The 71,676-nt window shown below is 37.9% G+C and overlaps 6 protein-coding genes across 7 annotated transcripts; 4 read left to right on the top strand and 2 right to left on the bottom strand.

Moving 5' to 3' along the window:
* The first annotated feature begins 46,372 nt into the window (after positions 1 to 46,372).
* LOC113295975 (GEM-like protein 4) lies at positions 46,373 to 46,816 on the top strand. The gene has a single exon (XM_026544299.1). It carries the CDS (start codon positions 46,373 to 46,375, stop codon positions 46,814 to 46,816), a length of 444 nt encoding a protein of 147 aa, XP_026400084.1.
* Positions 46,817 to 47,382: 566 nt separating this feature from the next.
* On the bottom strand, positions 47,383 to 52,102 carry LOC113299605 (30S ribosomal protein S9, mitochondrial-like). Of its 2 annotated transcripts, XR_003335131.1 has the most exons (5): positions 51,320 to 52,102; positions 49,118 to 49,561; positions 48,300 to 48,380; positions 47,886 to 48,056; positions 47,383 to 47,720 (listed from the first exon to the last, which is right to left on the bottom strand). XR_003335131.1 is itself a non-coding variant. In XM_026548659.1 (4 exons), exons 1-4 carry the CDS (start codon positions 52,029 to 52,031, stop codon positions 47,965 to 47,967), a joined length of 1,329 nt encoding a protein of 442 aa, XP_026404444.1. In that variant the 5' UTR covers positions 52,032 to 52,102; the 3' UTR covers positions 47,596 to 47,964. The 2 variants fall into 2 exon arrangements, 1 of the variants encoding a protein (XP_026404444.1); XM_026548659.1 differs by having other exon boundaries at positions 47,596 to 48,056.
* A 571-nt stretch (positions 52,103 to 52,673) lies between these two features.
* LOC113295974 (mavicyanin-like) lies at positions 52,674 to 53,398 on the bottom strand. The gene is made up of 2 exons (XM_026544298.1): positions 53,221 to 53,398; positions 52,674 to 53,125 (listed from the first exon to the last, which is right to left on the bottom strand). The coding sequence occupies exons 1-2, from the start codon at positions 53,396 to 53,398 to the stop codon at positions 52,674 to 52,676; spliced, it is 630 nt and encodes a 209-aa protein (XP_026400083.1).
* Positions 53,399 to 53,898: 500 nt separating this feature from the next.
* LOC113295973 (peroxidase 40-like) lies at positions 53,899 to 55,198 on the top strand. Its single transcript, XM_026544297.1, has 4 exons — positions 53,899 to 54,120; positions 54,259 to 54,450; positions 54,544 to 54,709; positions 54,795 to 55,198. The coding sequence occupies exons 1-4, from the start codon at positions 53,899 to 53,901 to the stop codon at positions 55,196 to 55,198; spliced, it is 984 nt and encodes a 327-aa protein (XP_026400082.1).
* Positions 55,199 to 57,197: 1,999 nt separating this feature from the next.
* On the top strand, positions 57,198 to 60,047 carry LOC113299604. Its single transcript, XM_026548657.1, has 2 exons — positions 57,198 to 57,319; positions 57,447 to 60,047. Exon 2 carries the CDS (start codon positions 58,632 to 58,634, stop codon positions 60,012 to 60,014), a length of 1,383 nt encoding a protein of 460 aa, XP_026404442.1. The 5' UTR covers positions 57,198 to 57,319; positions 57,447 to 58,631; the 3' UTR covers positions 60,015 to 60,047.
* Positions 57,449 to 58,606, top strand: LOC113295972. Its single transcript, XM_026544296.1, has 4 exons — positions 57,449 to 57,598; positions 57,682 to 57,805; positions 58,045 to 58,527; positions 58,572 to 58,606. The coding sequence occupies exons 1-4, from the start codon at positions 57,449 to 57,451 to the stop codon at positions 58,604 to 58,606; spliced, it is 792 nt and encodes a 263-aa protein (XP_026400081.1).
* Positions 60,048 to 71,676: the final 11,629 nt, after the last annotated feature.

The raw sequence follows: 71,676 nt of genomic DNA, 5'->3' as shown, positions 1-71,676 counted from the left end.
TCGCCGCTTTTCCAGGGAAGACACAACAACACTACATGAAGAAGTGCCCGGCGAATTCCCAGACATCTTGGTCATCAAGGAAGAAACATGGCTTCTATACTTTGATGGATCTGCCACCCCTAGTAGTGACACCGGAGGAGCGGGCATAGTGCTGGTGTCTCCATCTGGTGAAGTTTTCTCACATTCGTTCAAGTTGGATTTCCACTGCACCAACAACTCAGCGGAATATGAAGCCTTCCTATTAGGATTATCCTTGGCCAAGCAAGCAGGAGCAACACACCTCGAGATAAGGGGAGATTCAAAATTATTGGTCAACCAGATGAATGGAACGTATTCTCTCAAAGAAATCACACTTGCTCCATTCAGAACCGAAGCTCAGCGACTGTTGACCTATTTTGCTGACGCAACGATCGTCCATACTGGACGGACTAACAATAGGCATGTGATTGCCTAGAACTCTCGCCTCCAAGCTGCAATTCGAAGGAGCACAGAAAACGATCACTGTACAGACGTACCATCAACTTGCTTGGCACTCAGATCGAAGACATTCCAGCGAACGATTGGCGAGCACCCATCATTCATGAATTGAGCAGCTCTATTTCAGAAGGCCAAGTCAGCCTCAAGGAATTGAAGAAATACTTCTTGATTCATGGAGGTCTATACTATCGAAACCCTAATGGATCTCTATCACGATGTCTTGGGAGTGATGAAGCGGAAGAACAGCTCAAGCGCATACATGAGGAAGTCTGTGGGCAAACGTTAGTGGTAACACTTTACAGAAAGCTTCAAAGAATGGGGTACTACTGGCCATCCATGGAGAATCAGTCAAGATATTTACAAGGATCTTGTCCTGATTGCCAAACACCTCCTCATCACTTGAGGTTTTGACGGTCCACCACACTGTGGACTGGAGGGAGCCTTATATAAAATACCTCTGGGACAACGAACTACCACTGGAAAAGAAGCAAGCAGTCAAACTCATTCAGAAATCTAAGAGATTCGTCTATCTCTATGGGATCTTATACCGCAAAAAATCTTTGGTGGAAATTTACTGAGGTTCTTAGCCGAACATGAAATCCCTACAATCCTGAAGGAAGTACATGATGGAGAACATCAAGGAAAGAGGAAACTATTTCTTCAAATTCATGAGAAATATTATTGGCCAACCATGGAAGATGATGCAGCCGCACATGTTCAGAGGTGTCACCAATTCCAAACCCATGGTAATCTCATCCACACTCCTTGTCTCCCGTTGAATTCTGTGAATAGTCCGTGGCCTTTCTACAGCTGGGGACTAGATATCATTGGGAAGATCAATCCAGCATCTTCAAAACAACATGAATACATCATCACTGCGACAGAGTACTTCACCAAGTGGGTCGAATCTATTCCTCTTCGAAGCACCACTGGAGTTACGATTGCCGCCTTCATCAAAGAGCACATAATATGCATATTCGGAGTTCCTAAGCATATCATCACAGATAACGAAACTCCTTTTGCCAATCAAGATGTTGATAAGCTGCTCAATAAATATGGGATCAAACAAATCTTCTCCACACCTTACTATCCACAAGGAAATGACCAAGCAGAAAGTACCAACAAGACTTTGGTCAGGATTATCAGTCGGACGATTCATGACAATCCTCGATCATGGCATGAGCAATTACCCATGGCTCTATGGGCTTACAGAACTGCACCAAGGAGCTCGATCGGTACTTCGCCATATTCCCTTGTCTATGGAGCCGACGCCATACTTCCAGCAGAAATCAAAGTTCCCTCAGCCAGGATTTCAGCATCCAGTGGTGTACAATGGGATGAGGCCGAAATCTCCAGATCAAGAATCGCTGAGCTAGATATGCTGGAATCAAGGAGAACCAAGGTGGAAAAATATGTGGAAGCCTACAAACAGAGGGTCTCCAGAGCCTACAACAAAATGGTAAGACCTCGAACATTTCAAGTAGGAGATTTGGTATTAAAGACGGCAAAACACATTCAACAAGACATGTCCGCTCCTAAGTTCTCTCCTAAATGGGAAGGGCCATATGTTGAGCAGTGTCTAACGGATACTACAAAAATTTTAGCAATCAATGGAGGAAAGGAAGGAAACATCATCAATGGCAAATGGCTCAAAGCTTATTATGCATGATCCATGAAACAAACTACCTCTTTATCATTTCAAGCATTTTCAAAAATGTAATTTCATTCCTCCAAAGAGCATGCGAATGCTCCTTTGTTCATTAAACATTTCAAAAATGAGCAAAATTCGTTCGTACCATGATCAACTGTTTCACCTAACTAGAAACTCAAATTTACTCAAAAAACAACAACCACAAATGCTCACTCAGAGCAAACCATCCAGCAACGAATAATCCCTGTAAGAAGCCTCGTCAAGCTTCTTCTGAAAAATCTTGGTATTTGCCTTCAAGTCATCGACCGCTTTCTCAACCCTTAACGACTCTAGAGCCAGTATCCTCTCCTCATCCAGTAAAGCTGCATTCATGGAAATTGCATCAGCAGCCTCTGCCTCCTTATGAACCTTGATTATATCAAGACGACGACGGAGCCAGCTTACATTGAATCGCAATACCTCACAATTCGAGATCATTTCATCCCATTGGTGCAGTTCATGGATTTTGACGTATCGCAAGTGCATCTGATACATTTCCTCGATGATCGGCAATAGCCCCGCTACCGTGGTTAAAAGGGTTGGAAGAAAACCTTTCCACACTTCTGTGGTAGCAATGTGACCATACTTCTTCCAGATCCTGGTGTACATAGACGCATGACATTTGGGAACCACGAATCCACCGACCATTTCATTGTCTGGGAAAGTATTAATCAATGGGGCTTCGAATAAAAGTCCAGCGGTTGGGTATTCACGAGCATGGACACCGTCTCCGGTCTCCACGGATCCTACAGAATCTTCACATGCCTGGTTACTGCTTTCCTCAACCTCAACCACGGTCACGGACTTTCGACTCTTTTGTCGTCTAGTATCGACGACGACACGGACATTCGCCTACGATGAAACGAAGGAGTGTTAATACCGGGACTCAATACAATCTCAAGAGTCATAGGTTTACTTACGGACGATCCAGCTTCAGCACGAGCCGATCCATACCGGGCAGGAGCTCTAACAGTCCGCTTAGGCCTTGCATTATGAGGAGTAGCATTCTTCTTACAATCCTACGACAAATCATTCTCTTGTGATCAACAATCTCGATTGAACAAAGACAAAAAAGGCGAAGAAGAAGAAATGTACAACTTAATGAGATATACGTTGTTATTTCACGCTTCGACTGAAGATCATCTTGAGAAGAAATGTTATTGCTCGACATGACGACAAGAGGGTAGGATCAAAACTTCTCTGCACGATGAAACTGACTCAAGAATGGAAGAAATATCTGCGTGGATCATAGATTTGGAGTCTTGAAGATATATATATATATATATATATCAGGCGATAGTCATATGGTCAACTCAGTTATGAGTTTCACTGGAACCCTAGGCTTCAAAGATCGATACCGAAGACGCGGAGGAAAATGACACACTGGGGACTGAACATCACGGGTCAAAGGATAGGCCACGCGGCCTTGTACACGTCATGAATTCTCCGTTGTGTGTTACTTCTCATGAAAATCGACAAGTCATGATGAATTTGGATATATGGACATTGGTCCATGTCATGGATTCGAAGAAATCGACGTTAACAAAATGTTCATCATTCAGAAGAAAAGTCTAATTGAAGTAAATTCGTTTAAACAGTCAAAAGAAAGATATCCACTATGAAGACTAAAAGGGAATGCTCTAACGTCTAAAGAAAATGGAAGTAAAACTACTCGTCGGACTCATCCGAATTTTCAGCTTCATCATCATTGTCCTTATCGGAATCATCTTCTTCAGAGTCACTGTCAGAATCATTGGTGAAGTCCGATGGACGGAAGATAACATCATCATCTGAATCCGAGCTATCTTCTGCTGCAGCTTCGGCTTCAATTTTCTTCATCGTCCTCTGATGCTCTCTTTCATATCGATCAGGCTTAATGTAACGCTCGGATGGTTACCATGTGATCTCTTCTTCAGAAGCATCAGCATCAGAATCATAAGGCACCCCATCCAAGAATTGACGCTTCTCCTCAACCCTCTGTCTCTTACGCCGAGTGCGATCTTTTTCACGTTGACGGGCATCCTTCTTTTTGTCTTCAACTCTTTTCTTTTCGAGTTCAGCAAAAGAGACTCTTCGCTCACCCAAAGGAACATTAGGCTTATCCCCTTCCTGGGTAACCCTATCCTTTGATTTCGCTACAGGAGCGTCGGAATCCTCATCAGAAGAGCCAGAGGAAGAAGAGGAATACCAGTAATCGTAATTGCTGTTATTGTTGGTCGACATTTTCTGGAACCGGAAGATCAAAGATTACTACCATGTAAAAAAACCAACATCAGAAAAAAATGGTAACTCTTACCTTTTCTACTTCCACTAAAAATAGTGACAGTAATGCTAGAGTTAACACCTCAAAATCGTTCGTCTCTTCGAAAACTGCAAAAAACGAACGAAGCTTTATTGATTTCGAAACTGATTTTTCATAAAATCACGAAAACAATTTTCATAATGTGAACATTCATACAACTGACCTATGAAGTTAATAACAATAAAATATTTCATCATAAATATATTGTCTATCTTCGAAGGTTCCTCAAAACCCACGTTTCTGATTTTTCGAAAAAAACAACAATTAATGCAACATTTCTTACATAAATTCTCAAGAATTTTATCTAATGAAAAAAAATTCATGCAAATAAAATATACCATCATATTTTACACAATATATGTCACGGATACATATATATATAAAAAAAAATTAATTTTCCTTCGTATCGTCGTTATTTGTCTTTAAAACGAAGGTTTATTTCAAAAAATATTGTGAAAGCTCACATCTCATACATATGATAAAGTTTTGTATTTACATGAAAGATCATAAGCAAAATTTTATCACTGGACACAAGTTCATCATACATATTTTCCTTCGTGTCATCGTTATTTGTCTTTAAAACGAAGGATTATTCCGATTTCATGAAAATTCACTTCTTTTATGATAAAACCTTGGTACACATGAAAACTCATAAATTAAGTTTTATCACTGGACCTAGGTTCATATAAAAAAAAATCTCTCTTAAATCAGGGATTATAGTCAATTTTCAAAACTAACGATTGAACGAACATACGTTTTTCAAAAACGAGGGTTTTTCATAAAACTCACACTAATATACACACATGTATATAACTTCATCATGATAAAAGCATGAAAAATTCATGAGGATCATAAACATCAGCAAACAAACAAAAAAAAACGTAGCTGGGAGCGCCGGCCGAAAATTGGCCGATGGCGGCAGGTGGTGGTCCGGCGGCGACGGGAATCTTCTCCTGCTGGCGTGAAGGTGCAGAGATGATGGAGAGCTGGTCGTGAGAAAAAAAAAAGAAAAAAGGATTAATCCCTTTTGTATCAATTTTATTTCCAAAACCTAATTTTCTAAGGATTTCCTTATTGGGCCCGAACCGTGAATTCTAACCGACCACGGACTCGTCGTCCAAACCAGCGGTTCAACACCAATTTATTTTCATCAAAAGACGCTCCAATCATGACATTGAAGCCTTCATCAAGTCGTGGTTTTCTCATGCTCTTTAAATCCGGTAACGTCTAAACTTACGACTAAGTTCAATTACTGGTATTATTATTTATGGCCGGAAAATCACCATTTAATGCTGACTGAGGAACACAGCTTTCCTCAGTAAGCATGGGACTTAATGTGGATGGTGGATTTTCGACAAAGGCTAAATTCGTAAACTCATAATTATACGAAGCTCTGATTCATCCATCAGACGTGAGTATCGAGACACGGGTCTCTCATCGAATTCTCAACGGAGAGTACTTTCTCTCAGAGTACATGTAGATATGTAGTCTCACGACTGGACAACGACATATCTCATGAATACTGAATACTTTCACTGGTTATTTCTATATAGCATCACGAGATGGACGGCTCCTAGACAACTTGCTCTGCTAGTAAAGAGCGATAACGTCTTTAGGAACAAACAACAAGTTTACTCTGACTATATAAAGGATATGACTTACCGGCAAGCTCGTATCAGGATAATTAATGCTCCTAGACAGCTTGCTCTGCTAGTATAGAGCCAAAAAGGTAATTATTCCTAATTACAAGCGCTCATATTCCATGGTCGAATCCACGACTGGTCCCATGGAATGACAATAACAATTGTTCTGATTCTATGATCGAATCCACAGCTTGATCTCATAGAATAGCAATAACCATATTATATCATTACTCCGATTCTATGGTCGAATCTACGATCCCATGGAATGGTAATGCTCACTTTATTATTCTGAATTCGTAGTCGAATCCTCAGCTGATCCTATGAATTAATAATAAACATCTTATTACTCAGTTTTGTGAATTATTCTCCACTGAATTCCACAATTAGTAATAAATAATCAAAAACCGGGCGTCTGAACTTCCTCTAAGTAAGCCCCGATTCAAATGGTGAAGGTGTATTCAACGATGATACACCAACAGTCACCGCACGAACGAGTATTTCAAAAATACAACGAAACGATGAACCTATGCAAAATAGAGAAGAAAATAATAAATAATTAAAAATATTGACCAGGGTGCTGGGAGCACTGACACACGCCAGTTTTATATTTTTAATGCATTTTTATTATTTTCCATGATTTGATGAAAATCCTCTCATTTTATCAAATCTCCTTCGCCTTGAGGAAACTCCTCGGTTTCATGGTACTTCCATAAATCCATAAAAAATAATATAAAATTAAGGAAAGGAGTGTGGGGTGTGACCATTGGACAGCCGACCATGCCTTGGTCCCAACCGGCCCCACACCCACGGTTCCTTATTATTTTATTATTATTATTATTATTTCTCTAATTTCATGAAAAAACTCCTTGATTTCATGGTATTTTTGCACAGATCATTAAATAATAATAAAATAATATAAATTATGAAAACTTGTGGGACCGGGCCTTGGCCGGCCGGCCATGCCCTAGCCGGTCCCACACGCCCCTTTGTTTCATTATTTTATTATTAGTTTTCCTTGAATTCATCAAATTCCTTGATTTTATGGTATTTCTCTCAAATTAGGAAAAATTCCCTCAAATCATCAACATACCAAAAAATATTAAAAAATTAGGAAAACTCGTAGGACCGGGCCCTAGCCGGACGTCCATGCCTTCCACGGTCCCACATGCCCTTGTTTTTTATTATGTTAATATTTTTGCTTCCTTGAACTCATGAAAACTCCTTCAATTCATGGAAACTCCCAAAATTCATCAAATTTCTCAAATTTATGAATTTTTCATAAAATCATCAAAATATTATAAAATTAAGGAAAAGGCACCACGGGACCGTGGTCACGATCGGCCGACCATGCCTTGACCACGGCGGTCCCACGCCTCCTCATTCCTTATTTTATAATTATTTTTCATCATCTCATGGTGTTTTCCTCAGTTTCGTCGAAACCCTAATTTTGGCATATTTTCTCGAATGGATGCTCAATTGCACGCTAGAAAATATCAAAATTCTCAGGACTGAGACGCGGATGCCTTAGGGACAAAAGCACGCTATCTTGACCGACCAAGATTGGCTCTTTGGCTCACGGAAGCCAGTCCCATCAATTTTCACAATTTTGACCTAATTTGCACAATTGCTCGTATTAGGTCCAAAACTCTCCCAAACACTTTGGATTTTCATGAAGTGATCGTCAGGCGGTCAAGGGACAACCCAGGGCCGATTCCATGACTCCATGGTCGGTCCCTCGCCTCGTCATAATTAATTAGGTTTTCTCACCTAAGGCTCAGACGAGCATTTTCAAATAAATGATTAAACCAGCATTTAATCATTCTTTCACCAATAAATCGTCAACTCTTCAGAAGTTCTTCGTATTTGCTCACGTGAGCATATGGACACTACGTGGTTGATCCACGGTCCCATGTAATCGCTCCCTCCTTCGTCCCATGGTTGAAATTCTGACGAACCATGAATTGATCATCAATTGATCAAATTAGGGTTTCTGAATCCAAGGATCATCATTCCAGATTCTAACCTTAATAATTTTATGACGACCTCATGGTCATTAATTTTATTAATTATGCTCGGTTCAACGACCAGTATTCTAATTAATATTTTTGGTACGCTGCCAATAATCCATCAGACGAGCAAAACATGCTCAGACGACCAAATATTCAACAATTCATCACATGAGCAACACTTGCTTAGATGATAAATATTTGTTCAAACCAAGGAATATTGGTTCAACAATCAATATTCAACGATCCATCGAATGAGCAATACTTGCTCACTTCATCGTAAGAACTATACCTCTGTCTCATGAAATGTTCAATTCACGAGTTTCAGAACATCATGTTCAACTCAACGACTACATGGACTCATCGTCCCATCAAACCACGAAGTCATCAATTGACTAACAAACCACGAGACGTCAATCGTGTCACTCGGGGGGATATCACTTAGGGTTTTGGTCTGGCGGTCTACGGTACATGTGTTCAAACACTCGATGGAATGTGAGCAAGTCGTGCAATCAGTTGAAGGAATTCACGAGGTAGTGGGTGGAAAATCGACCAAGTCTCCACACGTTGAGCAACTGGTTTCAAACACGATCTCCAATTCCCCACTCCTTGATTCCGTCAACTTTCACACTTCATGGAATCATGGTGTCTACAATTCCAGCAATATAAATAAGTCTCTGAATCATGATTGAAACATCATCAGTATCATCAATCTCACGTATCATCGACAACACAAGATCATCAACTCATCAATTGGGCAACTACTTTCAGTTGAGCAATTCCAATCATTCAGAGCTTATCATATTCAGAATTCACATACACACAATCTTTGATTACCATTGATTTCACACATTTCCCAGCTTTCCTCCTACAGATCAACCCATCCTCTCTTGTGACCAAATTTACTCTAGAACGGTCATTGTCTTGATTTAGACCGGAGTACTAAAGATTGATCTCTCGAATCTAAAGCACCCCCTTTGCAGCGGTGCATCTGTGTGAGGTTTAACATTTCGCTCGGTTCGAGGAGTTTCCTCCGTACGGTCGTCTCCTCAATTCCTTAAAAACCAGCAAATCGTTTTTCCCCATCTACAATCCAAAACTAAGGATGTTGCGTTCAAAGCACAAAAGGACACTAAATTACTTGATAAGAGTAAAAAAAATGTATATCTCTGAAGATGATCAATCTAAGACAGTTTCATCAGATGAAGATCTTGACAAGTCAGTCTCGATGATCACAAGACTGTTTAGGGATCTTCTGTTGAAGAGAAGTAAACGGTTCTCCAGAGATAAGCTTAAAGCATCAGTTAAACTTCATACTCGTATTCCTCCTAAAAACAGGGAAACGGATGAAACTGATGATGAGGATATGCCTCAGTGCTTTAAGTGTAAGGGATTTGACCATTTTTCAAACAAGTGACCAAATCGTAGAACTATGATTCCAATGAAGACGAGAAAATCAAGTGTTTCACTTCTTGGTGAAAATATTGATTTTGATAACTGTAGCAATACATACATCAATCTCAATATCTTTCAGAAGAGAACCCAACTAATCTGGAAGAAAAAATTGACCCATTTCTTGGAAACTCTGTTTGTAATATTTCAGGTTCCACCATGTGTCTAGCTGCGTTCACATCTCAGAAGCCTGACTTTTATCCTAGTTTGACGTGCTCGTATTGTTCTCTAAAGGGTCATGAACTTTCAAGGTGTTACAAGTACAAACACCAATTGAGGCACGTCAACAAACTTCAACGAAGAGCAAATAATTTAGCAAGGAAGCTTAAAATTGCTCATAAGACCGCTGAGGTATGTAGGATCTTATCTTCATCTAAGAAGTTAGTTTCCAAGGATAAACCAAGACCATTAGAAATGGAGTATGGTCAAATCGTTTTGATAGACAGAGGTCTGTGGATTCCTCTCAAGAGGAAAATGGTGGACAAATTATTGTTCACCGCAACACAACTTGATTGTGTTGATTTGGAAATCTTGTCTCATGTGCCTGATCAAAAGAGACAATGATTTTGTACCTCTCAGGCTTTAGGAAAAGTTTTCTTTCTTTTTCTTAGTTTTTTTTTTCTTTCTTGTCTATCAACAAAGGAGGGTTATTATCGACAATTCGACTCTTTATAGGGTTGTGAGTTGGACGTGTACGAACCTGTTTAAAGGTTTCGGAACCCTACATTCCTTTTTCCTTCCTCAAAACCTATTTTTATCTCAACACTACTTGTTGAGTTCAATTTGTGATTTCCTCTCACAAACCCATACGTATGGATACTCCAAGCATGATATCTTCTGATGGAAAATATGTTAATATGATTGTTAAGCCATCAATCATGAAGGAAAAAGAGAAATCTCCGTTATCTCCTACCTTGAACAGAAAAAGAAGGAATGTGAGGAAGCCAAGAGTCGTTCCTTCAAACTCTCAGAAGTTCTCTGGTGTTCTTGAAGAGTTGAAGGAGATGCGAAGGGAGATTCAATAAATAAAGGCTTTTGTGTATAAGACTCACGAGATATAGAAGTCCCTGGTTCGACAACATCAGCCAAGAAGTTTTATTGATATAAACTTCTTCCTTAATGAACCTTATGTCCCAATGGTTGTTGACGACAAGGAGTTCAGGGACGATAAAGAATTCTTCAAAGGTCTTATTGCCTAGTAAATCTTCTTTTTTCTTGTTTGTATTAGAAGAATAACTAGAGTCTGGAATAGCCATTATTGTGATTACACATAGCTATGTCCAACGTTTTCATCTTCATGTTTTTAGATTTATTGGTTTAAATTATAAATTTGTTTGGAAGATGATTTTTGCAGTATTAATCTTTATGATTTTATATATTGAAATTGTTTATGGGATTTGTGTGTTTACGTCCGTGAACTTGACTATCCCATATCTTTTCAAAAGTAAAGTCTTTCGTATCTCGATATTCACATGTTGATAAAAGAATGAATAGACTTTTGACATATACAAAAGTTAAGCCTATATTGTCAATTATTGATGGAAGATAGGTAAAAATCTTTTGTTTACAAGGATTATGTCTATTGAATGTCGTCATGCGAATAGTGATGGAAAATAGAATGAATCCTTGTGTATTCCGCAGTAATTGATCTTCCCTGATCCATATTTTATGTATTACTGTGAGGCTCCGTAAATTGCCTTATGTTGAGCATTAAACAACCAAGCTGATTATTTTTGATTAGCTGTGTTGTTGTCCCATGAGGTACTTTATGTCGAGCATTTTCAACTAAATTAATCATCTTGTTTGGTTATTTAGTTGTTGCTCCGTAAGTTTTCTTATGTCGATCATGACCAATTAAATTGATTACTTTTGTGATTAGTTTGGTTGTGTATTTCGATTAGATTAATTATGGGTTCTCTTGTGATTAATCTAATTGTATATTTTTGAGTCTCCATAAGTTTACTTATGTTTGAGCATTTTCGATTAAATTAATCATGGGTTCTCTTGTGGTTAATTTAGTTGAGTATTTTGGATTCAAATTCATACTTGTATGTGATTTTTTATGTCCAAACAAATCCTTTTTTTCTTTCGAAATTAAGGTCGCCTTTGTTGTTCTTTCGGGAATGACATTTAATGGGGGAGAGTTCTTTTGAACTTGCGCGTAATTGCCAAATCTTGTGGGAAGTGAGGCTATGGAATATTATAGGGGTTATCTTGTATCTTTATAAACTCCTTGATGAATGCATTTAGCTTCGGATTTATGATTGCATCTAAAGAATAAGATGATATATTTTTTCTTTCTTTTGGTCAAGAAATGTCTCTTTCCGAAATTTCACTAAGATCCCGTTCTTGTACCTTTGCCAATTTTATTGACAAAAAGTGGGGAGAATTAATATGTAGTTCACACTACAAATACATATGGTTTTCGGATCATTATGTAAGGGGGAGTGGTTTCCATGTGAGATGGAGTATTGACTAAGGGGGAGTGATACATATCACCATAGTATTGTTGTTGAAGTTGTGATACAATTGGACTTTGACGTGTGTAAGGATACTAAGACACTGTATAACAATGATTGAGAACTATTGTTTTCTTGTTGTTATAGCTACGGATTTTCAACAACGATGATGCTAAACTTACAACCTTTGGGATCATTGGAGTACTTGGAAGTGACGAAGATTTCGAGTAATGTTGAAGATTAGGCATGTGGAATAGGAGCTACAAAAGTTAATTTATTTATCTTTTTTGTATTCCATATGTATTAATAGTTTTGCCACTAAAATTGACAAAGGGGGAGATTGTTAGAGCATTGCTCGGTCGAACTCGTATGCATTGCTATCTCAATCATGTTTGTCAATGTTAGTGATCAAAACTATAAGTCTTGATTTCTAGCCTATATAGCTAAAGGTCTCGGACTAGGATAGAAAGTGTAATTGAGCTCAAGACTCCATGGCAATCATCATACAAGACGAAGGACTACTCAAGGAACCAGTGGATCTTCATCGACTAAAAGGTATGTGGAGACTTGAACTTGTTTGTCACTCAAAAGTCTATCTACTCTATCTCCTATTCTTGAGACAAAAGTCGTTTTGATATATAGACTTTCATTATACACATTTGCAATTTCGAGCCGAGTTTAACTCGCCTATCTATTTCTCGAAATATGTGTTGGTAAGCTTTAGCTTTAGCAAAATTCATATTTACCTAGTGACGAAAGTCATGTTATGTTTCAATCACTTTGAAAATTGCTCTGACGAAAAATGGTATGTGAAAACGACTGTATAACGTCCTCTGAGAATGTTTCAATGATTGAAATGAGAGTTTAAATTACATAACCATTGGTAGGATATAAGCATTTTTGTGTAAACACACATATGTATAAGTCCTTATTCCTTGAACCAAGGTTTGCGAACTTTGTTAATCGATAGAAACGGAATGTGGCGTGAGCCAAGTCCGCGAACCAGCGGAAGTTCTTGACCCGAGAATTTTTGCTGGAGTTTGTGAACTCCTTCCGTGAGCTTAGGTACGCGAACTTGAGTAGGTTATATCTAAAATCGGTTGTTCTTGAACTCATGTTTATATAAACTAAGGAATGCTTTTGCAAACCGTGGCTATAAAGTTCATGAACCGATTCGAGTGAATCAAACCGTTTTTTGCTTCGATTGTGTCTTGTGTAGTTACATAAGATCTAAGCAATTGAACAACTCTCTAACTAGTTCATTTGAGTCATTTAAACTAGTTATGGTGAAGAAGAATATGGTGGATATGAAAGTGATCATATGGCTAACCATTTGGTTAACTATTGTTGAACCAACAAATGTTAATGTTTGGGAACGACTACATAAACCCAAAAATGAACATTTCATTTGTATGTAACAAGCTAAGTTTTCAATCCAACGGTTGAGAAATATTAGATTGAATCTAATCAGGTTTTCATCTAACGGTGAATATTGAATGCTTTGTTACCAAGCTAACATTGATTGCAAACCCTGATTTGAGAGACTATATAAGGGAGAACTCTAGCAATTGGGAAACCTAATCCCCACACTTTAAGTGTGATACTAGTTGTGTTAAGCTAGAGTCGATTCTCCTTTAACCTTTTGTTTTTTCTTCTAAACTAGGTTAACGACTTAAAGACTTCATTGGGATTGTGAAGCCAGACCGATACTACTTTTCTTGTAGTTGTGTGATCTGATCTTGCTGTTTTTATCGTTACGAGTACGATTGTAATAATTGGCTCGAGATTTTATATCTCCGATAGGAAAGATAGAAAAGTAATCATAAACACTTCGTCTCATCGTTTGTGATTCCACAATTTCTTTTCTCGCGGCGTCGATTAAGATTATTGTGAGGTGATTGATAATACTAGATTGTTCTTCGGGAATATAAGACCGGTTTATAAATTGCTTCTTGTTCACCTTGATTTATCAAAAGACGGAATAGAACTCATAGGTATATTCGTGGGAGACGGATTTATCTATCACCGTAGACTTTTCTGTGTGATACATATTTGTTGATTAAAGTCTTCGATTTCGGGTCGTAGCAACTCTTAGTTGTGGGTGAGATCAGCTAAGGGAATCAAGTACGTAGCATCCTACTGGGATCAAAGGCGTAGGAGCATAAATGTACCTTGGATCAGTGTGAGATTGATTGGGGTTCAACTATAGTCCAGACCGAAGTTAGTTTGGAGTAGGCTAGGTTCTGTAGCGGCTTAATACATTGTATGTTCAATTTGGACTAGGTCCCGGGGTTTTTCTGCATTTGCGGTTTCCTCATTAACAAAATTTTGGTGCATGTGTTATTTCTTTTACGCATTATATTTTGTTATATAATTAAAATATCACAGGTTGTGCGTTTTTCAATCAATTAGAATATCCGACCTTTTGGTTGTTGATTTAAATTGATTGACACTTGGATATTGGTCTTTGGTACCATCCAAGTTATCTCTCTAGTATTTGATAAAGACTCGCAGATTTCTATTTGCTTGGGTATATATCAAATCGAGATATTGAGATATAAACTCTTTGATATACTTTTTGTCTAGATTGAGTCTGACTGTCTAGTTGATTCTCTAGAAAGTATATTGGAGTTTGTACATACAGATTGCTAAGCGAAATATTGGGTGTGGTTGTTGTACCCCCGCTTTTTCAATATCCTTTGCCCCCAGCATCCTTACCCCACCAAAAATTTCTTTGAATAACATCTATTTTATTAGTTATTTTCTTGGGTAAAAGGAAACATCCCATAAGGTAAGTAGGTATACTAGCTAGGAGTGCTCTATTTAAAACTGCCCTACAGGGTTCGGCCAAAACTAGGCTTTTTCATCCTTTGGCCTTAGATTCCATTCTTTCTAGAATTGGGGTAAAAAAATTTATTTTAGATTTTTCCATGAAGAGAGGGACACCTAAATAAGGGTCTCTAAGATTTATATGTTTTATTTTCAATATTTTTGACATCATCCTTTGATGTTTTGGTTCTACTTTCCTACTGAAGAAAACTCCAGATTTTTCAAAATTGACCAGTTTCCCAGAGGCTTTACTAAAACTAGCAATAGTGTCAAGTAAATTTCTGCACTCTATAAGGTCAGCTTTAACAAACAGTAAACAATCATCTGCAAAGAAGAGATGTGAGATGGGTTCACTCTTAGATGTGATCTTGACTCCATGTAAGGTTTTATCTTGTTCCTTAGCTAACTGAATTCTAGAAAAAAATTTCATACATATGATAAAAAAGTAAGGCGATAGGGGGTCTCCCTGACGCAGCCCTCTAGAAGGGTTAAAGGCTTCACCAGGTGAACCGTTTAAAAGGACTGAAATAGAGGTTGTAGATTACATTGTTCAATTAGTTGACAAACTTCATCGTTATAACCAAAAGTTTTGAGGGCAGTTAGCAAAAATTTCCAGTTGACTCTGTCAAAAGCTTTTGACATATCTATTTTGATTCCTAAACCACCAGTTCTTGCTTTTTTCTTTTTAAAAGAATGAATTATTTCGTGGGCTACTACGATGTTGTCTGAAATTTGTCTAGATGAAAGAAAGACTGATTGAAAAGGTGATATGATCTTTTCTAATGAAGTTTTTATTCTATTAGCTAGTAGTTTTGCTATAACTTTGTAAACTGTGTTGCATAAGTCAATAGGTCTAAATTGACTAGGATTCTTAGGGTGTTTAATCTTAGGGATGAGAAACAAATGTGTTTTATTTAAATCAGGATTCATAATCTTTTTTATGAAGAAATTTTGAATTATGTATGTCACCTGTGCGCCTACTACATTCCAGTTGTGCAGAAAGAAGCTAACTGGAAACCCATCTGGTTCCGGAGATTTATTCAGTTTCATATTTTTAAGACTAGATGGATTTCATCCATAGAGGGGATAGTTAAAATTCTATCATTGTCTGCAGCTGAGATGCTAGGGGAAATATTGGAAAAAATAGAGTCAGAAGAAGATGATTCAGAAGGGGTTTCAGTAAAGAGATTCTTAAAATAAGAGGTTAAGATGAAATCGATTCCTTTCCTGTCTTTAATGACATGTTCTGGTCATTTACTAGACGCTCAATTGTGTTCCATTTTCTTCTTCTTAAGGTTGTAGTGTGGAAATATTTTGTGTTATTTTCTCCTAAATTGATGATATTATCTCTAGATTGTTGTTTTGCTATGGCTTCTTGAGTGTCATATAGTTTTTCTAATTCTTGTAGTTTTTCTTTCAGTTTCTTCTGTTGGTGTAACGTAACCCTATCAGATTGAAGCCTTTCAATCTCTTTGAGCAGTCTATTAATCTGTTTATTTGGGAGACCAAAAACATTCTTTTTCCAATCTAATAAGTTCTTTCCTACTTGACTAAGGTTTTGAACTAAACATTTGGAGGCAGCTTCAGTAGAGTCATAGTTCCAAGATTCTTGAATGACCTGAATGCAGGACCTTTCTTTTAACCAAGTGTCATAGAATTTAAATACCCATTCAGCCATAGTAAGTTGTGTATCTAATCTGAGTAAGATAGGACTATGATCTGAGCCTACTGCTGCTAGGTGTGTCAAAGAAGAATTTGGGAATTGGATGTGCCAATCAGCATTAAGAACTGCTATATCTAGTCTTTCCTGTATATTGTGTTTCCCTTCTCTGTGATTATCCCAAGTATAATCATTTCTTGTGTATCCTAAGTCATAAAGTCCAGATCTTTCTAATATGTTAGAGTAATAGTCACTATTGGTTTTACAGAAAGGTAAGCCTCCTCTTTTTTCAAATTGATTAAAAATCATATTAAAGTCGCCTATCACTATCCAAGGCATCTGTCTTTGAGAGACTTGTATGCTAATCTCTTCTAAAAAATCCCAAGCTATGTTCCTATTTTTTGGATAAGGACTCCCATAAAAACATGTAAGAACCCATTTCTTAGTATCAAAAGATGTGTTGACAATTATATTAATCGTATTAATGTTCCATTAAACAACCTCAAAATGGAAACCATCTATCCAAGCTACAACTAAACCTCCTGCAATTCCTATTGGATCTACTATATGATAATTAGGGGAAATTGGATACAAGTCTTTTAACTAAAGGTCTTTGATTTTTTGTTTCAGAGAAAAATAGAATTTTAGGGTTTTCATTACTAATAAGAGTTGCTAAATGGTTCTGAGTTAAAGGGTTTCTGCATCCTTGCACATTCCAAGTCAGTATTTTCATGATTAACAGGATTGAAGAAAGTGCTATATAATAAGAAAGGAGACAATGGAAAATCTAAATTATCAGTTCAACAAGAGATAAGGTAGGTGCAAGTTTATATTCAGCTAAGTTATTTTAAGTGTCAAATTAGTTCATATACTATGTTATAAATGTTCAAATATATTAAATCTAAAATCAATAAAGATAGATGTACATGAAATTCGGATTAAAAGATGCAGAAAGAGCAAGAATATTTCAATTTAAATAGAGGAGTTTATAAGAAAAGTACATGTGTCTCCTCCTGTTGCTTTGAAGGGATAAGTTCCGGGAAAGGAATTGGTTGATAAGCACTAGATGAAGAATGATGCTCTTGAATGTTGAACCCATATTAATCAGTTTTGAAAAGCTTTCCATCCTCTGATGGAAAAGTACAAAGGCGCTCAGAGGATGAAGATGAAAGAAAATCCGAAACTGACATTTTAAAAGCAGATTTTGGCTGGGTTTTAGGAGTTTGAAAAGATGATGCAATACAAGCGTTGTTTTCATTACAAGGATGAGAATGATTGACATAGGCAAAAGGGGAAAAAGGAGAAGTTAGGGATTCAGAAAAATCCTTAATCTCATCCGAAAAAGAGAAGGATAGCCTTCTATTCACAACTTAAAGTGAATCAGTATTAGGCCTATCAAAAGGTCCAATAGCATGGGCCTGTACAGGAATGTCTTGCAGCAAGCCCGTCTCAAGTTGGGTGACCGATTCTGTAGCAGAGTCGGTCGAAACTCGGAATGATTCCGAGTTAGCAGATCGAAACGATTCATCATCAGAAGAACGTAACAGAATGAAATTCTCGGGCAGATTGAAGGGGAAAGTTCTCTTTCCTAAAACAGAGGATGCCGCTAATGGCATGTCTTCATCAACCGACAAATTTTCAGTAACAACAAAAGGCCCAAGCACATCATAAGAAAGTGATCGGTTATGAAAAATCTCATCTGGGATATCACTCCTGAGAACAGGATCTTCACCTACATAGGTTCTAAAGATATCATGGAAGGTTTCATGTACTCCAGGCTCACTAAGATATTCTTGTACCGGTACTGGTACTCCAGTGTGGTCAAAGTTGTCTTTAGGGTTCCAGACTTGTACCAAAACATCGTTTAACCAGTTCATGTCATCACTAGGGTAAGGGGAATTGACTGAGATATCATAAATGTCTTCTAAAGGTCTTCCATGAAGTACTGCGCAACTACCTACTTTGTGACCTAACCGCAAGCAATGAAAACAAAATTTTGATGGGAGATTTAAGTAGTTGAAATAAATAGATATAACTGGAAATCTGCCTACTTTAACTAACAAATGATTGATAAATGGTTTTTCTATATTTATCCAAACAATGACTCTTGGCAAACAATATGGTGTCTCAGATCCCTTACACAGTCTTGAGACAGATCCTATTTTACTAGCTATCATACCCAACATCTCCTCACTTCTGTGCTCACATTTAGCATTTGAGATCGAAGCCCATATTGGAATCTCTTTAACCTTATCAGTTGAGATACGCATTCCGTGGAAGGCAGTAGTAGCTGCAAGAATGTTGCCAAAAGGATACCAAGGACCATTTGAAGATATCCAGCGACAATCATCTTCATTTCTAAAAGTAATAATGTAAAGGTTAGGGTCTACTTCTCTAATTTGGAAACCTAAATTTTCTCCCCAAAAGTTGTTTAGTGCTCCTCTGACTTCCCATTGTTTAAGAATCTCAATGAAAAAAACTCTAGCTAAGATATTGTATTGCTTAATCCCAAAATCCCTAATAAAAGAAGGAGGGGTTGGAAGAAGGCCGACATTACCATGATTTGCAAAACGCTGCGCTAAAGAAAGACCACTCAGGTGTTTGTAAAGATTTAAGTTTTCCCCCATTGCAGAAGAAAGAGGTTGAAAAGAAGAAGAGAACTTAGGTCATACGATTATTGATCCTTACTTGCAAGAGACTTTATAGAAGGTGCAAATCCAAAGAAGGGGTCTGTAAAGAAATTTTGTTCACATAACAAGAGTCCGTGAATGATACGAATATCGAGTAAAGAAGAGCGTTCCAACCTTAGCCAAACAAAAGTCGACAACCACTATAATTTGAAATTTAAAAACCAAAGAGAAGGTACGATGAAGAAGGAGGAAGATTAAGAACTTTTGACTAGAGATACTATAAGGAGCACATCGGTTTGGGAAAAGCTAGTAAGAACCTATATGCCTAGAGGGAGCAAAGTACAAGTCTGTAATCTAGAACTATTGGGTTCTGCAAGATTGGACTATCGTAAAACTATTGCAATAGCTAAAGATATGCCTAATGGCAATATGCTAGAGGGGATATATTCTAAAAACCAAAAGGTTCAAGAGCCAGAGTATATAATCAAAAATTTCAAAAAGAAGAGGGGAACTTCCAAAAAAAACCAAAGATCATGCATATCAATTATATAACTCTAAAATCTGTGAGGGATTGAACCCTTACAAAAAGGATAGCAAGTTTATGTCAACTAACCAAAGGGGGTATATTTCCAAGAAGCAGACATGCATTAATATCAGAGTAATTAGGTATGCATGAAAAGATAATTTTAAGAAAAGACGTGCATCAAAACTGAAATAGAAGAGTCGACATAAAAAAGTACAAAGCCTACAAAACACGCAATTAAAATTTTGAAGAGATTTTATAGACTGCCGTGTAAACCTAAAGATTTATTCTAAGATGAAGAAAAGCCTATGACAAAATAAGGCAGCAACAACTAAGAGCTAAAACATTAAGGAGGAGACCAGGTTTCAAAGGTGAAAAGACTAGATAAATCAAAGCGCAACAGAGAGAGGGGAAGATGAAGGAGGAGAGCAGGTTTAACACGCAAGCATTAAACAAGTTTTCTTAGAACGGGTATAAAAAGGGAGAAGAGAGAAAGTTGTAAACACACCACAGTTCAAAAGCACACTAGAAATTCATAAGGAAACAAAAGTTTTTTATTTTTTTTAAGTATCAAAGGTACATTGGGTTATGGCTTGCAATCATAATATAATTCCAGAAGGTGCACCAGTTTCTTTGACTAGGGTGATGCGGTGCAGGGAAGATCATCTTCACAGGGTTCATTTTTACTTTTGTTATTTGTGTGGAACTAATAGGTTTTTGCATGCAGAGCAGGCCAAATATGTTGCCTATTGCAACATGAGACCAGAGGAGAAAAAGGATTGGAAGATGAGGTAAAGGAAACTATTCAATACAATATTGAGCATGGACTTCCCATCGATATTACAACCTTGATAATGAAATGCCTCCCAGTTTTGAATATGGCAATGTTGAGAAGATGGAGGCCAGGTATAACTGGAAGAAGGGTAAGGGAAATGTGAACACGTAAATCACGTAAGCATTTATATGTTCACAAACAATATTCAAACTCTAGGTACCAACTCGTGCTGATAATACAATGGCATTGATTCCTTGGCTCAAAACCTTCGGGTTTATCATAGCCTCATCTAAGAATACTGCGAGTGGCGTTTGCGCAAGGGGAGATAAAGAAAGCGAAGCATAAAAGTAAAACTCATGAAGCGTTAGACAAAAATAAAGTGCTGAAGTGTAAATGAGACCGGGATTTACGTGGTTCAGCACTAAGGCCTACATCCACGGGGTTGTTGTTTCACTATGTACTTGATGGTTACAAAGATAGTCGAGTGACTTTGTAGTTTACATTGGTCTATCTATTGTAAAGGACTAACTTATACTTACAATCTTTTCTCTCTCTCCTTCCCCTCTTTTTCCGATCCCCTTACTCTTGGTGGAGAGGGGGTATTTATAGGGTTAGAATGTGGGACCCATCTCTGAAGGCCGTTGGAACCTTATCTTCTTGTGTTTTGTGTCCATCACGCAGGGGTTTTCGTTCATAACTTCATCACGCAGAGTCATCCTCGTTCGTTCCACGGGTTGATCGACACGTATGCTGCTCAGAGTGTTTAATGTGGGTAGTTGAGGCGCCTGCTCGTGTCAGGCAAGTGTTCTCTGCCTCTGTCGCGTCTATGTCAGTACATCTTCTCTCCATCGTTGATCTTGGATTCTTTTGGGGATGAGATAAAGTAACTCTTTGGGAGTTATTTGGTGCTCCGCAGTACAGCGTGTTACCGGAACATCCTTTAACTTCTGCCCTTAGATTTGCTCGGGCAACGATCCAACGTCGGCGGGATGAGCATCTTGGTTGTGGGCACATGTCATCATGCTTTGATGACTTTTCCGCATGCTCTCCACGTATGTTCCTATATACACGTGTTTGATGATGAAATATGTGCACACAATTTGCCCCTTTTCTTCGGGCTTGAGTGTTTAGCGGGAGCATTGAAGAAAATAGTCGTTACATATTCTTCCTCTCTCCTAATAAGTTCTCCTAGATACTTGGGCATGTTTCTTTATTCGTGCATTAATTGCTCATTTAATGGGCACGTTTCCTATTCCTCTCTTAACTTCCTCCTCTTTCTTTCGAGTATATTAAGGAAGAGAGAAAAATTAATTTCATTCTCCCCGTCTTCATTCCTTGCTCTTCATTCCTTGTTCTTCAGCCCTTAAATTCTCTGTCAGTCTTCATTTAAATTCTCTGTCAGTCTTCATTCTTCAGTCCTTAAATTCTCTCCGCCTTAGCATTAATCACACTTGCCTCCTCTTTATTTCTGATTTGTTCTTTCTGCTGCTGTTTTTGCTGGTAAGTTTTTTCTTTTCTTTGTTTCCACTGTTTTACGCTATGTTGATTTGTAAATTTTCTGCTACTGTTGTCCCTTGTTTGTGATGAAGAACTTCTTTTAATGCTTGCGTGCTAGTTTGCCCATGTTCTTCGTCTTAAATCAAGGAGACCACTGTTTTGCTTGAGCCTTTCAGGGTAGTGATTTAGGGAGTTTCGAGCATTATGCTAATTTTAGGGTTTCTGCGTTACTGTGTGGATTGCTACTTATGTGGATTTTTTGATCTTATGATGGCCTTGTGTTTGTTTTTGACTTGTTTATGATTAATCTTTTCGCAGCCATGTCTGACCGTCCGCGGCTTCCTTATCAGACTCCTGGTTCTGGTCTATCGAGATCTCCTCCGTGTAGAGAGTCTCAAGATGATGTTCGTAGAAATCGAGTTTCTTATGGGGCGAAGGCCTCATCTTCTAGGGAAGAGGTTCCTTCGAAAAATCCTTCTGGGTCTCGAAGAGTTGTCGATTGCGGTGTCTCGTCCTCGTGATGATATTAGGAGTACGCAGCCACCGACCCGTGCTGTCTGTTTTGATGTTCCTCCACTACGTTCTGTAGAGCCCGAGCGTCATCTGCCGCCCCCTCCTATAAGTTCTTTTAAAGGGAAGAATACCAAAGGTAGTGTTCCGAGGGCTGAGTCTTCAAAAAATCCTTCTTTGAAGAGAAAGGCTTCCGAGGCTTTCATTGGTTCATTCGGTCCCGCCGAGGAGGATGAGGCTGCCTCATTGATACGCAGCGTTTCGGTCAGCAAGAAAAAAGTAACGTTCAAGCATATTGATCTCGAAATATTCAAGGAAAAGCATGAGCTTGAATCCTTCGAGGTTCGTTTCTATGCCCCTGAGGATGATATTACTTATGAGCTTATCTCAAAGTATGAGTTCGATGAATTTCATTTGTTGACTACGGTTGGAGCGTTCGAAGCTGGTCTTATGCTGCCGTTATACAAGTCAGGTGATTCCTTCTACTATGATGTGCTTGCTAGTCGTGAAGTCTCTTCCACCAATACTCACAGCCGTTTTGTATCGCAACTATCGGGGAATTATCTCCGTGCACTGAGGGAGTGCTATCTGCGGAGTAAGGGAGAGACGACAATGACTTGTTACGTTCCCAATCCCGCGGAGAAGGAATGGTATACTCCTGAGAATTTCAATAACTCCTTCGGTGATTACGTCAATAGTAGGAACCGTAAGCCGTGGAGTGTTAGCCTTCGGAATCTTGCTGCTCCTCGGGGCGAAATTCGTCTGTTAAATGAGGTCAGCGATGCAAAGCTGAAGTATGTTCCCGGCACATAAGGGTCTAGTCAGCGGAAACTTTTTCCGGCACGCGAGAGGATCAAGCGCGACCATGACTACGAGTGGCACGCTACCGATATCGAAGTTGTTGGTCCTTGGGCGTACGGTTGGATTCCCGGTCCACGCGGTTGGCGTCCTACTGAGGGTAGCAGGCCACATGAATCTCCTCCTGCTCGTTATGGAGATTTCTGTCCCTGGCGTTTAAACTTCTCAGGTATGAATTTTCCTTATGCCCTTGACGTCGTTGAGGGAGGTGAGGAGGAAGGTTCTGGTGCTATACTTCCACCGAGGAGTGCCTCGACTGCCCAGGTATGCGGTTTCTAGCTGCGCTTTTCCTTCTTTAGAAATTCAACTGTTCGGGGAAAAATAACTCTTTTTGTGGTGTTGGTTCAGGTGTCGAAGAAGAAAAAGATTAAGTCGAAGCAGTCTTCTACCATTGTGATGGGTGAGGCTGAGGCTCATGAAGAAGTTACCAGTCCGGTGAACGAAGAGTTTGCTGAGGATGAGGAGATTACAGATAGGGAGGAACGTACTGATACTTCCCCTCTTAATGTCGAAGAAGAGGTCCGTGCGGATCATGATGGTGATGAAGGGAGAAACAACGCCGTGGTAGCTGATGGCGGTGTTAATAGTGATATTTCTGCCCCTGCTGGTGATGTCGCGGATACTCTCCCCACCCTTTCTCAAGAGTTTTCTTTTGACCGGATGTATTCCACAGGGGAGTTCTTCGACGATTCCCTCGATTTTCCTGAGGACTTCTCTCTAATTTCCCCCGATGACGATTGGGATGTGCTCGGGGTTGCTGATAACGAAGACGCTGCTGTTCAGGATGGTGGCGCGGAGGAGCATGGTGCGCATGTTGGTGCCGACATTTGTGCTGAAGGGGCCGTATCAGAAAAGGGGAAGTCGGTGATTGATTCGCCTGCCGCGGATCTTCCTCATTCGCCGACATCGGAAGGTGAGGACGCCATAATGGATTGGCTTAAGAAAAAGGATCTGCTATTTGTCCCTCATCCCGCCCCGGTTATTACTGGTGAAAAGGATTCTGATGCGTATACCCGTCGTATGATGGAAATGTCTTCCAAGGCGCGGGTATCTGAGGCCTGGGGAAGAAATTTGAGTGTTCCCGAAGCTACCCTTGTGTCTGAGCCTCCTTCTTCCGTTGCGGATATGATGGCCATAGACGACGGGTATCAATATGGCTTTCCTCAACAGCGTGTCTTGGAGGTAAATTTTCGTACATATTTCTTCGTGACGATCGAATTATTCGGTAAAATAATGTTTGTCGTCTTAATGTGTAGATGATGAGGAGTGAGCATCGTAACCACGTGCTGTATCAGTTCTTCAAAGCGAAGTCTCTGAAGCTCGAGGCTAAGCTTTGTCACAGAGAAAATGAATTATCTGCGGCTGAGGTGGAAATTGAAGAGCTGAAGAAAAACCTAAAAGAGAAAGAAAAGATGGGTGAAGCGGAGGCTGGTCTTTTTATAGGGGTCGAGACGTGGTAGACAGAGATCTAGAAGCTTTATTCACTTGGGATTTGCGGAACTATCAAAGAAAAGGGCGTTTAAGTTAGATCCAGCAAACGAACTAATAAAATTCCTGCTATCCTTGTTTCGCCTATTGCATTAGAGCCCCTTCCATCGTTCAGAGCTTGCAGTCGTTCGCGCCGAGTTAGAACAAACTCGAGGCCAAGTTTCAGCTTTCACAGGTTTGGCTCTTTTTCCCTCGCAATGTGTCATAATTCCTTCATTACTTAGGGTGTTCTGTCTGAGTCTCCCCACGCTATCTTCAGTGGGTGGCATCCCCGAGCTGAATGGCTCCGCAATGAAAGGGCACGGCAGAAATCTCGTATCAAAGAGCTTGTTGAGAAAATTAAAAGCGAAGCCAAAAAGTGGGACGCTCGGGCTGAGGTATGGCGCGCAAGGCATGTTCAGATAGTTGATATGCAGAATCTGTATAACCATGACCGTGCTTTATTCAACGGTACACTGTTGTGGACACGTGAGAATTTGCGGGAATCCCATGAGCGTACTTCCTTGTTGGAGTCTAGGATACAACTTCTGGAAGAGGAATTACAAAAGGCTCGATCCCTCCCTTTTCCAGGAGTTAAAGATAGTGTGCTGTGTCTTTCCAGAGAAAGGGACAATGCCCGTGCCGAAGCCGATGCTCTAAGCAAGGCCCTTGCCGCGTCCCACGCTGAAGTAGCTCGCTAGGCTGAGTCTGAGAGAAATCTTGAAGTGTGTATGTACAGATTGAGCAAGGGGGTATCAGAGATAAACAAAGAGGTCGACCACCTTCGTCACATGGATTCGATGAAGCAGGTAGAATTAGATGCCAGTCAATTTACTCTCACCAACCTTCAACTAGATTATAAGAAATTATCCGCGGAATATGACCATCTTGATGAAGCGCGAGATGCGGTTGTTAATGAGTATGAAGAGGCTTCGGCTTGTGACGAAGGTATAACTCTATTTCATCGAGTGTGATTGTGTCTTTACTGTGCTAACTCCCTTGTGTTGTCTTTTTCAGAGCTCGAGGGACAACTCCGCGTTGCAAATGAAAAGCTTAAAAAGGCTCAATCTTCCTTAACGCAGCAGGAAGAACAGACTAATCATTTTAAGAGTTTGGCAGCGTCCCGCGAAGAGGTCGTTGGTGCAGCTTCTACAGAAGTGAATCGTCTGTCTTCATTGTTATCCCAAGCCCAACAGCGGACGATAGTTATTAAGCACAAGGCTCGGTGTCAGTTGGCTGAGGAGACAAACAAGATGCTGGAGAAGATTGAGCTTGGCCTTAAGACCGAGCATGGCCTTGTGAAAATCTATCCACGTCGTCCAGTGCCTGCTTCCCTGCCTGGCTCTTCGGGACCCTCGTCTAGTGGGAGCGTCCCTTCAACTCTTCGGAACAATCCTGCTGATGTGGTGGCCCCTTCTAAGTAGAGACCGCAGCATCGTTATCCTTCCGTTGAGATTCCTTGTAAATTTTTGGTGAAAAGAGAATATTTTTGCTGTGTATTCCTTGTAAATTTTGGATGTGTATATTTACAATCCATGGTCTTGTCGCTTTTTGTAACCAACCTTTATGAAATGGATCATTTTTTTTGACATACCTGCAATATCAGTTTGTTGTTTTATTTAGTCATTGTGATGAAAGACTCTAAAAATAAAGAGGATTTGAAGTGTTTGGGTGCGATCCCGAAGGGAGGTACCTTCGTGATCGGCTTGAGACCTGTCACCCCGCTGGCGAACCCTTGGCCAGAGGATTCCCAGACGGTGGGGGCCGAGGCAACGTTCTAGGATATGGGGTTAAAAAATTTACATACACCCATTCCGTCGACCCGTTGCCTTAAGATTGGTTGGGTATCTCTTTCTGCTGGGTGCCTTCCCCCTGGTCTTACACTTATGGACACTGACGGGGGAGCCCTGAGAGATTGTAGATTAACTACTTTCCCCAATATTGTCGATAGGTTTAGTTGATATATAGAAAGCTTGTTTGATTGATAGGTTGAGGCCTGCAATTCCTCGTCCAGAGATAGAAACATGTAGAGTGGTCACGCTCCCTTCTTCTTCTGGTACCCTTCACGCAGTTGCAAGGCTGCGTTGCCCCTATGGGAAGTATGGTTTGAGCCACTTAGCATTCCAAGGATGTCGGAGGACTTCGCCTTTCAGATTACGAAGGTAGTAGGAACCGCTTCCCGCAATATCGTGTATTATAAAAGGTCCTCCCCACGTAGGTGCTAACTTTCCCCATCTCTTCTCTCGTTGATACTGTGGGATTGTTCTCAACACATACTGCCCCTCTACAAAATTCCGAAGCTTTACCTTTTTGTTGTACTCCCTTGCAAGTCTTCGTTGGTAATTTTCCATCTTCTGCAATGCTGCTTCCCTTCTTTCTTCTAGGTCGTCCAATCTCTCTAACATCATGTCTGTTGTGAGATTTTTCTCCCACGCTTCGGTCTTTGTGGTTGGCATGAGTATCTCTGTAGGGATGACTGCTTCAGCTCCATAAGTGAGAAGAAACGGGGATTCCCCAGTGGCAGATCTTCGCGTTGTCCTGTATGCCCATAACACATTGTGTAACTGTTCACACCACCGCCCCTTATGTTCGTCTAATTGTTTTTTGAGGATAAGGGCGAGGGTCTTGTTGGTGGCTTCCGCTTGTCCGTTGCTTTGAGGGTATATAGGGGTGGATTTGTTCTTCCTTATTTTGAAAGCATCGAAGAGCATGTCTATGTTTTTCCCTTGTAATTGCTTACCATTATCGGATACGATTTCTGCTGGTATGCCGAACCTGCAGATGATGTTCTGGAATATGAAAGTAAACACATCCACGTCTCTGATCCTAGCTAAGGCTTTAGCTTCCACCCATTTACTGAAGTAGTCCGTGGCTACTATCAAAAATCGTCTTTTCCCTGATCCTTCGATGAAAGGCCCGACGATATCTATGCCCCATTTTGCGAATGGCCACGGGCTATCTACAGAATTTAACATTGTTGCTGGCGCGTGTATCTTTTTGGCGAAACGCTGACATTCTTCGCATCGTCGGGACATTCTTGCGGCATCCTGTATCATCGTGGGCCAGTAATATCCTTGCGTTTTGGCTTTGTCGGCTAGTGATCTCATACCGCTATGATTCCCTGCGTCCCCATAATGGATGTCATTTAGAATTCGGTGCCCCTCTTTTCGAGATAAGCAACGTAGTAACGGTCCGAGGAAGGATTTCTTGTACAGGACCCCATCCCGAAGATCATATCTTCCTGCTTTGGAGAGTATTTTCCTAGCCTGTTTATGGTCCGCGGGTAAACTTCCCTTTTCGAGAAACGCATGGATCACCGTTCTCCAATCATCTTCGTTGCTGAAGTCTTCGTCTTGATTTGCTCTTGACAGGATATCTTCTTCGTCAAAATTATGGATGTCCTCTTACCTGGTCTTCGGTATTTTCTTCCACTGTATCTTGATTGGTAGCGAAGGAGAATTGAGGTGTAATCGAAGGCTCGTATACCCTTGTTATTTTAATAGCTTCGATGCTTTCGTCCTTCAGCATGGATGATATATATGCCAGGGCATCTGCGTGCCTGAGATCCCTTCTGCATAAGTGCCGGAACTTGATGTTCGGAATTTGTGACGCCAATGTTTGGACCAAGGCCATGTAAGCTGAGAGGGTGTCATCGTACACGTTGTACTCGAGCCCTATTTGCCGTATGACAAGCTGTGAATCACTTGTTAGTCTTACGTCGGCTACTCCCATCTCTATTATATTCGGAGGGCATGTACGACTGCCTCGTATTCGACGATGTTGTTGGTATGCTCTTTGAATTCTAACCTGAGTGCCTGTACAATCCTTTCTCCGGTTGGGGTGGTGATGACAATGCCTATTCCTGCTCCTTCCTTATTTTTGGAACCGTCGACGAAGACTTCCCATTGTCTTTGACTCGAGGGTTCGAGGATATCCATTGGATCCTTGCTTTCTTCCTCGGCTTCTGGTATTCCCTTAATCTCATCGTCGTTGTCCAGGGGAAGGTCTGCTAAGAAATCCGCCAAAACTTGGGATTTTCGAGAATGTTGAATTTCATGAATGATGTTGAATTGGTCCAGGTGGGTGTTCCACTTGGCTATTCTGCCCACTTTTCCCGCGCTTTTGAGGACTGCTTCCAGTGGTGCTTTGCATGGGACCCGGACGAAGTGAGTTAGGAAGTAGGTTCTCAGCTTTTGAGTAGCCCATACCAATGCTAGGATAAGCTGTTCGATCTTTGTGTAGTTCCTTTCCGCAGAATTGAGGGTCTTACTGACGTAATAGATAGGTTGTTCTATCTTCGTATTGGTTTTGACCAACACTGCGCTGACTGCGTCTTCGGTTGCTGCTATGTATAATGCCAAAACCTCATCAGGATCCGGCTTCTGCAGGATCGGAATCGAAGCTAGGTGTTCTTTGATTTTTTGGAAGGCTTCTTCGCATTCTGCGGTCCATTCAAACTTGCTCCCTTTTTTGAGAATATTGAAGAAATGTCTGCATTTGTCCGAAGATCGGGCAATAAATCTGCCCAAGGCTGCTATGGACCCATTGAGCTTCTGAACTTCTTTTAAATTCTTTGGGGATGGCATTTCTACTATGGCCTGAATCTTCACTGGGTCTACCTCGATGCCCCTTTTTGTTACCAAATACCCGAGGAATTTCCCTGAGGTGACACCGAAAGTACATTTCTCTGGATTTACTTTCATGCGGTGTTTCCTCATTGCTTCGAAGATGTCTCTCAGATCCTTGTGGTGATCTTTGCGCAGCTTGCTTTTGACGAGCATATCGTCAACGTAGACTTCTAAGGTGCTTCCAATCCATGGCCTGAAAATAGCATCGACCATTCTTTGGTATGTTGCCCCTGCGTTTCGAAGTCCGAAAGGCATTCTAGTGTAGCAATAAAGACCATGTGGTGTGTAGAACTGTGTGTGGCTGATCCTCTTCTGCCAGGGCCACTTGGTTGTAGCCAGAATGTCCATCCATGAATGACAGTTCTTCATATCCTTCTACTGCTTCTACCAGCTGGTCTATGCTTGGCAATGGATAGCTATCCTTTGGACATGCTTTGTTGAGGTTAGTGAAATCGATGCATATCCTAACCCCCCCATTTTTCTTAGGAACGACGACCATATTGGAGATCCACGTAGGGTACTTGACCTCCTTGATGAAACCTGCGTCTAGTAGTTTTCGAAGTTCTTTTTCCACTGCCTTATGATATTCCGGCGCGACTTTTCTTATTTTCTGTCTGAAAGGTGGCGTGCCTGGTTTGATGCGCAGCTCATGTTGGATTATTTTTGGGTCAATCCCAGGCATATCTCCTAATTTCCAGGCGAATACATCTGCGTATTCTTTAAGTAACTTGGTCAGGGAATCTTCTCTCTTTTCGTCCATTATGGTCCCTACTTTGATCATCTTCGGGTTTTCCTCCGTTCCTATGTTGATTTCTTTTACGGGCTCTACTGGCGTGAAAACCGGCTTCGGATCCCCGAGGACTGGGGCGTTCTTTAATTGCTACTTGGTATGTTTCTGTCCAGCGTTGGCTGCTGAAGTACTTGTCTCTGTGTTCCGGACATTATCATCTTTGGTCAAATCCCTTCCTGTAGTTTCCTTGAGGAACTGGTCTATGGCCTTCTCTTTCGCAGCTTCTTTATTTTTAAGTCTTCGGGTTTTGTGTTGCTTTTCTTGTTCGTTGTTGATGCGATCCTGAGTGGCTTGGCACTCTCTGCAGAGACCCGATCTCCCTTGATTTCCATTACTCCCTCAGGTGTAGGGAATCTGAGATATTGGTAGTACGTTGCCGCCACCCCTTGAGTTTATGTAACCATTTTCGTCCAATGATGGCATTGTAGGGGGACGGGGCGTCCACTACGCTGAACCGTGTTTCTACTTTCATGGGTCCAGCGTCAACCTGCAACACGATGTCTCCCAAGGGCTTCGTGGGTGCTCCATTAAATCCGTAGATGGTGTAATAAGAGGTCATTAGCTGTTCTTCATGGAGCTTCATTCGTTTGAATGCATCGTAGAATAGAACGTTCACTGAGCTCCCCCTCTATGAGGATCTTTTTAAGGTTACATCCAGCCACGGGTAGTGTGAGGACCAAGGGGTCGTTATGGTCTTCCATATCTTCGTCGATATCTTCAGCATCGAAGATAATAGGTGAGTCCATCCACTCTTCATGTTCGTCCACCTCTATCCCATCGATCTTATACAATTCGCATCGGTCCTCGAACTGCTTCCGTAACCTCTTTCCTATCTGTGCTGTAAGTGAGGGCCCTGCGGTTTCAGAACATGAGATGGTGTTGATTGTGCGGTTCCCTTCTGGAAGTTGGACTGGCTTGGTTCGTTTAGATCTATCCTCTGCGACATCCTTTCGTATGTAATGTTTGAGCTCGCCCGCATCAATCAATTTCTGGATCATTATTTTGAGGTTTTTACACTTTTCGGTCTGGTGCCCGTTGAAACAGTGGTATTCACAGTAATCTTTGGATTTCTCGGTTCTTGGGGGTTGTTTTCCCTTAGACCATGGCCATTCCAGATTTTCCCTTCCTTTGACCTCTCGCAGGATCCGAGCATAGCTAGCATTGAGCTTTGTGTAAACTTGATCTTCGAACTTCCGATCGTCTTTTCGCCTTTCGTCCCTTCGTTCTTTCCTATCTTCGTGGGGTCGTTCCACCGAGCAATTCCTTTTGGTTCCAGTGGTTTGTTCTGCGGAATTCGTACGGTGAGTTCTCTGTGGGTACGCCCTCGGGTTTTCACGCTGGATTTCTTCAAGACGAGCGTGTTTTTCAATAATTATTCGAAGATCCCCCTCTGTCTTGGGCACGCTTCCATGAATCTCAACAAAGAGTGGACTCATTCGGTCTAATCCCCACTTGTAGCAGTTGATACTTACCACCGGGTCCACACTTCATATGGCTTGGCAGACCTTGTGCCATCTGTTGGTGTATTCCCTCGTGGTTTACTTATATCCGATTGCCAGTGAAAAAAGCTTATCCATTCCAGTATTAACAGCCTTGTTGTACATGTAAGTTCTTAAGAATTTTTCTGCGAGTTGGTCATAGGAGTGGATGGAGTTTGGCGTCAGATTATCAAACCAAGACAATGCCGATCCCTTCAAACTCGATGGGAAGTATCTACAGAGTACTGCGTCGTTCTAGCTCCATCTAGCCAGTACACGGTTATAATACCGAATGTGTGCAGCGGGATCGCTGGATCCGTCATAGCATTCGAATGTCGGGACAGGGCATTTGAGTGGAATAGGTGTGTTGGCCAGGAGATGAGTTAAGGGTGTGACGTTAGCCTCTCTCATGACTTCTTCCAACCTTCCTCCTCCTTGTCTACTTTTTAATTGCCTGATCTCTGCCATCATTTCATCACGTAGCTCTTCCATCGCGCGGTGGTGCCCTACATTCCTCTGCTCATGATAGCTTGACTCTCTATCGTTATAATCTGGGTCGGATTCGCTGCTTCCTCTGTCCGCGTTTCCATTGGCCGCTACGATGACTCTTCGGTCTCGGTTTGGTTCGGGTGCCTTTGAATTTGCTTCATCGAGTTGTTGGCTCGTCTTTGTGCTTAAGGAAATCTGGTCTTTTAAATCCTGGTTTTCTCTGGCCAACAAAGCCACAGCATTCGCGTAAACCTTTTGGCTTTTCTTCAATTCTTCAAGTTCGGCCATCAATCGGTCTGATTGGTTCGACCCTTGATTGGGAGTCCCAGCTCGTGCTATTACGGCCACCGTGCCGCCTTCTTCTATGGTTTGTACTAAAGGCGGGGGAGGTTCAGCTTCGATTGTTGGCATTCCCAGATCGGGCGGAGTGCCCATCTGTGGTGTTAGAGCCACCTGCACAGTTTGATTCAGCTCATTGGTTGATGGCATTCCGAAGGTTGGCGGGTGCGCTGGTTGGTACGTTCTGGATTCATCCACCCTTTCTTTTGGTTGGTGAAATTGATTCGTAGCAAGAGTTTTCACGGCTTCCGTAGTCTTCTGGACTGCCGCTGTCGTATTATATTTTGTCGTCGCTGCTCTAAGGGCCGCGGCTGCAACGAAATTAGCATTCATGGGCGAAGTGATTTCCGAAGTGTCCTGTTTCTGACTGGTCATTTTGGCTTTGTCTCCTTTCTGCTTGCTCCGGGTGATGACCGGGGTTGTCCTCGGTGCTTCCTTCGACGTGGCTCTGGATTTTCCTACTTCTTGCATCTTTCTGCACAAGGTAATTTCAAACAGCGGGAAACAGAAATATCCGTGCGGATCGGGTTAGTTTGCGAAAATTCCTAATTCCATGACAGGGAGAAACTGCCCGAGGGCCACAGAGAACTCTTAGGGTAGCCCATTTGATTCAAACATGAGTTAAAAGTATATGGATTAAATTCTTATTAAAAGTGCGGATTCATTGAAAGTATGAGGAAACGCGAGAAAACCCCTTTTAAAACTGCACGTAAATCCTTTGAAAACTTACAAAAGCCCAACGGAAAGATAGGTCCGTACGAGATCTAGAAAAATGTAGATCCGTGGATCTAAGTAATAAATCTTTTAACCAGTAAACGACGATACTGTCGGTAGTACCGAAGACAACGGGTGCGTTTTTGAACATGGCAAAGTTAATAAAAGATAAATACTGTTAAATATAATGAAGCAGAGCAATCTTACGCTAATTTAATTATGAAATCACAGGATAAGATAAATCTTTTACCGGTACGAAATCCCTGTTTCTAGCGCCAAATTGTGAACACGTAAATCACGTAGGCATATATATGTTCACAAAAAATATTCAAACTCTAGGTACCAACTCGTGCTGATAATACAATGGCATTGATTCCTTGGCTCAAAACCTTCGGGTTTATCATAGCCTCATCTAAGAATACTGCGAGTGGCGTTTGCGCAAGGGGAGATAAAGAAAGCGAAGCATAAAAGTAAAACTCATGAAGCGTTAGACAAAAATAAAGTGCTGAAGTGTAAATGAGACCGGGATTTACGTGGTTCAGCACTAAGGCCTACATCCACGGGGTTGTTGTTTCACTATGTACTTGATGGTTACAAAGATAGTCGAGTGACTTTGTAGTTTACATTGGTCTATCTATTGTAAAGGACTAACTTATACTTACAATCTTTTCTCTCTCTCCTTCCCCTCTTTTTCCGATCCCCTTACTCTTGGTGGAGAGGGGGTATTTATAGGGTTAGAATGTGGGACCCATCTCTGAAGGCCGTTGGAACCTTATCTTCTTGTGTTTTGTTTCCATCACGCAGGGGTTTTCGTTCATAACTTCATCACGCAGAGTCATCCTCGTTCGTTCCACGGGTTGATCGACACGTATGCTGCTCAGAGTGTTTAATGTGGGTAGTTGAGGCGCCTGCTCGTGTCAGGCAAGTGTTCTCTGCCTCTGTCGCGTCTATGTCAGTACATCTTCTCTCCATCGTTGATCTTGGCTTCTTTTGGGGATGAGATAAAGTAACTCTTTGGGAGTTATTTGGTGCTCCGCAATACAGCGTGTTACCGGAACATCCTTTAACTTCTGCCCTTAGATTTGCTCGGGCAACGATCCAACGTCGGCGTGATGAGCATCTTGGTTGTGGGCACATGTCATCATGCTTTGATGACTTTGTCCGCATGCTCTCCGCGTATGTTCCTATATACACGTGTTTGATGATGAAATATGTGCACACAGGAAACTATGCTGAAGCAGAAGAGGTCGATGCCAGAGGAGAAATAGCTTACTGAAATGGTCTAAAAACAACTGAAAGAGTTATCGTCCCTCCTTAAATACCTTGTACTCGTTAAACCGTGTTATAGATGTTTAAGTGTTGCTTTGCTTTTCCTAGAATGTAATTTCTGTTGTTTCTGTTATGAATGTTTGAGTTTTAATCTTAAAGGTTTGTTAAAAATTCTAATACACAGGTCGTCTGTAAAGTCAGCACACTAAAAAGAAAGTTGGACTAAAAAAAACACTATTAACCATTCAAAGTCTAAACCTTGAATCAGTTGCCCTGCATATATTCGAAATTGCGTAAAATGAAAACAAAAAGGAACTATGAAGGAAAACCTAATGAAAATATGAACTGATGGAAAATATGAATAGAGACAATATAGGAAACGCCGGAAATTAATGTAAATCCGCCTGAAAAAAACACCAAAATGTAAGGAAATTCGATTCACTTTCCAAAAGTGTAACAAAGAAGATCAAAGACAATATCTCAAAGGCATTGTATCTCATTAAAACGCATCTCTAAGTAGATAATAAGGTTGCAGGGAAGATAAGGCGGTCTTAAATGAGCAATAAAGAGAGAAATGAAACGATTAATTATCCCTTTGGATCTAATAAAAGAGAAGAGTAGGAGTCTAGTCGCAACTAAGCAGCAAACAAACAACATAAACATCAAAAATGGTTTGCGATCACAAGAAAGTTCCTAAGAATGTTTTAATTTCTACTACAAGAGTCAAGCGATGCAGAGAAAATCATCTCCATCGAATTCAGTACTATGAGTGTTCTAAGTGTTCCAGCGAGGTTTTCCTTCATCCTAATCAGGCTCAGTACCTGGCTTACTGCAATCTCAGCAAAGAATAGAAGGAAAAACTATGTTCTTGCGCTAAAAGAATCATACAGTTTAAGATAGAAAGGGGGATTTCACTTGATGCCAAGATATATCTCAAGGATATGCCTGCCTGTTCTGATTACCAGTATATTCTAAAGAGGGAGATAAGGTACCTTAAGAAAAGGGGGAAAGGGCATTACGATGAGATGGAGCAGAAAGATGCAGAAGAAGGGATAGAGTTCTAATTGCTAATGGCATACATCTACTGCAGATTGAAAGAACCATCTAGTCCCTAGTCGATTCTCAGTCTAGTGGTTCAAATTTACTTTTCCTTGTTTTTAATGTATTTAGTACTACTTGCTAGTTAAGGTTCTATATTAGTACTTTCTACTTTGAAATCTTCTTCTTCTTATATAATCAATTCTTAAGGAGATAAAGTCTCTAAGAGAATCACTCACCGAATTAAAAGGGGACTACTAGAAATCTACAGATTAAAGATATAAAGACTCTAATGAAATCTGTCTCTGAATTAAAGAGGTACTGCTAGCAATCTAAAGAAAACACAGAAACTAAGGATAGTATAGAAGCCGTCTAGAAAAATCAAAAATAACACCATACCTGAGAAAAACAAGGGGATGCAATAGGTTAATTAAAAGAAAAACAGAGGGATGCATATATCTAGTATGAATTTAATTTTTTCAGCCAAAATCAGTTTGAGTTGTTTAAAAAATCAAAAATGGTATAAGCAAACATTAAGTTCATTTAGAAATTTAATATGGGTCTCATTTACATGTGTTTACTCAATAAATACATTTGTAGATTTGTAGAGATTTAAAAAGAGTCATGAAAATTAAATGCTTTGCGAGAATTATATAGATTAGAGAAAAATTTTGTGGAATCATGCAGAGTTGTCTAATGTCTTGCAGACATTTGTAAAGTACTGAAGAGTTGTAAAAACAAATTTTATACGGAAATATGCATGATAGACATAAAAACAAATTTTATTGTAGTTTGTTTATTATAGTAACTTCAACTAAACTAAATTATTATTATTTTTTATATATTATTTTTTTTGTTCAATAAAGTACAATAAAGTGTAACAATAAATTAAAATAATTATTAATTTACATTTGTACATAATAATTAAAATTAAAAAAATGTTTTACATAATATAATATAATTTATACTCATATGTAATATGAGTCTTATAGATTGTGCATTCATGTAATAAAATAAAAGAGGGTAAAAAACATCTTTATAAAAATTTTGGAAGTCTTCCAAAATCTTACATGTTTTGCAAGACTTTTATCAAAGCAAATATACACACAAAAGTCATTCAAAATCTTCAAAATAGGTAAGTATGCAAAGTCTTTGAATTTTCAAGTTTACAACGAATAACATAAACTTTAGAAGACTTTTTGACAATCTACAACGAGTAACAAAAACTTTGAAAGAGATTTTAAAGGTATACAACCAATAACATAATACTTTGTAAATCCATTAAACTCTTTGAAAATCAATGAAAGTATTTATTGAGTTAATACTTTGTAAATCCATTAAACTCTTTGAAAATCAATGAAAGTATTTATTGAGTAAACTCTTGTTAGATTCCAACCAATTCCCCCATCACCCATCCCTCCTAGCTTAGGATTAAACACAAGCAGGGAGGATTACTCAGAGATCATTGAAGGATTAAGAAAAATCAGTTTAAAACTGCGATGGATGAAGAAAAATAGCCGTTGAGGGCTGGAGGAGGAGAGAGAGCAGAGGAGAGAGAGAGCCTTTTGTTGATGTTGAAGATGAAGTTGAGGAAAAAAATGAGATTTTTTTTCTTCTATATTTTTCTTCTCACGGTAGTATAATATTTTCAGCACTAAAACCTCCTCTTATTACAAAAATTCAGCTTCACTTAACCTTGAGTATCCCAAAATTTGTAGAGATACGCCCAAATGTGGTTTTTTGTTTGTTTTATAAAGGAATAAATTAGAAGAAAAAAAATATATAAAAAATGACTCAAATGATTGGTTTTCATATTTGTGATACAAAACCAAGCAAGCCTCTTTTTGAAACAGGGAAGTATTGATCTATTATTTGGTCCTAGACTTCCAAGTTCCAAGGATGCCTTTTGATAGACCGCTACGTGCTTAAATTAGGGGTGCACATACCCTACCCATACCCGCCAACCCTACCCTATCCGCCGGTTTTTTAATCGTATCCTACCCTATCCATTATTTGGCGGGTAGGGTGGCGGGTAAAAAATTTCTTAACCGCCGCTAGATGGGTAGGGTGGCGGGTAAAGCTCGAAATTATCCTACCCTACCCGTCTACCCGCCTGTTTATACTATTGATCTCTTCTGTTGGTTCTCGTTTAATCTCTGTCGTTGATCTTTCAACTATTGATCTCTGTCGTTGCTTTATATTTTCCTACAACACTAAAAACTAAAAACTGGATTCAGTTTTCGTTTAGAACTTCAAATATTTATCTCTGCAGAGAAACTCTGATTTACTAGTACCTCTCACATCTCGTTTAGAACTTCAAATCTGTTATCAGATCTCGTTTAGAACCTTTTAATAGGTTGATTCAAGGTAAGATCTAACTTTAAAGTTCATTTTGTTTCATTTTTTTTTGTGTTAAATTGATTGAAAAATCATAAGGTTTCAATGTTTCATGCATGTTGCTGGATATGAGGAATCTGAGTTTGGAAAGCTAACGAAGGGTTTAGAGAGTGGTTCTTCCTCCTAATTTGAAATCCAAACTAATTTTCAGGTGAAAAATTTGAATAATTTTTTTAATAATTTGAATGGGTTTTTCTTTTATATGTTGTATTGCTTGGTGATTTTATTTGTATTTGAAGAAGTTAGTTGAAATCAGTTGAGTAGTATTGGTTCAACTCATTAATTCTAAATTTCAGTGGTGTTCTCTAGATTTCAGTGTTGTTATTAGGACCCTTTGAAACAGTTATCTGTGGGGGTCTTCTTATTAATTTGATGGTGGTGGTGGTGGTTGAATCCAACTAATTGAATCACAGAAATAGTCTATCTTGGTGAGTGCTTGCTATTGCTATCAGTCAGTCCTATTATTACTAGCTATAGTGATGATAGTCCCAACTATTTAATGGTGGCTTTCTTTTTTTCCACTCATATTGGTTCAACTCATTAATTCTGAACAAGACCCTAGTGGAAATTCAATCTAATTTTTGGTTTAATTTTTTCATTTAGGTGCTTATGATGGTGAAGAGGCAGCTGCACATGCATATGACTTAGCTGCATTGAAGTATTGGGGAAGAGAAACCATCCTTAATTTCCCTGTAAGTAATCAATTTCTCAACCCACCATTTCTCCTAATCTAAGACCTTTGCTAGGTGGAGGTAGGACTCAGATTAATAATCTCTAAGTCTAATTCTACTGTCTAAGTCAATACAACGCAGAATAGCACTACCATCGATACCAATAGAACCCTCTAATTCTCCAAGGGTATCTTAACCAACAGACGGATATAACTACTGTCTAATTCTAAATTTCAGTGTTGTTCTCTAGATTTCAGTGCTGTTATTAGGACCCTTTGAAGCCTGTTAACTTTTTTTGCTTTCTATTCATATCACTTGTTCTTTCTAGTGAGGAAGCATGGTTGAGATTACAGAATTGATGTCAACGAGACCTCCTATTCCCTCTCAAGATGCATCTCAATCCGTGCAACAAAGGGTCAGGGTTGTTATATCTCCGCCACCTCCACCTCCACCATCTTCTCAACCTGAGGTCAGGGAAAGTATGAAGCGGAACAGAACATCTTCGGTGTGGGAGCATTTCCAAAAGAGTGTTGATGAAGCTGGTATTAAATGGGGGAAATGTAACTACTGTGAAGGTGGTAAATATAGGGCTGGTGGTAAGAAGTATGGCACATCAAATTTGAACTGGCATTTGACCAAGTGTCGGAAGTATTTGGAGTCACTAGAAGCTGCGCAGTTGGACTCTCTCGGTCATCCTAGCAATCTGGGAGATCAGCAGCAAACAGTTGGGGTTACGTTCTGTCAAGATGGATGTAGGAGAGCCTTGATAAAGTTCATCATCACAGATGAACAGTCTTTCCGAATGGTTGAAGGAGAAGGATTTATAGCATTTTGTAGATATCTTGAGCCGAGGTTCAAACTTCCATCGCGGATGACCGTCTATCGTGATATCTGTGGACTGTTTTTGAGTGAAAAAGCCAATTTGGTGAACTATTTCAAGTCGAACAAGGTTAGAGTTTGTCTCACAACCGATACATGGACATCCATTCAGAACTACAACTACATGGTGGTTACTGCCCACTTCATCGATGACCACTGGAAGTTACACAAAAGAATAATATGTTTCTGTCAAATTACTAGTCATGGAGGTGAGCATATTGGAAGAGCATTGGAGAAATGTTTGATAGAGTGGGGTCTTGAGAGAGTGTTCACCATCACGCTCGATAATGCATCTGCAAATAAAAAAGCAATTGAATATGTCCAAGAGAAAGTTGTAAGTTGGGGATCGTCAATTGTAGGAGGTAAACATTTACATGTAAGGTGTGCTGCCCACGTATTAGCTTTAGTTGTTAAGGATGGGTTGAAGAAATATCATAATTCAGTGAGCAGAATCAGGTCGGTGGTTAAATACGTCACGGCCTCTCCTGCTAGAATGAAGAAATTCTTAGATGCCTTATTTCTTGAAAGAATGAAATACAAAAAGGGATTAGTGTTAGACGTGAAAACAAGATGGAACTCCATTTACTTGATGTTGGATGCAGCAGAAAAATACGAAAAAGTCTTTATAAGGCTAGGACGATCTGATAAATCATTTCGTGAGAGGTTTATCTTCGATATTCCCGATGAATCAGTAATGGGTGTTAATGTTGATGATATTGACAGTACTGATTTTCTTGATGAATCCAGTTCTTCTGATTCTGATGCTGATGAAGTTCCCTTATCTGGTCGAAGAAAAGCCAAGAAGAAAAAGCCTCGCGTGCATGCTCCTGAAAAGTATGACTGGGCTAATGCTCGAGTCCTAGTTCAGTTTCTACAGGTATTTTAAAGATTTTATCAGTAGTTTATATTTCGTTCTTTGGTTAGTTTATCAGTAGTTTATATTTTGAAGCTTCTCTTGCAATATCATATGAATGCTGCCCATTCATAATGCTGCCCATTCATAATGCTCCCATTTGACCATGAATCAATCATATGGTTTAGATTTTGAGCTCCTCTCGAAACCCCTAACAACTGATGTGATGAAGATTGTGGAGCATTTCTATCATCTCCTCTATATGAATCGTTCCGACACCCCAATTTTATTCATTCTAAGAATGCCTTAAAATTTCTTTGCTGGAATTCAATTATTTCGTTTCATATCTGTGATGTCTATTTGCCATTAATTCTACGGATTTGTTGCAATGAGGAGTAAGTATTTGCCAGATGTCAGGTCTCAATGATCCATAAGAATATCTGAGCAAAAATTTATTTACAATTTTACCCTGCTGATATAGACTGTAAGAACAAACATTGGACGATGTTATGTTTGTTAGGTTTATGTTAGTTTGGCTTCAGAAACAAACACCCCAATTTTATTCATTCTAAGAATGCCTTATAATAACTAGATGTCATTACAGGCAGAGTGATCTCAAATTCGTTTTTGTTTCGTGCTCATGTATTCTACAGCTAAGAATGCCTTATAATAACTAGATGTCATTACAGGCAGAGTGCTCATGTATTCTACAGCTAAGTAACACGCATAGGTTTCTTCTTCATGAGTTTTGTTGGGCGATGCTTTTGTTCTATAGTGTAAAGAAGGTTGTTATATCAACTGCTTTTCTTGGTCTTGCAATAATATGTACTCATTGCTGTTGATGTTCTTGGTAATTCTTTCACTCAGATGAACTTCTTTTCTTGGTCTTGCAATAATATGTGGTTGTCTAGATGTTTTGGTCTTTGCTTACGAGTTAATATGATCTGTATATGAAGTTTCAATAACTATCTTGATCAAGATTGGGTGTTGCAAAAGAAGCTTCTGAATTTCTGTCCTCTTCCACCACCTCATACAGGTAGAGCACTTACTGTTATTTCTTTATCTTATTCTTCAATATAAATTCATGATAACTTTTCTCCTTTCTACTACCTCAAAACAGGTGAACACCTTTCTGCTAAGTTATTTGCTATGATAGAAGATTGGGGAATTGAAGACAAGGTATCCAACATCACCTTGGATAATGCTGCAAATAACGGAGCTTGTACTGGAATTATGAAGAGTAGACTTGTTGCAAAGAAGATCTTGTTGAACGATGGAAAATTCTTTCATGTGCGTTGTTGTGCTCATATCTTAGCTCTTATTGTAAGAGAAGGACTTAAGAAGATTGATCCAGCCGTGCTTAAGATAAGAGCGTCAGTGAAGTCCCTTAAAAAGTCCCAAGTAAGACAACAAAAGTTCTTGGACATTGTTAATACTTTAGGAATGTCTGGAATAAAAAGGGGTATTCGTCAAGACGTAAAGACAAGGTGGGATTCCACTTATATTCTGTTTCTGTTATAACTTATAAAGTTAGATAATTGTATTAATGTTTATTATATACTCACTGAATGTTTGTTTTACACAGGTGGAATTCAACTTATCTTATGGTAGATAGTTGTATCCTGTATAAGCCAGTTTTCTCTCATTTGAAGTTGGTAGATTCAGACTATGAAGACTGTCCAACTGATGAAGAATGGGAACAAATTGAAGTAGTCACAAAGTTTCTCAAGGTGTTTCATGATCTCACAAAGATATTTTCTGGTAGTAAGTATCCTACTTCCAATCTGTATTTTGAAAGAATTTGTCAAGTTCAGGTGTTACTAAAGAAAGAAAGTAGAAATGATATTGAATTCATTAGGAACATGGTAAAAGAGATGCAAGCAAAATTTGATAGTTATCGGAAGGAGTTGAGTCCTATATTGGCTATGGCAGTTGTGTTAGATCCTAGATCGAAAATGAATTTTGTGAAATTTACTTACTCCAAGTTGTATCCTGAGGTGAGAGAATTAGAACGTGAAGTTAATAAAGTGCGTAGTAATATGACAGCACTTTTTAATGAGTATTACACCTTGTCAAGTTCAAGAGCTTCCAATAGTTGTGCAACTCAGAATTTAGGTATTCAAAATGGTGGGAATTCTGCTGCCGAAGAAGGGAGTGATTTTTTTCAGGTAATTACTGTCAACTGTGATTTTTTCAAAATGGTGGGAATTCTGCTGCTGACAGTTAAAGATTACTTAACTGAACCCTGTTGTCTTTTGAATTATTGCTTTTCATCTTAAAATATGTTGTCTTTTGAATTACTGTCAACTGTGGATGTAGTATGTGATGGTGTTAGCTTGTTTCTAAGACTTTTAAGACTCATATATTCATAATTCACTCACTTCTAGGTTGTTTCATGCAGGAATATGTTGCAACACAGGAACGTGGTGGTGATGTACTTACTGACTTGTCAGAGTTAGATGAATATCTTGGCGAGTCGTACAGGGGTTGTCTAAATTCACCACTCGACATCCTAAATTATTGGAAGAACCATGAACAACGATTTCCGGTACTTTCAAGAATGGCAGGGGATATTTTGTCAATTCCTATTTCAAATGTCGCTTCAGAATATGCATTTAGCATTGGAGGAAGGGTAATTGATCGATTTCGCAGTTCCTTATTACCTGAAAATGCTGACGCGTTGATAACAACTCGTGATTGGGAATATGGAATTGGTAAGCAAATCAATAATATTTTTTTTAGTTGAATGTCTAGATCTTATATATAAGTTATAAGTTATAACATTGGTTGTTTTTATCCATGTAGGAAAAGAAGATATGGATGAGAACAATGGGATTATTGAAGAAGATGTATTAGGATTTGAACCTGATGCAGTGGAGGATGGGGCAGTGGAGGATGTGGAGGAAGTAAGTTCTTATGCGTCTAATTAGTATGCGTACTTCTTCAATATAAAGCGGGGTAATTATGCAAATTCCATGTTTTTGACTCGAATCTTTTCTTTTTTTGGTTTATTTTTTCTTGAAATTACAGATTCATATTGAATAGTTGGAGCAACTCAAAGATAGACATGGAATATGAGAATGTTTTTTGGACAGACAGTTATTTATCACTTACCACTTACCAGTGTCTCCAAATATTGCATAGAAAAGAGATTGGAGATGTTTTTTTGGACAATTAACACTTTTTTTGATTAACCACACAATATATATTTTGTGCAGGAAGTGGTTGTTAATATCTTTATTGTCGCACTTGGTGATACAAATTACAAACAATGGTATTGCTACAGTCTCGGAGGATTTTTTTTCTTTGTGGAAAATATCATCATGACATGAACTGATGAAGTACTGTAACTAAAGTATTTAAACTACTAATGACTAGTATTTGTAATTTGTGTTCTTTTAATCCTTTAAATGCAAAATTAGTTTAGTTTTGCAATTTTGAGTTTTTTAAATGTGGCCTGAATATGGCCGGAAGGCCCGGAAATAGCCGAGAAATCGATTTCTGGCGAGTTGACTCAACATAAACCAGCTAACCCGTGAGTTCCCGTGAACCCGCAAGCTTTACCCGGGACGGGCGCGGGTTGGAGAAATGACCATCCGTGAAGAATTTCAACCCGCAAGCTTAGGCTTGTATTAACCCGTAACCCGCGGGTTGGTCACAAGCCAGCCCCGGCCCGCCCGTTTGCCAGCTCTAGTGCCGATAGTGGAATCGTAAAATGTTAGTAAGCCATTACCCAAATACTGTATATGAACCTGCGGTTTATGATAAAAGATAGTGGCATCGTAACAAATGCTATGAGGAGAGTGAAACAACCAACTTCACATGAATCACAGAAATATCGTCAAACACAATCTAGTGTAAGACGACTCTCCCCTGTCAAAGGGAGAAAGATTAAATCCCAAGATTTCAATATGCGTAGATATCAATCAGATCCAATTTAATTTCCATTGACTTGATATCATAAAGAGTAAATAAGAAATTAAAAAGCAACAAGTTATATAAGATTTCAGTACTTCTATCATAACTAATTAGGAAAAAAACCTAGAAAAAATATCCACAATTTATAATTTCATCAGTTTTTTTTAATGATCAATTAACCTTTTAATAGTACTGTTTATATCTTCAAACTATGTTCATCTTCTTCCCTCAAGTTTCTTAATTTCTTCGCACAAGCTATTCTTGAGTTTCTGGAAATGGAAAAGAAAAGAGAAAAGACAAAAGTTTTACTAGGGAAGAAAAGATATTCCCGAGGAGAAGCGGCAGAAGCAACTTCTGCCAGAAGTCGGAAGCCAAAAATATTGGCTCCAAAAAAAGCAACTTTTCTACTTACATAAGTTGTTTTGAAATGATGTTACCAAAAGACTTTTGGCTTTTTGATTTAAAAAAGCAAAAAAAGTAACTTCTCCATCTGCATCCAAACAAGCTATAAGTATATGCCGACCAAACTTTTGCAACTAATATTAATTAGGCTTCTCTTAAATATAGCCCACACATTTATTACCTATAATCAAAAAAGTTTAAGTTAAAATGAAAAGTCAAAAATTAAAATGAAAAACCAAACAAGTTTAGCTTTTAGTTTTTACTTTTGTTAGTTTTTCTCTTTTGGTTTGGCTATCAGAAAAAAAAAAACCAGACAAGTTTTAATTTTGACATTAATTTTTCTTTAACAATTAAACTTAAATCTCCCTCTTACTCAAAATCAAAATAAATCCTATTTTTTTTTAATCATACTTAAAATTAATTATCATTGTTCTTTTAGTATTCTCACAAATTGAAAAATTGTTATAAACCCTATTCTTATTTCCCCCCAAAACAAAATAAACTTTAATTCTATTTTTCTCTAAAATAATTTTTTCTTAATCATGATGACATTAAAATTGATCTAGGTGTATATTCTAATTGTTCTCTTAAAATATTCCACAACAACATCAATACTAAGGCTTTGTTCTTTTCCTACAACCATTCTCCTAGAACTCCATAAACATAATCTATAAAACAAAATCTCTAAGATGATTTATTTTTCTTCTCAATCATGATTACATCGTATTGTTGTTGTTCTTGATGTTGATTTAGGGATTTAATGATTATCTTATTGTTTTGCACTATATATATAATAATTATATACTCCCTCGGTCCTAGTTTAGATGTCTAAATAGGATTTTGCACAAAGATTAAGAAAAACAAAGAGAATAGTTTTTTTTTCCACAAATGCCCTAGGTTAGTAATTAAGGTTCCTAGTTTTTAGATGTCTATATTTTTGTTGTTTACTTGGAAAAAATCAAATTAAAGGAAGTATATAGAGAAAAGTATTTAAGAGTGTGTCTAGAAAATTGAAATACATAATTCTCTATGTTATGTGTTGATTCCAAGTTAGGGGCAAATCAGGATGAAAGGTGGAAAAGTATGAAGTATAACAAGTATTTTAGGATCAAAAAAATCCCCTATTTTGGCATCTAAACTAGGACGGAGGGAGTATAATTTTGTGGGCTATGTAGAATGATTATAAAGGTCTGCTTGGTTAGCATAAACACTTATTTGGATGAATTATAGTTAATAAATGTGTGGGCTACATTTAAGAGAATGTCATTAATCATCTTTTTGATTTTCTTTGGTTTTAGACACATCAGATCGTGTTGTGTTTCTATACTTTATAGTTTCAATAAGTATAGACACACCGTAATTTTTCACGGAGAAATCACCGCATGACACACAAAAATGTGGTACCCATAGAAAATCTATTGTCTCCTGGTGGGTCCCAGGAGTTTCTCTCTTGGGGTGATTTCACGGTGATGAAATCACGGTGTGTCTAGCACAGCCGTTATAGTTTATGCCATATTGATGACTCCTGAAAACACTTAAGAATTGACGTTATTGCATCACTAATGACTAAACCGAGCTTTAGTGCTCTCTATAAATACACCTTACACGTTCAATCGTTTCATTCACAATCAAGTTTCAATCCCATTTATGTGCATAATCTTGCCAACTCTTAACCATTTAATTATACACCAAGCATACTAGTCAAAATATACGTCCACAAATCAATATGATGAAGATTAACAGAATTCCAGAAAGCTTTATCGGAATTAAATTGAGGTTGGGCGGAGGCGGAATGCAAAAGATCTTCAAACAGACTTTCAAAGCCGAAGAAGGAGAGAAATTGTTGAAGGCATCTCGATGTTATTTATTGACCACAGCTGGCCCGATTGCAGGTTTACTTTTCGTAACATCTGAAAAAATTGCATTCTCTAGTGAAAAATCTCTGACCATCTCTTCCACAAATGGAGGATTTATTCGAACACCTTACAAAGTAGTGATACCAATAGAGAAGAAAAAAAGAGTTGAAGAAAGTCAAAATGTCGATAAACCGAAACAGAAGTACATTGAGATAGTCACAGTTGATCATTTCGATTTCTGGTTTGTGGGTTTTGTCAACTACGACAAAGCTTTTAGGACTCTTCAAAAATCTATCAACATATCTCAACAACAGTAGGCCCAATGAGGATTCATGAATTTGTACATATATCATGGGTTTTAAGAAGTGAAAATTTAGGCTAGTAGTACAAATAGTCTTTATTGTACTATACAACTCTTTTGTAATGAAATTATCTACATTGTGGTACAGTAAAACCTCTATAAAAGAATACTCTATAACACGGAATAAACTCCATATATGAATAAAAAATTCTGGTCCCAATTAGGCTTAATCTTTGTAAAATTTACCTCTATATAAGAATAAACTCCATATAAAAATAATTTTATATGGTCCGAATAATATTCTGAACCAGAGGTTTTACTGGAGTAAATTAGTAATCGTAATTTTGTTCTTATTAAGACATCGTTTACATACGGCATAGCTTCTTTTCTTTCTCTCTTCTTCTTCACTCATTGAATGCTATCTCCTTTTCAAAATGATTAATGAGTACGAAAATTGAGCGAACTTGGGAACTGGATTCTAAGAATGCACTTGAAAGCAAAATATATGCACCACAAAAATACTGAAATGCCCAGCTGTAAGGCTTGCGTCTCCTCCTTATTGCTATATTGTGAATTATCTTGTTGGCTGGAAAGGCTTTAAGTTTTTATATTAGAAGAAACATTCTGTTCCGAATTGCCCAAGAATCCAAGATATAGCGTAACTGACCAGATTTCGGATGTAATCTCTTTTGACAAGGTTTGTAATATAGGCAGCTTTTGCTGATCAAAAATAAATAAATAACAACATCAACCAGTGTTCTACTGAAGTTGTTTTTAAATATCATAAACAGCATATAAAACCCGCAATTGTATGCTTTAGCAATTTTGTTATCCATATAGGTAACTTGGGTGTAGATTTGATTCGGTAATACAGCTGGACAAAACTCCAAACCAATTCCCAGCATGGATATGATTCCATCCTATTCAACAACAAAATAAGGAATTGTCTGCTCGTCAAAATTCACAGCCCCGACTGTAATAAGGGCTATTCACAAATTACAAGATGCATATGTTACCGTGAAAAGAATAAGGAGATCAGATAAGACAACTGAATTGCAGAGGAGAGTGAATAGATGACATCTTACTTATTGCAGCAAAATCACTTCTGAATAATTCATACAAAACTGATTGTATCAAGATATATGTCGGGTGGTGGAGGTGCCGTCATCGCTTAACCCATTGGAAGCTCTTTCTTGCCTTTGCCATTCCTGGTTTCTTCCTTTCAACTACACGCGAGTCCCTCGTCAAGAAACTCTCTGGAATATGATATACGAAACATTAGCCAACAGCAAAGAAAAGATCGAGAAAACAGGATAAATGACCGGTCCGGAACTAGTTGGAATGCTCCAAATATCATACAACGGAAAAACAAATACCTTACACCTGCAGTCGGGTTACAAGGTTCTACCAGAGAAAAAAAAAATCCATCCAACTAATTTTGTTGTTTTAATCTGAAAAAATTGCGAGGAAAATGATGAAGTCCAGTTCAGCAACTTTACCAGTTTTAAGGTATGGACGTAGACCAGGCTCCCAGTTTTGCAAGGCTCTACTGATACCCAACTGTATGGCTCCAACTTGACCTGTTTTCCCAAAAACATTTTTTTAAAGATCTTAAAAATAAAGAGAAGAGAAAAGCAAATAATGATGTATGAATGTTAACATAGAGGGTTTTAAGGGCATTCATATTCTACCAATTCTAAATCACACGATGTTTAACCAGCTTATGTTGCAAACAACAATTCACGCATACTTTTTCACCAACTCATGTAACAAAATTGACATCTGTGAGACATTTCAGTAGTCAAATTACATTTTTATGACAATTGTTAATATAGCATCAAATATGGATCAATTGGCTGAACTTTTGATGCAGCTACTGCACTAAATCGTGTTTGTATATCTTTAAATTCCAACAAATGAAAGCTTATCTGTAGGTAGAGACACCAGGGTCTCTTAAGTTGTGTACTCGAAGAATGATCACATCACACGATAGTATACAACTTATGTCGATGGAAAAGATTAAGGGGTATATACCTCCATATAAGTTTTCACTTGTGAAGTTCGAAAATGTGCATACACAGTTTAGTGATCACATACACCTGTTTAACAGTAAAACTCGGGTTGGCTTAGGACATTAAGGTCCCGTTTGATTTGACAACTAGTATATGAAATGCAACATTTGTTAACAATAAGAAAACCCCAACATCTTTTTCAGACTTCTCCAAGACAAACTAAAATCAGCAAATGCAGATTTCTTGTAGATTAAAGAGTTAAACATCATCAATTTTATCTTGAAAATCAGAAATAAAATCATTACCTGAGAGACCACCGCCTTGCACGGTACATTTGACATCCCAGAGGCCCAGGGTCTTTGTCTCAGAAAATGGTCTAAGGATAGCCGCACGATGATCAAGAATAGGAAAATAAACGTCAAATGATTTGTCATTGATACTAAACCTTCCATCCCCAGGTTGGACCCAGACACGTGCTATACTGCACTTCCTTCTTCCAGTACCATAAGCCCTTACCTTGTCATCAACCTGCCTCACTCGTGCTTTGGCAACTTCCTCTTGTTTTCTGCGCTCTATCTCAGCGTTTGTGGATTTACTTGCACTTTTCTCATTCTTCGGGATATCTTTTAACTCACTTAAAGGGTGCAACCCCTCAACACCTTTCAAGTCCTTCAGAAGAATCATACTTTCTATCATTTCTTCAGTTCTACCCGATGCAGCAATTAGGTCACCAAAAACACGATCTGGTCCTACAAAATGATAATAGAGAACATGATCCCTTCGTTAGTAGTTTCAAACTTGAGAACCTTTCCACAGTAAAACCCAGCTGGAAATTACTAACCAAAATATTAAAAAGATACAACAACTAGCATAAGAAAGTTTGAGATATATGACATGATATTTTCAAAAATAGGACATTGCCATATTTTGTCCTGATATCTTACTTACCTACTAACTAATGAGTCTACATTATATACTTTCCATGAATCCTATAACACCAGAATCGCACTGAGCCACTGACAGTGTCTGAATATTAACAGAATAAAAGTATCTACAGGTCCAGTGACTTGGGAGAAAAGATTGTTGATGTTTTCAGTTCTTAACCATTCTCAACAGGTTTATGCAGCAGGGTAGGTCGCAAATAGCTTAAGCTTCCTTTCCGGATATATCTTACAGGCTAAAACTGTATGTCCATAACTAATTTGAAAACAAATAATCAACACCCCACTATGTTTTCTGTTGACACCATGATCAGTGTTGGTTTAGGATGTGAGAATTAGTAACCCAAGAGATGACCCTAGTATCATTTCTAAATTTGTTCCTAATACTTAGAATGGTAGTACAGTATGGGATCTATAATAGCTCACTAGTATAGATTGAGGCTTATCCTGCCAATTAAAATGGACCTAATCAACAAAAATAAGTACCAGCAATACCATCTTTTGCTAACAAGATGATATCCGTATCATTAGACCTAACTCATATCACAAGAACCTTGTTTCAATTAGTTATAGATGCACATACCATGTTCTTGCTTAATGTTTTTGGAAGGCGAGTGAGTTCATCAACGATATGAACAAGCTCTAACCCTAAGCGGGAATTAAACAGTTCTAAATTACACAACCCACATTCTTGCCTAGCTCACATTTGCAATAACCTAAACATTCATCATGATCAAATACACGAGCTATTGTCTGCTAATGTAATTCACAGAAATAAGATACAAACACTGAAATTCATCATAAAAATTAAAACTTAATAGATAATTATAGAACAAACTTATGCAGCAGTAACTTGAAAGTGCTGAATTCATTAAAAAGAAAAAAACATCTATTTACTGCTAAGAGTTACTGAATTCATAGATAATTTATTTATCTCGTCTGTAATTCAGCAATCCCAAAGTTTCTTTTTGATCAGTTTTCAAAGTGAAGTACATGAGCAAACTAACTACAGGGGTTGCATCATGGGGCATTGCACCATTAACAAATTTAATAGGTGGTGAATCTGTAGTCTTTGTTGAACATTAACTTCAACAAGAACAGTCCAAGCTTTCAGCAGATTAAGCTAAGTATCATCTTACCTGTTTAATTCATTCCTAACCTGGGTTGATTACAATGTCCTAACTTAATTTTTAGGCCCTAAATTGCTTCCAATCTACCATAGCATAATAACCATTACTAGCTGATGCACCTAGAGAAACTCAAGTTATACTCAAATCCATATGTCTCTTAGCAATATCCTAATGTTCAACTGCTAATCTTTGACTTGTCTAGCTGCAACTATAACTTAAAAATTCTAACTATGAGTGCTTCCTCTATAAGATTAGAGTACTGCACCTTTGACAAAACAAACAATTCTAATTTTCGATATTTTTCTCAACCAAAACTAACTACTCATCAGTCTATCCATAATGAGATGTTTCACTCCACACATTATGACAATTTGAACCTAAAACAACAAGAAAACAACATCAATTAAACATGCGGCGCGAAAAGATTAAAACTTACCATTCAATTGTTGAAGAAGATTTTTCTTCTCAATCTCAAGAAGCGCATTAGCTGCCGCCTGCTCATTCTCATCCATCTCCTTACCATCATCTAATAATTGTAATTGCTCTTGGTTCCTCACTTCTTCTAATCCCAAATCAAACACATCTTTTTCATCTTCAACAAAACTCCAAGCGTTATTACCACCACCAGTACTACTAGTCTTTGCGTTTGATTCATATTCATTATTAATAATATCTCCAAAGAAATCAGAAGAAGAATCCTTTTTACCCCACGAATTTTCATCATCATCTAACAATCCACCACTTAATAATGAATCTTCATGAAGACTGTTACTGTTAGTTCTACTTCTAACATTCTTCTTATTCTTCTTTGATCTAATAAAATCATTATTATTTCCTCCAGTTCCTGAAGAATCCTTACCCCAAGATTCATTAATATTACTAAAAAACGAATCTCCATCTCCATCATTATTATCATCAGTACCAAGTTTCCATAAATTTGAGACTAAATTAGGGTCTGTTTGATCATTTCGATTATTACTGGAGAAATATCGAGAAAAGAAGAAGGGATTTAAATTAGGGTTTTGAGAAATGGGATTAGAAGAAGTGGAAATAAATGAATTAGGATTCGATGATGATGAAATTAGGGTAACAAAACGTAGATGAGAAGAAGAATTAGTATAAGATCGAGAAATGAATCGAGAGAGCATTGCTTTTGGGTTCAGGGTTCGTAGTAAGTGAAGAAGAATTCACTTTCAGTTATTTCCAGTTAAGAGTCTGAATATTTGAAGTAGGCTTTAAGTTTTAAAAGAGCTTGGCTGTGTATGAAATCTCTTGCGCACCGCAGTCAATGTTCGCGTTGCCACAATGTAGCTATGGCTATTGGACGCTGCTGATGCATATATGCAGCATGCGAAACTGAGTTTCCAGACCCATATAGCCAAGACCTATAGTGGTCGGAGTTTATTTTTTTTATTTATTTTTAACCTTGGCTTAGCACATTTAGAGTTTCCAGCTATGCCAAGATGCACCATAGTGTTCGCTCTTATTCTAAGTTTATTGACGAGTTTTCGGATGATAGGAATCAGAGTCAATTTGCAATACCACCGTTTACGTTTATTGTGGGCTCTGCCAATGGCTGGCTAGGTGTGCAATATGTCAAATATACATGCATAGGAAGCAAGTTGCATAGATGTTGTAAATTGAAGTTTGCGTCATTGCTGTACAATTATAAATAGTCCATTGATTAAACATGAATAAATATCATTAAAATCCTTATCGAACTTTAAAAAACATAAGAAAATCTAAAAACAGTACAAATCTAATACCCCGACAGAACTTATAACCAAAGCCTAATGCATAAGAAACATGACAGTGGCACCTGATAAACCGACAAAAAGACTGTTGGAAAGAAATTTAGATGCAGAAGATGTAGTTGTGGGTGGACTAAATATCATAGATGAAGGTGGGGGGCGATTGAAAGGGGTTTGAAACGAAGGAGTTGGAAATGAAGGGGTTCTGGGAAATGAAGGTGTAGGATTTGAAGTGCAAGGATCTGAATAACAACTAGATCGCCTCTTGGCTGCTTGTCCGATAGAAGTAGAAACTTGAATGGCAACCTTCTGACCAATCTTGCAGTGACCAGGGAAACCGCAGATGAAATAGTAGTGAGTATCATCGCCCTTTATCTGAACTGAGTCATTCCCTGTAGTGTAGGTAGCTAATGGAGATGTTGTGGTACACGATTCATAATCTTGAGATGTCACTTGCAAGACATTATGGTATTTTGGATTGTAGACAAAACCTATAACACACACAACAAGCATATGTGTTAAGAGAAGATTATATACAACATTGAAATTACAGTTTAACAATAATAATCAAAAGCCGAAAACTTACGGATTGTGTCTCCAACGTGAATAGATTTAGAGGAAGACCACTTATTGTAATCGATATTACCCATGGTGGTCCAACCAGAAGTGTCACCAACATCATAAGTTGCAGCCATTGATGAAGAAACATTAAAAGCTGCAACCATAACAACAATAAAAACTAAAGCTGTGCTAGCAAAACCCATCCTAAGCAAGCTAGGTAACACTAGAGAAAGAAAGAGGGTGCTAATGTGTGTTGTATATGTGAATGGTTGCGGGAGGCTAAGCTTATATATCTAAAAAACCTAAGGAATTGTATTGGCAAGTTCTTTGGTTGATAAGGTATGAAAATCAAAAAAATTCATTGTTTTGCTTCAAGAAAATCACTGAGTTTGATTATTTACTATTTACTTTGAAATTTTCCTAAATTATGGGATACCACTTTACATAATGAGCTTATGTACCCTTAATGGAACTTGACGTTTTAATGAATTCATGTCCACATTTCTGCTTAGTTATTTTTGCAAGATTTTTCTATTATGGGTGATTTTTCTAATAAAAGAAAGAAAAATTCTTTCCTTTTTAAGTCTTTTTTAGGCAACTGAGATCATAATAATGCTCAATCACAAAGAAACCTATAAATCCCTTTGTTAATATATTCACAGCTCTAATATTGTCATGTCTAAAAAGCTTATTTATTTGAAATATGATGATGACAGTTTTACTTTGTATTTTTCTCTTGTTTGCTTCCGTATCCAAGTACTCTCTTGCACAAGTTGATGCCACTTCTCTCCAAGTAAATTGGTATCAAGATACTTGCCCTGATGCAGAAAGGATCATCTATGCATGGGTGCAGAAAGTTTTGACTGATGAACCGCGGATGGCTGCTTCACTTCTTCGCCTCCATTTTCATGACTGCTTTGTCAATGTAAGTTCATCCATTCTCATAAATTTACTTATTTTCATTACATATTTGTCCATGAATAGTCTGCATGTGTATGTATAGCGAGTTCTTGGAGAGTTAAAAACTAAAGTGTTTGTACGTATGTATATATGTTTGTTGCAGGGTTGCGATGCTTCTGTTTTATTAGATGATACAGATACATTCACTGGCGAAAAGAATGCAGATCCTAATATCAACTCTCTGAGAGGGTTTGAGGTGATTGATGCAATAAAAAGTGACCTTGAGTTTGTGTGTCCTGGGATAGTTTCATGTGCTGATATTCTAGCAACTGTGGCGCGCGACTCTGTCGTTCTGGTAACTTATTTTATTAGTGTACATGTGTATAACGCTGGAATTGATACCATCGCAGTTTGCTTTGAACACTAACAATGTGTGTTTTAATGGCAGTCTAATGGACCAGGGTGGGATGTTCAGATGGGAAGAAAAGATAGCTTGACTGCTAGCTTTAACGACACAAATAACAACCTTCCATTCCCAAAAGAAGACTTGAACACCCTCATCAACAAATTCCAAAAAGCTGGCCTTGACATAGTGGACATGGTTGCTCTCTCAGGTGATATGTTTTTTCCCTTGCCGTGCATCTAAATCGTCAGATTCTTCATTCTAACGTAAAACTCTGTGCAATCATCTGTTTACAGGTGCACACACAATTGGTCAAGCTAGGTGCTCTACTTTCAACGCTACTCTGCAGGCTCGCAGTAGCTCTGCTGAGCCAGGCGACCAAGATTTTCTAGCGTCGCTAGCACAGTTTTGCTCCAGCTCTCCAGATAGCGACAATCCTCTAGCACCTTTCGACCTGGTGACCCCAGCAACATTTGATAATCAGTACTTTATTAACCTGCTATCAGGTGAAGCTGTCCTACCATCTGATCATGCCCTTGTAGCAGGAAACAGTCCTACACTCGAAATTGTCGAAGTATATGCACGCGACCAACAGTCTTTTTTCACGGATTTCACAAGATCAATGCTTAGAATGGGAAGCTTGAATCCACTTACTGGAGAAAACGGTCAGATCCGCCGCAACTGCAGGGTCATTAACTAATACTAGTATCTTTTAGTTTAGAACTTATTGTAGATACTCATACTGGTGTACTTTAATCTGGTTGTGTCGAGAACATCAGCTCAAAATTGTTCACATTTTTGTGTATGCAGATTGCAGAAGCTAGTTTATGCTGATTTTTTTTAATGATTTTCACTCTTATTTCTTTTCTTGTCAGCCTAAATTCGTGTTATCCAGATCATGGTCTGTTTTCTATTTGTTATGGTTAAGAAAGTGTTATCCAGATCATGGTCTGTTTTCTATTTGTTATGGTTAAGAAAATCTGCTGCCATGGTGCTGAATTTCATCGCCAGTGATAGTGTATCCTACAAATAGAAACCTATTTCGAGGCATACTCATTTTTTTGAGGCATACTCCCACTATTAAGTGATCTAGTTAAAATTTGCACAAATTTTAAGACAAGTAAGGAAAAAGAGATTTTTAAGCATTTTTTACAATTATATCCTTATGGATAATAATTAATGAAATTTTGAAATGATTTATCTCTCAAACTACACCACGGATGTTCGCAAACTTTATACCATTGAAAAGCATTTTAAAACACCTACGTAACGAATATAAACATGCCTATCAAATTATGCATATTTCTTATATTTCTTATAATCAATTAAAAGTGTAATTTTAGAAATATCTCCTTGTTTAGTGATATAGGTCACTTAATGATGGGACAAAATTAAAAACCAAATAGTCACTTAATGGTGGGACGGAGGGAGTATTTAGTGTGGGTTTATAAGGGGTGTTAAAGGTAGTGTAATTACCTATATATCCATAAATAATTTCAATTTGTCATAGTTCTCTTATCCTCAAAAACATAAAATTAAAAATCAAAATAAACTTTAAACTTAAACATCTAGGACTCCAATTCAATAAAGAAATTAATCAAACGAAGGAAACACGAATCGAAGTGAGCGATGTTGGAATGCGAAATCCAAATCTCAATTGCTCTTAGATGTATTTTAGAATGTATGTGTAACAAATCCATCTTGTTTTTGATTGATTTTATTTTGTTTGATCGGTAGAATATGATTTCAAAGATGAAATTAGGGTTTTCAGAAGATCAGTTCGGCTGATCTTGCAGTATCAATTTTGAGCCGAACTTAGTGTATGATTTAGAGAAACACTATGTTCGGCTAATGCGACTTTACAATATTTTCAGTCGAACCTCAATTTTCCAGCCGAACCTCAATTTTTCAAGCCGAACCTAGTGGATGATTCAGTTTCTGAGTGAAGTTCGGCTGATAACTTTTGAGCCGAACCTCTGTTTTTTTGAAATTATACCTAGGTTCGGCTGACAAGTTATCAGCCGAACCTAGGTATAATTTCAAAAAAACAGAGGTTCGGCTCAAAAGTTATCAGCCGAACTGTTCATCTGGTCAGCCGTCAGCATATCTGGGTTTTAAAAATTCAATTTTTTGGCAGATTCAACTTATAAAAGGAAATTAAACCTCGATAGAAGTTTACCTCTGATTTGAATCACACATTTTGGTCACTTCTAATCACTAAAATCTCAAAAGTCAAAACCCAAGCTTTTTTTCTTCACTTCTTCTTCTTCCTCTCAAAAATCCCAACTCTCTCACATAAATTTGATTTTTCTACTAATTCACCACTAATAATTTAATGTTTAATCAATCCTTAAAATTCATAATTAATCAATTCTAATCATAATCATTTACACTAATTATATAAGGGTAGTTATGCCATTATCAAAAATGATGGATGAGGGGTGATGTTGTTTTTTATTTAGTGACCCTATTTTCACATTATCTAGTATGCCTTAAAAAAATTTAGTATACCTCAAAATAGGTTTCTACAAATATCATATTCACAAACTTTGGGTTCAACTTAACCAAATAAGCCCATAAACAAATCCGCGCGAAAATTACCGCCCAGATGAGAAAAATTAGACTGAAATACCTAAACTATCCTCACCACGTATTTTAATTTTCTTAAAGAGCCCCTCAGTGAGTAACCAACCCCACTAGTTCACTACACTTGCACGTTCAGAGGTCTCTCCATTTCTCTTTAGGGTTTCATACAAAATCCCAAAATCTTAAACCACTTGGGAAAAAAAAACAGAAAAGATATTCTCTATCAGATTTGCGGGTAAGTCATGTTCGATTTTTTCTTCATTTTTTTTATTTGAATCTAGGGTTTTTAAATGAAAAAATCCCAGTAAAAATTGTGCAAGATTAGGTGTTTTTTTTGTTGATTATGTGTTTGTGATTTGCAGAGATGGAGAGATATTTCAAAAGGAAGCCGGAATCCGATTTATCGACGCCACCGAAAAAGGATTCCAAGAAAACATGTGCTGAACTCAATTCGGAAGACCTTCCTGCTGCTGCTGATCCGGTATTACTAGTTCCCGAACAAAGAAAAGAGCCGGTATTACTAGTTCCTCTTTCAGAATACGATCCTACCATGTTGCAGATCATCAAACAACAAGCTCGAGAAATACTTGTTTGGAGTTTAATCCTGCAGATCTTCCTACTGATCCCGCTCTAAGAATTCCAATTTCAGAATATGATCCTGATATTCGAGATCAAGTTAGAAGAGCTTATTTGAAAAAGGGTCCTTGTCAGCCTCTAGGAGGTTGACAAGGAGGTTTAATCCTAATTTTAAAAGGAGGTTTAATTCTAAAAGGAGGTTTAATCCTAAAAGGAAACCATAATTTTCCTTTTAAGAATTTTGGGAAGAACTACTCCAACTCTAGGAGGTTTAATCCTGCTTGGTTTAGTGAACATTCTAATTGGTTGGAGTATAGCATTAAAAAGATGCTGCATTTTGTTTGTGTTGTTATCTATTTAAACCGAACAATGCTAAACAAGCAGGTGGCGATGTCTTTGTTGATGAAGGGTTTTCTAATTGGAAAAAGAAAGAAAGGTTGCAGAAGCATGTTGGAGGCGAAAATAGTGCTCACAATCAAGCTTGGAGCGATTGTGAAGCTTTGTTAGATGAATACCGACCAATTTTGGATGATGTGTCTCTTGATACGCTGCGTTTGCTACTTCGTCAAGGGCTTCCGATTCATGGTCAGCTTGAGAATGAAGGTAATGATGGAAATTTCCTTGAATTGTTACAGTTACTTTATAACAGTCACGAAGATGCAAAACCAGTCAGATTGGAAACTGCTCTCGAGAATTCAAAATCGATAACCGCTGATGTTCAGAAGGACATCGTAAGTGTTATTTCAGATGAAATTGTCCGTAGAATTACTAGAGATATTGGTGACAGACTGTTTTCCATTCTTCTGGATGACCGTAACATACATTCAGAGGATAAGATAAACGTTGTATTTCGTTATGTGGATAAGGGTAGTGTAGTTGAGCGGTTTGTGCTTATTGATCATGTTGCCAAGATTACTGCTTCATTTCTCAAGACTTCTGTGGATAAATTCTTTTCGAAGTATGGATTGTGCATGTCTAGGTTGCGAGGTCAAGGGTATGATGGAGAGAGTAACTGTCGAGGTGAGCTTCATGGTCTTAAATCTCTTATTCTGAAGGAAAATGAGTGTGCCTATTACATTCATTGCTTTGCTAATAAACTTCAGTCAATTCTTGTTTCTGTGGGAACGGAACAATTTGAAGTTTACAATTTGTTCAAATCCGTTGCAAAATTGGTGGATATTGTAGGAGCAGTAGCTAAACGTTATGCTAATCTTCAAGAGAGAGATGTTGTTTTAGCTTTTGAGGAACTCAAGAATAGTGGTTTTTTATATGAAATGAAGATAAAAGCGTTCGCATTCGTAGGAGATTCAAATCTGGAAACTACTCTTATATGGTCTAGTGTTGCATGTGAGGATTCTCACTACAACACCTTAAGCAGCTTAATTACCATGTTTGCATCTGTAATAGATGTTCTTGATGTTATCGAAAGGGATGGATACAGTGGTGATGACAAGTTTAGTGCGTCAGGTGTCTTGGATACTATCTTTTCATTTCCTATTGTTTTCAGTCTACATTTGATGAAAACTATACTAGGAATCACAAGTGATTTGTCGAAAGCATTACAGAGGAGAGATCAAGATCTTGTGAATGCCATGAAACTAGTTAAAGTATGCAAGGAACAACTTCAAATGATGAGGGATAATGGTTGGGATTCTCTATTCAAGGAAGTTTGTTCTTTCTGTGACGAACATCAAATGGAAACTCCAAATATGGACAATGTAGTTCCCAGACAGGTGCGGTATCGAAGAAGCGATGAAACTCAAGAGATCACGAACATGCATTATTATCACGTTGAGTTATTCCAAGGTGTCTTGAACATGATACTGCAAGAGCTGAATAATCGATTCACTGAGACGGACACTGAGTTGCTTCTTTGCATCGTGTGTTTGAGTCCAAGTGATTCGTTCTCTGCATTCAACAAACAGCAATTGATTCGCCTTGCTCAGTTTTATCCTGTAGACTTCTCTGCTGCTGAAATCATGACACTTGCAGATCAACTTGAAAGCTATATATCTGATGTGCGCTCCGATGTTCGGTTTTCAGAACTGAACGGGATTGCTGATCTTGCACAGAAAATGGTTGAAACAGATAAAGACAAGGTTTACAATCTAGTGTACTTGCTTCTGACATTGGCACTAATCCTCCCAGTTGCAACTGCCAAGGAACAGAGGGTATTTTCTTCTATTAACCGTGGGAAGGTAAGGGTAGACACTGGTCTAGAAGATGAATGGATGAGTGATCGTTTGATCCCATACATTGAGAGTGATATTCTTAATAGCCTTGACAATGAGACTATTGTGCGCCGAGTTGAAAATCTGAAACTCAGTAAAAGGGATATTGTAGCTTTAAATTGACATGAATTGATATCGAGTTTTTTGTTATTTTCATTGCTTATCTTGTGTCCTTGCTATTAACTGCCTTGGGTGACTACCTGTAATCCTTGATCTATTTTCTGTTGAAATTATGGGTTAAATCCAAGAATCAATGAGCAGGACTACCATCAACTCGATCACTCCAACATGTCCATGGACAATTGGCTGGGAGCAGTTCTTCGTGATAACTTTTTTTTTTTAGTAATCCAGCCCAACCATATCCAGTGACCCTTCAATCGCGCGTTCTAAATTAAGTTGATGCTCTACTAACATATCTGAAAGGATCAGAGGAGTTAATTAGGATATGTTATGTCCTAATTGCGCTGCCAATTATATCCCTGAAAAATTAGGCTGCGTAACGAGTTATGCCTGAAAAGATAGTATGCATAACCAATTATGTATTGATTCATATAATAATTTCATATAATTATGGGTGTCACGGTATACAAAATTAATTGTGGGCCTGAGAAGGAGATTTTATTTTTTTTGGGTCTCTCCCTAACTTCCCCATTTTCAATCCAGGTCGAAAACGTCCGAATAAATTTAGCCTCTTTCGCAAGCCTGTCCGCGACATTAACAAAAGCACACAAAAGAAAAAGAGATAAACTCCTTGGGCCTTGGTTGCTCTCGACCAACAGCTACATTTTTACGATTTGAGAGAAAGTGATATAATAGGTAGTTGCTGACGATCGTATCATCGTACAGGTGCAGGACAAAACAAAAGCCAAAAAAATCCGCCAAAAAAGAAGCAGAAGCAAAAATAGGTTCCACCGAGATCAGCAATCCCGTTCAGAGTCTGATGTCCTAACCGCTGGACCATGGAACCATACCTGATGGGTCCATTTTACTGGGGTTATACCATAAGTGGTTTTCCCATATTTCATACTAACATTTCACGTAGTCTTTCGACTCCACGTACCAGTTTCGAATGATGGAATATTTTTATTTTTTTAGAAAAACGTTAGTTATATTAATTTAACCGATTTGAAAATCGGATTCATTACGGAGTTTGCTAAGTTCATCGTACAATTATCAAAATCCAAATTCCTCCCCCAATTTTTGACTAAAACTCCTATCATTATAATCTTTTCATCCAAACTATAGTTCCAAGAGAACAAATCCATATCAATTGGCCAACTTAGTTTTGTTTGAAACAAGGCAAAACTATTTTGCATCATACACAGAGTAAGAATGGAATCTTAAAGAGATCCAGCCGGGGCTTTTTACTAACTTCCACATCAACAGGCCAAACATGTTTCGTTTGATACAAAACACAACTCTTTTGCATCACTGCACAAAGCAGCAATGGGATCTTAAGAAGATCCAACCAAGTTTTATGTTACAATTTCTAAATCTGAAACTAGGGTAATCAAAACAGTAACTAAAGTAACAAAGGTCTTCTGGATAGGTAGAAATCAATTGTAAACGGTTTAAGTCGACATGGGAGTCTTGGTAAACATTGTTGTTGCAGTTGATGGAGTTGTTGATGATCTTGATCTTGGTATTGTTCTTGATGCTTTTGTTGCTGTATATGATGTTGTACTCTTTGATTCTATAGATTTTGGTCTTGAAGATAAAACTAAAACCCTTACCCTTCTCTTGATCGGCGTCAATAAAAGAAGATCAAGCACCCACAAATTAGAGATCAAAGAAAACCCTAAGTAAATAGATAAAAGCATAATTAGATCTGAAAATAACTAAAAAAGACTATAAACTTCAAACTGAAACTTGAAAAAAAAGGAGATGATGATGAACAGAGTTAGGAATGATCTATGAAGGTTTGGATCTGCTCAGACCCGCTCCAAGGAGCTGATCTGGGTAGAAGAAATTTTTTAGGCTTGAGAGCTCTCAATCAGAGAATGTTTTAGGAGAGAGAGAAAGTTTTATTATGAACGCAGTTTATTTTGTATCTCATTCCGAGAGGAATCAGATATTGATAAGTTTATAACCAAAAATAGAATCTAAATAAAGTATGAGAATAATTTAAGAAAATTGCTCTATCAAAGTTACCTTGAATAATCTAAGAAAATTTCTCTATCAAAGTTATCATGAATAATCACTTTTTATTATGTAAATTTCAAGTTGATAATTTATTATGTAAATACCATTATCTTGTTTGCGCATGGGTAATCAATGGTTCTAGTTTCGTCATTCACCGCGTATTCTTGATAGTTATGTTAGAGCACTGCTCGGTCGAACTCGCAAGCGTTGTTATCTCAAGCTTGTTTGTCAAGTTTAGTTTTCAAAACTATAAGTATTTATTTCTAGTCTACTTATAGCTAAGTCTCAGATTAGGATAGAAAGTGTAGTTGGGTATTAGACTTCACGGCGTTCATCAATTGAAGACAAAGAACTACTAAGGAGCTTTTGGAACTTCATCAACAAAAGGTATGTGGAGACTTGAACTCATTTATCACTCAAAAATATATCTACTCTATCTCCTATTTGAGACAAAAGTCGTATAGCTATATAGACTTCCATTATACACATTTGATATTTCGAGTTGAGTTTAACTCGCTTACATATTTCTTGAAATGTGTGTTAGTAAGCTTTCGCTTTAACCAAGTTCATCTTATATTCTTGACGAAAGTCAAAAGATGATCATGTGAAAATCGCCTTGTGACATCTTACATGATTTGTGTGAGATAGTCATTTGATGTAGACTCGGAATGTTTCGTATTGATCATTTGATCACTTGAAAATTGCTTTGAAGCTAATAGTTTGTGTGAGACAGCTATTGTCGTCTTCTAAGAATGTTTCAATGATTGAAATGGGAGTTTATAACACTTAACCATGATTGGATTATGTGCACAGTATGCTCACTTGCATATGTGTTGATCCAAGACCGGAATACGGTATGCATACCCGTATGCGTACTGGCGAGGTCAGGTAAAGTCCGGGAGATAAATATGCGTACATGTACGCGTACTGGCGAAGCCAGTTGAAGTCCGGGTACTATAGTATGCATACCTATACACGTACGAATTCAACTGAAGTTTGGAAGTGTACGACATTATGCGTACCCGTTTGCATACTGGCGAACACAGTCCAAGTCCGGCTACTTAGGTATGTGTACCTGTTTGCATACTTGAGTGGGTTATGTTCTAAAATAGGTTTCTTCATGAACTAATATATTTATATAATAAGGAATGCAATCTTTTGCAAACCGTGGATATAACGTTCATGAATTGATTGAGTGAATCTAAATCGATTTTGCTTCAATTGTGTCTTGTATACTTCTATGAGAATATAAACAATTGAAAAACTCCAAACTAGTTTCATTTGAGTCAACTGAACTAGTTATGGATAAGATGAATATGGTTGATATGAAAGTGTTCATATGGCTAACTTCGGTTAACTATTCTTCAACCAACAAAGGTGCACACGTTTAGGTACGGTTACTCATATCTAAACGAAGTCACTTTTCATTTGTGTGTAACAAGCTAAGTTCGATCTAACGGTTGAAAGATATTATCTTGAGTCTAATCAGGTTTTCATTTAACGGTGAATATTGAATTCTTTGTTACCAATGTAGCATTGATTGCAAACCCTGATTTGAGGACTATATAAGGGAGAACTCTAGCAACTGGGAAACCTAATCCCCACAACTCTTGTGTGATATTAGTTGCGACTAGAGTCGATTCTCCTTTAGCCTTAGGTTTTTCACGAAATCCTGAGGTTAACGACTTGAAGACTTCATTGGGATTGTGAAGCCAGACCCAACTATTTTCTCTGTAGTTGTGTATTCTTGTCTTGCCTTATTCTATCTTATTGAGTACTATCTTCTCTAAGATTTGCTCGAGATTGATTCTAATTGATTGATCTTAACGCAAGTTTTATATATAGCAACTTGTTATGGGGTATGTGTGTTTGCGTCCGTGAACTATGATTGTCCCATATATGCTCAAAAGTTAAGTCTATCATATGTCTTTATTGATAAAAGATAGAGTGAACTTTTGACAACAAAAGTTAAGCCTATTATGTCATTATACAAATATTGATGAAGATAGGATGAAATTTTGTCTGCAAAGATTAAGTCTGTTATATGTCTTTATGCAAATATTGATGAAAAATAGAATGAATCTTTGAATATTTTGCGGTATTGGTCTTTCCCTGATCCACATCTTTGTGTAAATACTGTGTGGCTCCGTAAGTTCTCTTATGTTGAGCATTTCCGATTAAATTAATCATGGGTTCTCTTGTGGTTAATTTAATTGAGTATTTTGGATACAAATTCATGTTTCATGTGATTTGTTAATGTCCAAAGAAATCCTTCTTTTCGTGTAAAAATAAGGTCGCTCTTGTTGTTCTTTCGGGAATAACATTATGGGGGAGAGTTCTTAATTGAACTTTTGCTTAATTGCCAAATCTTTGTTGGGAGTGCGGATGTGGAATTTTATAGGAGTTTTCTTGTATCTATATAAACTCCTTGATGAATACACGAGTTTCGACTATGTGAAATCATTGAAACAAAGTTGATATGTTATCTTTTGGTCATGAAGTATCTCTATGGAAATTTCATTAGGGTCCCACTAGTTTTCGTACCTTTGCCAATTTTTAGTGACAAAAAGGGGGAGAATTAATGTGTAGTTCACACTACAATTACATATGGTTTACGGATCATTATGCAAGGGGGAGTGGTTTTCATGTGAGATGAAGTATTGACTAAGGGGAGTGATACATATCACCATAGTATTGTTGTCAAAGTTGTGATACAATTGGACTTTGATGTTGTATAATGATACTATGACACTGTATAACAATGATCGAGAGCAACTGCGAAAAAGCGGGGATCTAAAAACCACACCCAATAATTCTTTTTGGCAATCTGAATGGACTAACTCTAATATACTTTCAAGAGAATCAACTAGACAGTCAGACTCAAGCTTAAGAAAAGTATATCAAAGAGTTATATTTCAATTTCTTAATTCAATCTGCAATCAAACAAATAGGAATTTGCGAGCCCAGTTGAATGTAAGAAATAACTTGGACGGTATCAAAAACCAATATCCAAGTGTCAATCAATTTAATCAACAACCCAAAGGTCGGATTCACAATCGATTGAACTTACGCATAACCTGTGATATTTCAATTATATAAACAAATATAATGCAGAAAAGAAATAACACAGACACCAAAAATTTTGTTAACGAGGAAACCGCAAATGCAGAAAAACCCCGGGACCTAGTCCAGAATAAACACACACTGATTAAAATTTGTTACACCAATTTCCTACTACCTATTCGGACTAGATGTAATACCTGCTTCAACACTTGTAGAACTCCTAGTAGAATATCGATTCTCTTTAGGAATTCTTCACGCAAATCTTCTAGCAGAACCCAAGGCTCTCTTTAGAAGATACAACAACACGATTGATACGATTTGATATTTTGTTTGCACAAAACACCGGTTTGATTTCCCTTTAGATGTGAATCAAGGTTTTGGAAATCTTGTGTCTATTTTGATAAAAACAATTACTAGGTAAAAGTAATATCAAAACAAACTTGTAGATTAGGGATTATTATACTCTTCAATAAAGGAAGAGAACCTAATGATTCTACAACAAGAAAAACTAGAATAAATCTAGAGATATCTTGTTTAAAACTTCTTAAGGTTTTTTACGAGATACCTTAATCGAAGTTTTCTTTCTAAGCTTACGATTTCGACTAACAAGTGTTGGTATACGATCGAAAAAATCTATCAAAACCTAGGGTTTATGATCAACAACTCTTGAATGGTTTTATATCAGAAGAGAAAACCTTAGAATAGACAAGAGGTGAAAAACCTATATTACAAGCTGTATAATCAATCACGAAGATTAATCCAACTCGGCTTTGTGATCCCCAATACAAATACTTTTATCTCACTCTTGTTCACGAAGAACAGAACACATGGAAAACAACCTTATGAAGCTTACACCAATTTTCCAAAAGGGGATTAAAACGTTTATCACTCATGAACCCTTTATTTATAGTGAAAGGTAGCTTGAAAGCTAAGCATAGTTATTTTCCTTTTTCAAGACTCTCCTAATTTTGGGAGTCTTTCCTAAGTTACAACTCTTGCCAAAATAATTAAATAAATAATTAATTAGCAAATATTCTACTTATGTGAATAAATCACATTTTAACTTAGTTAGGAATTAAAAGTTATCACAAACACTTTAATATGGTAATCAAATATGTTTGGATTAATAGCCATCTTGCCTGGATAAGGAAGCATCACCAACTTGACCAATAATGTCTTTTAGTCACGTAATTGGGCCCAAGTCCGTGAACCGTCACAAACAGTCCATGGATTGTTTCCTACTAACGAACTGTAACAATTACAACAACACTTATAATTGTTACTTTAATAAATCACTCATAACTTCATCGTTATAACTCGGAATTGAGTGATTCTTGGATCGTTGAATTCGTAAGATCATTCACTATGACATGAGATCCTTTATAAGGATAAAGGTTATTGTCGCCAAGGTCATGAATCAAATAACCTCAAGTATATATACATAAATGTACATTTACCATCATAGGAATTGTTCCATAGAGTGAGCATTTATCTTGATAGATTAGAAAGTTAGAATTGAACAAGAATCCAAATGAAATCAGTCACATACCTTTGTTGATGAAGTACTTGTTGATGAAGTACTTTTTGATGTCTTCTTGTAGTCTTCAATCTTCATCCTTTAAGGATAGCTTCGATTCAACTTCTTAAACCTAATCTTGTACGAAACTATCTTTAGTAAGCTAAATCAAGAATGCATTTTGACAACTAAAATTTACAACTAACTTGATATACCAACGCTAGTGGGTTCAACCGAGCAATGCTCTAACAATCTCCCCCTTTGTCAATTTTAGTGACAAAACCATTTTACATATGGATTGTACTTATTAAAAGCATTACAGCTCCAAAATCCTACATACTTTATTTCCATGGTTCTTCAACTCTGCGTGTGTTCATCTTGTACTTGTTGAAGATCCATCATAGTATTATTACACAGTATCAAAGTTTCACTATATCACAACTTTGACTATAATACTACGGGGATATGTATCACTCCCTCTTAGTCAATACTCCATCTCAACATGAAAACCACTCCCCTTACATAAGGATCCGTAAACCATTTGTATTTGTAGTGTGAACTACACATTAATTCTCCCCCTTTTTGTCAGTATAAATTGGCAAAGGTACGAAAACTAGTGGGATCCTCATGAAATTTTCACGGAGACACTTCATGACAAAAAGAAAGAAACATATCAACTTTGTTTAGACGATAACACAGAGTCGAAACTTAGTTACTTCATCAAGGATTTTATTCAGATACAAGTTAACCCCTACATGTTCCGCAACCGCTTCTCTCCTCAAAGATATAACAATTAAGCACAAGTTCATTTAAGAACTCTCCCACATAAAATATCATTCCCGAAAGAACAACAAGAGTGACCATTCTCCAGGGAGAAGGATTTATATATTGGATTTTAGAAATCCTACAAGGAGATACGATTTGAGAACCAATCATTGAAAGTCTCTCATGAGATCGTGTTACTAAAAAAATAGAAATATCTCATGGTAACAATACACAATATGTAATCATAAAGATCAAGTATTGTGATCATCTTTTCTAAGATACAAATTGTCAACCTCGCATGCGTTGCTATATCAAACATGTTTTTCAGTGTTAGTGATCAAAACTATAAAGTCTTGATTTCTAGCCTATTAGCTAAGTCTCAGACTAGGATAGGAAAAGTGTAGTTGAGATCAAGGACTTCATGGTGATTCAACGACAACGATGAAGATCTACACTAAGGAACCGTGGAACTTCATCAAAAAAAAGGTATGTGAAGACTTGAACTTATCTATCACTCGAAAGTCTATCTATTCTTCTCCTACTTCTTATGAGACAAAAGTCGTATGCTATATAGACTAGATCATATACACTTGATATTTCGAGCTGAGTATTCATTGTTTATCTTTTACTCGAAATCATGTGTTGGTAAAGCGTTTTGCTTTGATCAGGTTTATCTTCTCCTAGTGACGAAAGTCATGAAAGTTTCAATCACTTTGGAAATTGCTCTGACGAGAAAGGTTTGTTGTTCTTCACGACTGAATATCGCCCTCTGAGAATGTTTCAATGATTGAAATGAGAGTTTAGATTATATAACCATGTATTCCTTGAACCGAAGTTTTCGAAATTTGTTGATCAAGAGAAATCGGTAGGATTGTGGAATTGGCTTGCCAAGTCCGCGAACTGACGGAAGTTCTCGACCGAGAATTTATGCTGGGATTTCCAAAACTCGTTTGTGTGCTAAATCCGCGAACTCAGTCCGCGAACCCAGTACGCGACCTGGCGGAAGTTCTCGACCCGAGAATTTATGTTGAGTTTGGAAAACTCAACCGATTAGCTTAAGTCCGCGAACTTGTTTGTGAGCTTAAGAGGTTATGACCTAAAGATGTGCTCTGAACATGAAACATTAATTATTAAGGAATGCTTTATGCAAACCATGGATATAATGTTCATGAGCCGATTATAATCGAATCGAACCATCTTTGTTTCAATTGTGTCTTGTGTAGTTACATAAGATCTCATAGCAATTGAACAACTCTTAACTAGTTCATTTGAGTCAATTGAACTAGTTATGGTGAAGAAGAACATGATTAATATGAGATGCTCATATGGTTGACCTTTTGGGTTATCATGTTGAACCAACATACGTGTACTCGTTTGGGTATGGTTTTATCAAACCCAGCAAACGTGTACCCAAGTGTGTGTGACAAGCTATGTCTTTCGATCTAACGGTTGAGAGATATTGGGTTGAATCTAAATCAGGTTTTCATCTAACGCTGAATAGAGTTTGCTTTGTACCTAAGGCAAAACCCTAATTTGAAGGCTATATAGAGGAGACATCTAGCATTGAGCAAAGCTAATCCCCACACGTCTGTGTGCTACTAGTGCTCTCACTAGAGTCGATCTCCATTAACTCTTGAATTTCTTCTCTAAACTCGAGTTAACGACTTAAAAACTTCACTGGGATTTTGAAGCCAGACCGATACTACTTTTATCTTAGTTGTGTGATCTGATCTTGCATCTTCTATCGTACGAGTACAATCAATTGATTGGTTTGAGATCGTGAGAGTTCTCAGATAGGCAAGATAAAGAAGTCACAAACATCTTCGTCTCACTGTTTGTGATTCCTCGATAATCCGCTTGTGTAGTCAGGAAGGATTGTAGAGAGATGATTGATTAATCTAGGCTGTTCTTCGAGAATATAAGTTTGGATTGTCAATTGGTTCATGTTACCTTGATTTTATATCTATAGACGGAACAGAACCTAGGGTTTATCTTTGGGAGACAGATTTATCCTTTCGATAGACTTTTCTGTGTGAGACAGAGTCGTTTATTATCAAGTCCGTGATTTTGGGTTGCGGAAACTCTTTGTTGTGGGTGAGATCAACAAAGGGAATCAAGTACGCAGTGTCCTGCTGGGATCAGAGGCATAGGAGTACAACTATACCTTATATCAGTGGGAGATTGGTAGGGGTTCAACTATAGATCAGTCCGAATTTAGCTTGGAGTAGGATAGTGTCTGTAGCGGCTTAATACAGTGTGTATTCAATCTGGACTAGGTCCCGGGATTTTTCTGCATTTGCAGTTTCCTCGTTAACAAAACTTCTGGTGTCTGTGTTATTTCTTTTCCGCGTTATATTTTATATAATAGAAATAATACAGGTTGTGCGTTCGTGATCATCAACTTCTCTAATCCAACTTTTGGTTATTGATTGTAGTTGATTGATCCTTAGACATTGGTCTTTGGTACCGTCCAAGTTATCTCTCTTTGATAAAGACTCGCTATTGATTTTAGCTTGAGTAGAAATAAAATCGAGAGATTGAGATAATAACTCCTTGAGATACTTTTTTATCTAGATTGAGTCTGACTGTCTAGTTGATTCTATATCAAAGTATTTCGAAGTTAGTCCATACATATTGCTAAGCGAAATATTGGGTGGTGTTGTTAGACCCCCTCTTTTTCAATTGGTATCAGAGCAGGCAAACACATTAAAGACCTCACAAGTCTGTGTTTGTAGCGATCTGACTCTATGGACAAGAGTAGTATCTCTGATAAACGCGTCACCTGTAATAAAAAGTCTCTCTCGTCTAAGTCTATTAAAGAGAAAATCCTTTCTATCTCGAATATAGAAGAAACTTGTGGTTCGATGAGACAGAAGAACAATGACATGTGTGTTCTTGATTACCCTTCGAAAGATACCTTCTCCTCTAATGAATGGGATACAGCTGAAGAGAGTAAATTGATTCTAAATCTTGTTAGAATTCAAGCTATTATATTAAATCAGTTAAAGCACCATGTGAATGTCTTTCTTGGTACTGTAAGAGATTGCAAAGTCCATAGCATCACTGAAGACCAATCTTCATGCTTAACTCTTGAGGCCAGCCTCGAAAAATATGCCTTGGATATTGAACACCGTTTGAATAAACTCTCTGTTCAAGGTTGTTCAAAGCAATCTAATATACCAAGAACTTCTGATGCTTTTCATTCGGAAGTAAAACACAGATGTTCCTAATGTTTCCACCAAACTTGGGACAGTCTGTAAAAAGGGGAAATCCTCTGATGATGATATTGAGACAACATTCTCAAATCTTTCCGATGATCAAAAGGTATGTCTTGTTTGTGAAAGCAAAAATTTTGTCACATAAACGAGAAACTCTAAGTTGAATAAAAACTATCTGGTTCAACTTCAACACACCCTAGATTTGATTCTCAAAGGTGTGACTGACATCCGTATGATTGAGCCAATTGGATTTCGTACCTATCCTGTGTATGCTACCAGGAAAGTCATTACAGTGAGTTCCTCCAATGTTCTAAGGCAGAATAGACGTCTTAATAAGCATCATTTCAAGGAGGTTCAATTCCCAATCTCTAAAAGCAACGATGTTCCTGTTGAGAAAGTCATCCCAGAAGAAAGAAGAATCGATGAAATAAGAAACGATATTAAGGAGATAATTGTGAAGTACAAAGAGCTTGTCGACAGAATATCCCCTTCCTCACATCAAGGCACTTCTGGTAAGGAGTCTAATTATGTCTCTTATGTTGATGACAGTAAATTTTATGACAATTTCTCATGCCATACAGGATTCCTCTCTAAGACTAAGAGGAAAAACAAACTTAACCAAAAACACAAAACTCTTAATGAGCCTGTGGCTCGTACTTGTGCTAATTAATCACAAGGTTGGAGAGCTTACTCATACAAACCCTGTTGAGTAAGTTTGTGTTAATCACAGGTATACTTGTTGCTAGCATCGGTTAAAGTTAGGCTATTTTCTTATCGTCCATATAACAAAACTTTGATTGGCATATCCGCTAAGAACAAGTATTGGTTAAGTCAAAAGTTTTTGTTGCATAGAATCGTTGTGTTCAAGTCCTGTTTTCAAACCTTAAGGGATTTATTTTTTCAATGGGTAATTGTTGTACTCGAACGGATCGTTCTGGCCCGAGTCAACAGTTTTTTTTCTCTCTTTGAAACCCTAAATTGCTGTCCCAAAGGAAAAGTTTCCAACCTCTTAGGGTTACAAGTCACGTTCGTGTACTTCGGGTTGCTTTGAATTTTTTTTGAGAATGTCTTCCTCCTCTTC

This window comes from Papaver somniferum, chromosome 7 (assembly GCF_003573695.1).
Source record: "Papaver somniferum cultivar HN1 chromosome 7, ASM357369v1, whole genome shotgun sequence".
Classification (NCBI taxonomy): Eukaryota; Viridiplantae; Streptophyta; class Magnoliopsida; order Ranunculales; family Papaveraceae; genus Papaver; species Papaver somniferum.
Note: the sequence above shows the minus strand (reverse complement) of the source record. Positions and strands in the feature narration are given on the sequence as shown.

Coding starts and splice junctions, on each gene's coding strand:
- LOC113295975 (XM_026544299.1), top strand. CDS start 46,373: ATGAAGATTAACAGAATTCCAGAAAGCTTTATCGGAATTAAATTGAGG.
- LOC113299605 (XM_026548659.1), bottom strand. CDS start 52,031: ATGCTCTCTCGATTCATTTCTCGATCTTATACTAATTCTTCTTCTCAT. Junction 48,381..49,117: donor GCAAGGCGGTGGTCTCTCAG/GTAATGATTTTA, acceptor TTGGGAAAACAG/GTCAAGTTGGAGCCATACAG. Junction 48,057..48,299: donor ACGTCCATACCTTAAAACTG/GTAAAGTTGCTG, acceptor ATCATATTCCAG/AGAGTTTCTTGACGAGGGAC.
- LOC113295974 (XM_026544298.1), bottom strand. CDS start 53,398: ATGGGTTTTGCTAGCACAGCTTTAGTTTTTATTGTTGTTATGGTTGCA. Junction 53,126..53,220: donor TCACGTTGGAGACACAATCC/GTAAGTTTTCGG, acceptor TGTGTGTTATAG/GTTTTGTCTACAATCCAAAA.
- LOC113295973 (XM_026544297.1), top strand. CDS start 53,899: ATGATGATGACAGTTTTACTTTGTATTTTTCTCTTGTTTGCTTCCGTA. Junction 54,451..54,543: donor CGCGCGACTCTGTCGTTCTG/GTAACTTATTTT, acceptor TTTTAATGGCAG/TCTAATGGACCAGGGTGGGA. Junction 54,710..54,794: donor GGACATGGTTGCTCTCTCAG/GTGATATGTTTT, acceptor ATCTGTTTACAG/GTGCACACACAATTGGTCAA.
- LOC113295972 (XM_026544296.1), top strand. CDS start 57,449: ATGGAGAGATATTTCAAAAGGAAGCCGGAATCCGATTTATCGACGCCA. Junction 57,599..57,681: donor CCGAACAAAGAAAAGAGCCG/GTATTACTAGTT, acceptor ACTTGTTTGGAG/TTTAATCCTGCAGATCTTCC. Junction 58,528..58,571: donor ATTTCGTTATGTGGATAAGG/GTAGTGTAGTTG, acceptor CATGTTGCCAAG/ATTACTGCTTCATTTCTCAA.
- LOC113299604 (XM_026548657.1), top strand. CDS start 58,632: ATGTCTAGGTTGCGAGGTCAAGGGTATGATGGAGAGAGTAACTGTCGA.